Source organism: Anomaloglossus baeobatrachus, chromosome 1 (genome assembly GCF_048569485.1).
Source record: "Anomaloglossus baeobatrachus isolate aAnoBae1 chromosome 1, aAnoBae1.hap1, whole genome shotgun sequence".
Taxonomy (NCBI): Eukaryota; Metazoa; Chordata; class Amphibia; order Anura; family Aromobatidae; genus Anomaloglossus; species Anomaloglossus baeobatrachus.
This window is the reverse complement of record NC_134353.1, coordinates 489072832-489144920: the sequence shown is the minus strand read 5'-3', so window position 1 is coordinate 489144920 and position 72089 is coordinate 489072832. Positions and strand designations below refer to the sequence as shown.

The 72089-nt window shown below is 46.4% G+C and overlaps 1 protein-coding gene across 1 annotated transcript; it reads right to left on the bottom strand.

Annotated features, from left to right (window-relative positions):
• Positions 1-14283: 14283 nt before the first annotated feature.
• On the bottom strand, positions 14284-53781 carry ABHD8 (abhydrolase domain containing 8). Its single transcript, XM_075338464.1, has 5 exons — positions 53442-53781; positions 29849-30593; positions 22586-22756; positions 17298-17514; positions 14284-15191 (listed from the first exon to the last, which is right to left on the bottom strand). The coding sequence occupies exons 2-5, from the start codon at positions 30583-30585 to the stop codon at positions 15039-15041; spliced, it is 1278 nt and encodes a 425-aa protein (XP_075194579.1). The 5' UTR covers positions 30586-30593; positions 53442-53781; the 3' UTR covers positions 14284-15038.
• Between the last annotated feature and the right edge of the window lie 18308 nt (positions 53782-72089).

The window sequence follows — 72089 nt, the reverse complement described above, 5'->3', positions numbered from 1 at the left end:
ACGTTTTTTTCTGGCACGTGTTTCACGGACCACACCACTGCGTGGTCCGTGGAACATCAGTGATGCCAGAAAAAAATGGACATGTTTCCGTGCGGCAATCACGCACACGCGGGTACGCCGCACGGAGACACGTGCAGTGAAAAATCACTGACGTGTGAGCAGACCCATTGATTATAATGGGTCTGCGTATGTCAGTGATTCTGGTACGTTTAAAAAAAGCACAAACGTACCAGAATCACTGACGTGTGAAAGGGGCCTTAGGTAGTAAATTTCCTATAAGTGTTTGTATGTGCTTATTAATAGCGTAATCTAGTGGTCAAATTTGGAATTACTTCCCTTTAAATTAATATATACTGCGGAGATTGAACTTGATTCCAGCGTAAAGGCTGCTTTACACGGTACGACCGATTGTGCAATTTCACAATCGATCGTACCCGCCCCCGTCCTTTTTGCGTCACGGGCAAATCGCAGTGGGAGGGACGTTCGGCGTCACAGCGACGTCACACGGCCGCCGGCCAATGGAAGCGGAGGGGCGGAGATGAGCGGGACGTAAATATCCCGTCCACCTCCTTCCTTCACATAGCCGGCGGCGGCCGCGTGACGCAGGTGAGCTGCTGTTCATCGTTCCCGGGGTGTCACACGGATATTATGGAACCTAGCGAGCAGTACACGACTCACGATTTGTGAGCGTTACTGCATCGCTAGGAGGTGTCACACAGGCCGGCATCGCCAGCGATGCCGGATGTGCGTCACAAAAACCGTGACCCCGACGATCTATCGCACGATAGATTGTCTGGTGTAAAGCAGCCTTAAGAGTTTAATATGAAGTAGTGGTGGCTGAACAACCTACATAGCATAGAGTGAACTCTTACAAAAGTCACAAGTGTATGAAAATAGTTTAGATGCCAATAAGCTAATCTCACTGTAGTATACAAAAAGTGCTGACTGCTGCTGTCCATGTGCCCAACGAGCGTTTCACTATACCGTTTCTTCCTGGGAGAGTGTCAGAAATGCAAAGGGCTGTGGCAGATATGTATGGCTAAAACCAATAGGGATGCATAATGTCAAAGGTGGGAGGGAAAAGTCTCAAAGTGTACAGAAGTGCTTGGTGAGTATCATAGCAACTGTGAGAGGTGTGTCTGCAGACCATAGTGCTGCTGTCCGGACCTCTGTTTGTAAATGAACTCTCATGACCAAGCTACTTAGACCGCATGTATGGAAAGCATGCGGTCACAAGATATGTGCACATGATGAGGTTCAGGAGGTCAGGCAGAGGTGCATACACACTACCTTCCAAGTTGCAACCATCATGGGTAGATAGTATTATGCCAATGCTGGCAAGTTTATATCAATTATGGGAACATATTAAGTAAGGATTAAATAAATACAAGTGCATCTAAATAAATTCAACTATCAGCAAAAAGTTAATTCAATGCTGAAAGGAGATGTATTTATTACACTGGTCTACAAAAAAAAGAGACAAAAAAATTTCTGGCATGGACTTTAAGAACAGTTTTAGACTAATTTGAGGGTGCTGAATTCAAATCTGATCTTATAATTTCTCTATCACATCACGTTTTTGCGCTATAGGTATATATCCCATTTTCATGAATTCCATGAAAAATATAAGTAGTGTATCAAAAGTGCTGGTTTATATGGTTCACTAAGGTAAATTTAGTTTTTGTTTAGAAACATTCTACAAACCACCATCAATAACCGTATGTTCCAACGGTGAGTTTTTGATGTTGCACCATTTCTGCACTTATTTAAATTAGGCTACTTGCATTTTTTTCATTAAAATTTTTGTGTGTTTTTTTAACATGCGTTTTTATTGTGTTTATGATGATACTGATTTTGTCTCTTTGTGGTATGTCATGCTCTAAATAAAGCTGCTTTGTTTTTGACACTTCATGGTATTTGGCTTTGATAAAATATTAGTGATATGCACTACATGTGTTTAATGCGTCTCCGCCACGGAAAGGCACAAACAACACATATGCATTTTTTTACTTAAGGATTTTCCACACCTAATGCAAGTTTATGGGGAAAATCTGCACAGAAAACTAGGTGTATCTGCAAAAGAAATTGACATGTGGCGCATTTAAAACACGCATCGCAGGTCAGTTTCCACAGAATAAAGCAAAAATGCATAGGGCAGGAGATTTCTATCAATCCTATAAACTTTGCTGGAACTGTAAGATGCTACATTTTATAAACAGAGAAAATACGTAGAGCCAAAAATTAACCAAAAGCTGATGGTGGTAACATAGCCTAAAGGCTACTTTACACGCTGCGATATCGGTTCCGATATCGCTAGCGTGGATACCCGCCCCCATCTGTTGCGCGACACGGGAAAATCGCTGCCCGTGCCGCACAACATCGCCTAAGACCTGTCATACATACTTACCTGCCCGGCGACGTCGGTGTGACCGGCGAACCGCCTCCTTTCTAAGGGGGAGGTCCGTGTGGCGTCACAGCGACGTCACTGAGCGGCCGCCCAATAGCAGCGGAGGGGCGGAGCTGAGCAGGACGTAACATCCCGCCCACCTCCTTCCTTCCGCATAGCGGCCGGGAGGCAGGTAAGGAGAGGTTCCTCGTTCCTGCGGCGTCACACATAGCGATGTGTGCTGCCGCAGGAGCGACGAACTACATCGTTACTGCTGCAGTAACGATAATCAAGAATGGACCCCCATGTCACCGATGAGCGATTTTGCACATTTTTGCAACGATGCAAAATCGCTCATCGGTGTCACACGCAGCAACATCGCTAATTCGGCCGGATGTGCGTCACAAATTCCGTGACCCCAACGACTGCGCATTAGCGATGTCGCAGCGTGTAAAGCCCCCTTTAGAGCATGAATTTCTGTGTTTATACTGAATACTGAATAAATCAAATTGTCTTGAAAATGTTGTTTCCATTTTTTACTCATTTACACTTCATTAACATTTTTATCAGTATTTTTATTGCCATAATTCCATGACTTTTCCATCCGGGTGTTGCAGGTTCAATGTTGATTAGTGTATAAATATATGTGCTTAAAAAAATAGAAATGCTTCTTTTATTTTTATCAAAATGCAGAGTGAATGAACAAAACAAATATATAGATTAAATCAAAATTTGGCATGACTACCTTTTGCTTTTAAAACAGCAGTCGCCACAGAGGTACTGCACCTCATCCAGAGGTGTGGTATTCCATCCTGGGTATGGAGGAGGTCATCCACCGATTCACACAAAACACAACACTCTCACTGAGCAACACATCATGAGACATGGCAACGGTGTGTTATACCCGAAGCCAGGCCAGAAGGTGAAGTCTTAAGAGTGGGTACACACGGTAGTGGAGTGTGGAGAGAGGAAAGAGCAGTGGAGGAGTTAAGACCTGTGGCCTGGAGCTGGTACCACTCGGCTGGGCACAAGACAGAAAGGGTCCTAGAGACCACAGGAAGTGCGACAAACTCACGTGGCCTTGTTCCACATACATCCTTTGAGTGGAAAGACTTGGCCGCAAATTGGGGACTGGTCCCTTGGCTAGAGGAGAAGAACGTACGTACTCCGCTAGTAAAACCAGAGGCTAAGGTGACTGCAAGCATAGAGGCCACATCCACACACAAATTTGCTGGAAGGTGACCCCAAAGGGCCAAGGGATAGAGCTTCACGCCACCCAAAAGGGTCCATGGGCACCGGCTCAGGGTTCAGTGTGCGAGTGCGCAAAGCAGGAGGGAAAAGCAAGCGCAGGAAGACGACCAGGGAAGGGACACATAAGATAGATGCATCAGATTCGACCTCCAAACTACTCGGAATAGGCTGGAGCCCTTCAAAGTGGAACCCAGCATTCCAAAGGCGGTCACTGATGTCGTGTTACCTTGGAACCTGCTACAGTGAGTAAAAAATCTTCAGACTGCATCCCTGTGTCACTCCATTATTTGCCTGTGCCTCCGGCCCTGCAACCCCCTCTATCATCTACTACTGCCCCCATCTGCCCTGGGGCCCAGCTCTACTTGTGGAGAGCTAAACCAAGCAAGCTGTGTCACCATGTGCCCCGGGGGTCCCCATCCCAAAGCGGCGGCACTTAACTTGCCGCAGACCATAGGTGGCGTCATAAATGAACTGTCATCATCCCCTTCCTATTTACTAAACGACACCGCCAGGGTCACGGAACTGGGCCTCACCACCGCGGCATCCCAGAAACCGAATCGGGGACCGGTAACGAGTCGCCCCAGAGCCCCGGCGCCTGCGTGTCAGTTGCACTGACACAAAGTCAGGGATTTTGTAGAATTATAGTTAGGTGTATGAGTAAACAATCAGGTATATAAGTAACCATTCAGGAATATGGTAAATATATATTGTGAGGTAGCACGGTCGGCTGCGCAGCAGAAGACACGGGATCCAGGCATTAAGGTTCACAGCACACGGTTTTAATGTCCAAACAAAAGTCCATAACACAATACATGTGCCTCTCCAGCAGAAAACTCAGGGAGTTCTGTTCACTCCCTCACACCCGGCACACCTGCCCTTGTTCCTGATTCTATTTAACCCTTCCTTCAGCCTGTAGGGAAACAGCATTAACCCTATAGTGGATTTACTTTCTATCATGGAGTGAGCACAACCGGGGCGAGACATACCGGCCGTCATAGATAACCCCGGTCACAGTCTCACATACCCCCCCCCTCAGTTCAAGCGTGCGGGGTTGAACTCCAGCCATCAAACACGGGCCGCGGGACAAGGCATCGGCGTTGCCCTGCAACCTACCGGCCCGGTGTTCAACCGTAAACCGGAAGTTCTGCAGAGAAAGGAACCACCGGGTAACCCGGGCATTCCGTTCCTTGGCGGACCTCATCCAGACCAGTGGAGAGTGATCCGTCACCAAGCGAAACTGCCGTCCCAGCAGGTAATAGCGTAGGGACTCCAAGGCCCACTTGATCGCCAGGCACTCCTTCTCCACTACGCTATAATTCCGCTCGGGAGGGGTGAGCTTCCTACTTAAGAAGGTGACGGGGTGTTCCTCCCCCTGAACCACCTGAGACAGCACTGCCCCCAGGCCGACCTCTGAGGCGTCAGTCTGTACTATGAACTCCTTCCGGAAATCAGGGTTGACCAGAACGGGCTGTCCGCACAGGACCTCCTTCAGGGCCCGGAAGGAGTCCTCGGCCTGCGGAGTCCAGCGCACCATGACGGACTTCTTGCCTTTGAGAAGGTCCGTCAAGGGGGCTGATAGTCCCGCAAAATCCTTTACAAACCTCCTGTAGTACCCCACGATACCCAGGAAGGCCCTAACCTGCTTCGTGGTCAGGGGTCTAGGCCACTTCTGGATCGCCTCAACCTTGTTAATTTGGGGCTTAATCACTCCTTGGCCTATCACGTAGCCCAAGTAGCGGGCTTCCGTGAGTCCCAATGCACATTTCTTGGGATTGGCTGCCAATCCGGCTGTTCGAAGCGCGTCCACCACCGCTTGTACCTGTTCCAAGTGGGTCTGCCAATCGGAGCTGTAAATAATGATGTCATCCAGGTACGCTGATGCATACGCCTGGTGGGGTTCCAGCACTAAGTCCATCAACCTCTGGAACGTGGCCGGAGCGCCATGTAACCCAAAAGGCAAGACAACATAGTGGAAGAGACCCTCCGGCGTAACAAAAGCGGTTTTCTCCTTGGCGGACTCCGTTAGTGGCACCTGCCAGTACCCCTTGGTCAGGTCGAGCGTGGTAAAATATCGCGCCTGTCCCAGCCTATCAATCAGCTCATCCACCCGGGGCATGGGGTAGAGATCGAACTTGGATATTTCGTTCAATTTCCTAAAGTCATTGCAGAACCTTAAGGAGCCATCGGGTTTTGGTATTAGGACAATCGGACTAGCCCATTCACTCCGGGATTTTTCGATGACCCCCAGGCGTAACATTGTCTTTACTTCCTCCGATATGGCTTGTCGTCAAGCCTCCGGTACCCGGTATGACTTCAGGTGTACCTTCAGGTGGGGCTCGGTGACAATATCGTGTCGTATCAGACTGGTCCTACCGGGCAGCTCGGAGAAGACATCGGGGTTCTGCTGAACCAACCGTCTGGCCTCTCGCCTCTGTTGCTTGGTGAGGGCTTCTCCAATCCTTACTTCCGGTTCGTCCTCTCCGGAGGTCGCTGGAGCCGGATGTGAACGACCCGAAGAGGAGGGAGGTGGGGAAAAAACAGCCATCAGGCTTTCCCGTTCCTGCCAAGGTTTTAATAGGTTGACATGGTATATTTGTTCAGGTTTCCGCCTACCGGGCTGCAACACTTTATAGTTAACCACCCCGACTCTTTCCTTTATCTCGTAGGGGCCTTGCCACTGAGCCAGGAATTTAATCTCCGCCGTGGGGATTAATACCAACACCCGATCCCCGGGTTTAAAGGTCCGCACGGTGGCTTGTCTATTGTAGCGGCCGCTTTGCGCGGCCTGAGCCTCCTGTAAATGCTCCTTCACAATTGGCATGACCGCGCTTATGCGGTTCTGCATACCTAAAATGTGTTCGATCACACTTTTATGGGGGGTGGGCTCTTGCTCCCATGTTTCCTTTGCCAGGTCCAACAATCCCCGGGGATGTCGCCCGTATAACAATTCAAAAGGCGAAAACCCCGTGGATGCCTGTGGCACCTCTCGTATGGCAAACATCAAATAGGGAAGCATCATATCCCAATCTTTCCCGTCTTTTGAGATCACCCTTCTTAGCATGGTTTTCAGGGTTTTATTGAAACGCTCGACTAAACCGTCCGTTTGAGGTTGATACACAGACGTACGCAACTGCTTGATCTGGAGTAGCCGGCATAGCTCTTTGGTCACTTTAGACATGAATGGGGTCCCCTGATCCGTAAGGATCTCCTTGGGCAACCCCACCCGGCAGAACACAGCAAACAACTCCCGAGCTATAAGCTTTGCTGCAGTATGTCTGAGAGGTATCGCCTCGGGATACCGGGCGGCATAGTCAACGATCACTAGAATGTGTTGGTGCCCTCGAGCGGACTTTACGAGGGGCCCCACCAGATCCATCCCTATCCGTTCAAAAGGGACTTCTATAATGGGTAACGGTACCAACGGACTGCGAAAATGGGTCAGGGGTGCAGTAAGCTGACACTCCGGGCAGGTTTCGCAGAACCGTTTTACCTCCCCAAAGACCCCGGGCCAATAGAACCTTTGCAATATTCGCTCCTGCGTTTTCTTGACCCCTAGGTGGCCACTCATCAGGTGTTTATGAGCCAAGTCGAGGACCCGCCGGCGATGCGGCTGGGGCACCACCAACTGTTCTACCCCCACGCCCCGTATTTCATCTACCCGGTAGAGTAAATCCTGCTTAAGAGCGAAATGGGGGTACCTTACCTGGGCACCGGGCAGCTGTGCCACCCCGTCAACTACTGTCACCCGACTCCGAGCATGTATCAACGTAGGGTCCTGGAGTTGGGCTGTCCCAAACGTATCCGGGGACGCCTCCAACTCCGGGATGGGCTCGGCCGTCTCAGCCTCTCCTGCCAATACCTCTAGGGGCGACCTACCGGGTTCACACTCTGTCCCTATCATGGTGACCCCTACGGCAGGTGTCCCGGATTCAGGATTGTAGGGCTCAGGTCCCGGACCAACCAATATCTGAGGGGACTTAGGGGGTCCCCTCCATAAAGTCCAAAAATAGGGCAGATCCCTTCCTAGGATCACGTCATAAGGAAGAGTGTTAAGAAGTCCCACCTCATGTTGCACCTGACCGCAAGGTGCTGTGATGGTGACAATCCCCGTGGGATAGTCGCGGCGGTCCCCATGTATGCAAACCACCCCCACAGTACGTCCTGTGGCCTTTACTTTAGCCCTCAAGGTGGATCGCACAAGGGTCACTAAGCTTCCGGAATCCAACAATCCTGTAACCGGACATCCATTCACCTGTATTTGGCACAAGTGGGGCTCCGTCTCTGGGGAGACCAGGTCAGCGGTACACACCACCTGAGCATACATTGAACCCCGCCGGGTAACCCCACAATCCATGGGCTCCGTGGTGAGTGGACACTGGGCTTCCATATGTCCCACCCGCTGGCACCGCCAACATCTAATGGGGACGGAAACCCCCTTGACGGGTTGTCGTTTAGGGTACAGAACCTTCCGGACCTCAGGAATGGCGGCCGCGGCCTCAGACGGGACGGTAGGGGACTCCTGCACCGTTGTCAGCGGTGGGTCCTTGGCCCTAGGCTTGGAGGGGCCGGACCGACGGGCGGTACGCAAAGTCTCAGTGTCCCGTATCAAGTCCTGCGTAGCCACATGCCGCTCTACCAGGGACACTAATTGGTCCAGGGTACTCGGGTCACCCTGTCCGACCCACCGTTGAACTGTGACGGGTAAAGTGCGCACAAAACGATCCACTACTACCCTTTCCACCATTTGCGCCGGGCTCAGAGTGTCAGGCTGCAACCACTTTTTTACAAGATGCAACAAGTCATAGGCCTGGGAGCGTACGGGTTTAGCTTCCTCAAAGAACCACTGATTTACCCGCTGAGCCCGTACATAGGTATTCACCCCCAACCGAGCCAGTATTTCGGCTTTCAGGGTCACATAGTCAATGGCGTCCTCGGTACAGAGGTCCAGGTACGCTTTTTGGGGTTCCCCCGTCAGATAGGGCGACAATACCTCAGCCCACTGCGGGGTCGGCAGTTTTTCCCGCTCGGCCACCCGCTCAAACACCGCCAGGAACGCTTCCACATCATCCCCCGGGGTCATCTTTTGCAACGCTTGTCTCACCGCTTTCCGGACGCTGCCGTCGTCATCCGGTCCCGGGGTTGTTGCTGCCGGTCCGGCACGGATCGACTTGGCCAGGAGAACCATCTGTTCTTGGTGCCTTTTTTCCTGTAATTGCAAGGCTTGCTGCTGACGTGCATTGGCCTGATCCATCTGTTCTTGGAATTTTTTTTCCTGCACTTGCAAGGATTGGAGCAGGTGTGCATTGGTCTGTTGTTGCTGTGCATTAGCCTGTTGTTGCTGTGTATTAGCCTGTTGCTGCTGTGCATTAGCCTGAGCCAAATGCTTTAGTATGTCCTCCATGGCGTCGCCGGGTTTGGGCTGTAGTATAGCCGCTCGAATCCAGGACATGCGCAGCTGGGTCACCAGGGATGGATGCTACACCTCACCGGCTGTCATGCCCGCCGATTCTCCACCATGTGTGAGGTAGCACGGTCGGCTGCGCAGCAGAAGACACGGGATCCAGGCATTAAGGTTCACAGCACACGGTTTTAATGTCCAAACAAAAGTCCATAACACAATACATGTGCCTCTCCAGCAGAAAACTCAGGGAGTTCTGTTCACTCCCTCACACCCGGCACACCTGCCCTTGTTCCTGATTCTATTTAACCCTTCCTTCAGCCTGTAGGGAAACAGCATTAACCCTATAGTGGATTTACTTTCTATCATGGAGTGAGCACAACCGGGGCGAGACATACCGGCCGTCATAGATAACCCCGGTCACAGTCTCACAATATACATATAGGAACCAATTACACCAAACAGGTGATAATGATCATCATTTTCATATGCACAGTGGGAAAAAAGTATTTAGTCAGCCATCAATTGTGCACATTCTCCCACTTAAAAAGATGAGAGGCCTGTAATTGACATCATAGGTAGACCACAACTATGAGAGACAAAATGAGAAAACAAATCCAGAAAATCACCTTGTCTGATTTAGCAGATTTTTTTGAAAATTATGATGGAAAATAAGTATTTGGTCACCTAAAAACATGCAAGAATTCTGGCTCTCACAGACCTGAAACGTCTTCTTTAAAAGACCCCTCTGAACTACACTAATTATCTGTACTAATAGCACCTGTTTGAACTTTTTATCAGTATAAAAGACACCTGTCCACAACCTCAGTCACACTCAAAACTTCACTATGGTAAAGAACAGAGAGTGTCAAGGGACACCAGAAACAAAATTGTAGCCCTGCACCAAGCTGGGAAGAGTGAGTCTGCAATAGGCAAGCAGTTTGGTGTGATTAAATCAACTCTGGGAAAAATAATAAGAAAATGGAAGACATACAAGACCACGATTAATCTCCCTCGATCTGGGGCTTCACACAACATCTCATCCCGTGGGATCAAAATGATCACAAGAATGGTGAGCAAAAATCCCAGAACCACACGGGGACCCTAGTGAATGACCTGCATAGAGCTGGGATCATCGTAACAAAGGCTACCATCAGTAACACACTACACCACCAGGGTCTTAGATCCTGCAGTGCCAGACGTGTTCCCCTGCTTAAGCCAGTACATGTCCAGGCCTGTCTGAAGTTTGCTAGAGAGCATTTGCATTATCCAGAAGAATATTGGGAGAATGTCAGATGGCCTGATGAAACCAAAGTAGAACTGTTTGGTAGAAACACAACTTGTCGTGTTTGGAGGAGACAGAATGCTGAGTTGCATCCAAAGAACACCATGCCTATTGTGAAGCATGGGGGTGGCAACATCGTGTTTTGGGGCTGTTTCTCTGCAAAGGGACCAGGACGACTGATCTGTTTTCATAAAAGAATTAATGGGGCCATGTATCATGAGATTTTGAGTGCAAACCTCCTTCCATCAGCAAGGGCATTGAAGATGAAACATGGCTGGGTCTTTCAGCATGATAATGATTACAAGCACTTCACCTGGGCAACGAAGGAGTGGCTTCGTAAGAAGCATATAAAGGTCCTGGAGTGGCCTAGCCAGTCTCCAGATATCAACCCCATAGAAACCCTTTGGAGGGAGTTGAAAGTCTGTGTTCCCCAGCGACAGACCCAAAACATCAGTGCTCTAGAAGAGATCTGCATGGAGAAATGGGCCAACATACCACCAACAGTGTGTGCCAACCTTGTGAAGACTTACAGAAAACGTTTGACCTGTGTAATTGACAACAAAGGATATATAACCTAATGCCAATGTATGTAAAGCGCTGTGGAATTAATAGCGCTATATAAATGAATAAAATTATTATTATTATTATATAACAAAATATTGAGATGAACTTTTGTTATTGACCAAATACTTATTGTCCATCATAATTTTCAAAACAAATCTTGCCAAATCAGACAAGGTGATTTTCTGGATTTGTTTTCTCATTTTGTCTCATGGTTGTGGTTTACCTATGATGTCAATTACAGACCTCTCTCATCTTTTTAAGTGGGAGAACTTGCACAATTGGTGGCAGACTAAACACTTTTTTCCCCACTGTAGGTTGAAACAGTCATGAACAGAATAAGTTGTGAGGAACAGCTAAACCGGGCTACAAAGGTGAGGTTGAAGAAGACAGTTTCATGTCACAGGTCAAACACGATGACAAGACTGACTGAGCACAGCACAATGTAGTTCTACTGCATCAGCAAAGACTCTGCATAGCAAAGATTTCAAAGCAGACTGGGGTTTCAAGATGTACTGTTCAATATCTTCAAGAAAAATCAAGAATTAGGTAACATTGAAGATCATAAGTGGAGTGGTCCGCCAAGGAAACTTATTGCAGCAGATGAAGGACACATCATGCCTACTTCCCTTTGAAATCATAAAATGTTCAGTAGAGCCATCAGCTCAGAATTGACAGCTACCAGTGGTACCCAGCTACATTTATCTACTGTTTGGAGAAGTCTGTCCAGAAGTGGTCTTCCTAGAAATATTGTGGAAAAAAAGGCATGTCTTCAACATGAAAAGCAACTCAACTATACACGAAAACATAGGAACTGGGTGACAAGAAATGGCAGCAGGTGCTCTAGAGTCACTGATGAGTCAAAATTTGAAATACTTGGCTGTAACAGAAGGCAGATTGTCTGCCGAAGGGCTGGAGAGCATTATAATAATAAGTGTCTGCAGACATCAGTGAATCATAATTTAAGTTTGTTGCAAGTTTGAGGCTGCATTTGAGCAATGGAGATGGGGATTTAGTCAGGATTAATGGTGTTATTAATGCTGAGAAATTCAGACAGACACTTATCCAGCATATAATACCATCAAGGAGGCATCTAATTAGCTCCAAATTTATTCTGTTGCACCTACCTAAGACTTTTCCATATGAATATCTAGCGGGTGAAATAAGTTTTGAATATGTCACCAAAAGTAAATATACAGTATTTTTCAGATTAAAAGACACACTTTTCCTCCCAAAAATTCAGGGGAAAGGAAAGTGAAGAGTGCGTCTTATAATCTAAATGTAGCTTACCGGGGGGGACAGGTGGTGGAGAAAGGGTAGCAAGAGGCAGGGGCAATGCTGCGGCAGCTGTGTAGGGTCTGCAGCTGCTGTGTAGGGTCTTCGTCGACTGTACACTTGCCTGCTTCGGCTGTGCAAGGTCTGCGGCAGCTGGGCAGGGTCTGCGACAGCTGGGCAGGGTCTGCGGCAGCTGGGCTGGGCCTACGGGCGGTCAGGACTTCACATAATGGCACCCGGAGTTGGTGTGAGTGCAGATAGAGCTCTCGACTCAAGATCTCATCTGCGTGTGTGTTACCTCCGGCTCGTTATCTCCGAGCAGCTGCCTCCTGTGAAAGCACTCCACCACTGCTGCCACCCCCCTCCGGTAAGACACCACCAGATTATAAGACAACCCCTTTTTTCACCCTTTTTTCCCCTAAATTTGGAGTGCTTCTTATAATCCGGTGCATCTTATAAACCAAAAAATATGGTATTTCTAAATATGCTATTGACATGAATTTTTGATCAGATGTTGATAACAACCCATCCAATCCACACAGGCAAAGAAATCAAATTATAAATCTCCATAAATTAAGCTATGTTTAAGTTATGTGTAATACTGAGAAATGACACAAGGAAAAAGTACTGAACACACTTACTGAAATGTGCGAGAATACTGTGTACAAAAGCCTTTGTTGGTGATGACAGCTGCAAGACATCTCCTGTATGGAGAAATTAGTCACATGCATTGTTCAGGTGTGATTTTGGTCCATTCTTACACATAAACATCCTTGAAATTCTGAAGGTTCCATGGGCTCCTTCTAATAACTCTGAGTTTTAGTTCTTTCCAAACATTTTCTATTGGATTAAGGTCAGTTGATTGGCTCAGCCATTCTAGCAGCTTTGTTTTCTTTCTCTGAAACCAATTGAGAGTTTCCTTGGCTGTGTGTTTGGGATCGTTGTCTTGTTGAAATGTCCACTATTGTTTCATCTTCATCCTCCTGTTAGATAGCAGCAGATTTTTATCAAGAATGTCTCAGGACATTTGTCCATTCATCCTTCCTTCAAGTACATGAAGTTTGCAAGTGCCGTATGCTGAAAAACAGTCACACACCGTGATGTTTTTACCTCCGAACTTCACTGTTTGTATTGTGTTTTGATGGTAACATGCAATGTCTTTTGGCCTCCAAACAGGTTGTGCATTATTGCATCAAAAGAGTTCAATTTGGGTCTCGTCTGATCAGACTATAAGCTCCCAATAATTCACAGGCCTGTTTACATGTTGTTGAGCAAACTTTAATAGAGCTTGAACATGCTTTTTGTTCAGCCATGTAGTCTTGCATGTTGAGTTTGCATACAGGTCATGGAGGTTGAGTGCATTACTTATTGTTTTATTTGAAACAATTGTACCTGCTGATTCCAGGTCTTTCTGTAGCTCTCCACAGGTGGAGCCGGTTCTTGACTCCTGGACAACTATTCTGAAAATCCTTTTAACTCCTCTGTCTGAAATCTTGCAGGGAGCACCTGGTCATGGGCGGTTCATGGTGAAATCATTTCAGTTCTTTCCACTTCCAGATTATGGCCCCCAACAGTGCTCACTGGCATTTTCAGTAGTTTAGAAATTATTCTGTAATCAATCCCATCAGTATGTTTTGCAACAATAAGGCTGCAAAGGCGCTCGCTGGTTTTACCAATGATGAGATGTTTCTTGTGTGGCACCTTGGTAATGAGACACCTTTTTATAGGCCATCAGTTGAACCAGCTGATATTATTTTTCCCTAAGAGATAGGATTGATTTATTAATAGTGATAAACTTCAGCAGATGTCATGACTTTCCATGGCTTTTTGCACCTCTCTTTACTCATGTAGTAAATACTTTTTCCCTGTGTCATTTTTCATTATTACATATAACTCAATTTATGGACATCTATGGTTTGATTTCTTTGCCTGTGCGGATTGGATAGGTTGATATCGACATCTGGCGAGAAATTCATGTCAATAGTACCTTTAGAAATACTGTATATTTACTTAGAAAATTTGTGACATGTTCAATACATTGTGTTGATCACTGTTAATGATGAACCAATCATATGTAATCATATCACAATTATTTTCAGCGTGTTAATGAATAATAAGTCAGAAACGTCTTATAAATGACATGTTTATTTTGATTTAATACTGCCTTCATACAACCTCCATTTTTACAACAGAAGGAAAAGGACAAAGCAGTCATCTTAAATAAGAGCCACAGAAAATACATTATCAACATTATTTATATCTCTTGACATATGTTCTATGTGATTTATGCAATTTCTACATGTAGTCTCTTATTATCCATTGGACATGAAAAGGAAAATACACCACTACTTAACCATTGTTCTGCCAGAGATTGATTTTGGCAAAAAAGGCATAAGCAGCCATCTGTCTACGTACACAGTTACTTTACAGATGGATTGTAAAATGATTTCTTTTTAGTATAATTCTGCTTTCTTATCTTTTACCAATGCTCAGCATTTGAAAACCATTCCTCTTATATGACCTGTGACCAGCAAGGTTCTTTAAAAGGTAACATACCACAATTCTACAATATAGGTCAATCTGATGTGTTACCCACAAGGGACCTTCAACAACCACTATTCGTCCTGCAAATTATTATGGCTGAATAGGAGGTCGAATGTTGGGGGGACCTCTTTGAAAATTGTATTATCTAAATTTCCTGAATTGTCAGTAGCAATATTCTCCCTGGACACAATCTGTGCTGCGAACCAAAGTCTAAAACCTTGGCCATTTGCTTGCGACCATCAGACGTCTCATCCAAACGTAGACTTAAGTCGCTTTTTGGGCAATCACCAGAAAAATCTCTTATTTTTCTCCTTAAAGGTCAGCAATGATTTTCCCTTTCACTCGGTGACAGCTTCTTCTGCACTTGTGTTCTGTGTCTCTGGCTCCCATAAGAAGAACTCATGAAGCAAAGTGTTAACGGTTTCTGGACACTCCAGCATGACCATGTGGCTGCCCTCTTCTATGATCTTTAGAAAGCTGACTAGAAGGATCTGGAGGGGTGAATAAAGAAAACATGTCATAAAAACACAAAGTAATACAAGAGAAATAAAATAATTACATTCTGTTATCAGTCTCAGAGGGTCTCTAAAAAAAGTCTACAATAAAGAGAATCTAAACAGAGTACAAGAAATGAACAAAAACATCATCATTTGTGAGGTCTTTTGCTTGTTTTTCCCCAGTTAGGATAACAAGTCACAAGAGCTTTCAAAATGTGGCTTGTTAAACTTCAAAAAGTATAAAATAAATATAAGCCAGGGGTAGTAGAGTAAAGGGCACTTTACATACAGCGACATCGCTAGCGATGTCGCTGGTGAAAGCACCCGCCCCCGTCGGTTATGCGTCACGGGCAAATCGCTGCCCGTGGCGCACAACATCGCTAGGAACGGTCAGACATACTTACCTGCCTAGCGACGTCGCTGTGGCCGGCGAACCACCTCCTTTCTAAGGGGGCAGTTCGTTCGGCGTCACAGCGGCGTCACTAAGCGGCCGGCCAATAGAAGCAGAGGGGCGGAGATGAGCGGCCGTAACATCCCGCCCACCTCCTTCCTTCCTCATTGCTGGCGGCCGCAGGTACGATGTTGTTCCTCATTCCTGTGGTGTCACACATAGCGATGTGTGCTGCCGCAGGAACGACGAACAACCTGCGTCCTGCAAAAGCAACGATATTTGAGATTAGAACGACGTGTCAACGATCAATGATATGGTGAGTATTTTTTATCGTTAGCGGTCATTCCTACGTTTCACATGCAATGACTTTGCTAACGAGGCCGGATGTGCGTCACAAATTCCGTGACCCCCAACAACATCTCGTTAGCGATGTCGTTGCGTGTAAAGCGGCCTTAAGTTTTTGCAACAAATATTTGTGACTTTTTGTAAGGCCACAAATTATTTAGGCAAAGCATCAGGAACTGGCCTAAGCACCCACACGTTAAAAAACAAAAATATAAGTAGCAAAAAACTCTTTAAAAAAATGAAAATTAAATTAATTTGGCAAAAAATAGCAATACGATAAAATCACTGACAAAAGCACAACCTCAATAATGAAACAACCCCAACGACAGTGAAGAATCTGCAATTCAGTGTTGTATACTTTACTTCTAGCTTTGACCACAAGATGTCTCTATAGTTGCATACCCGAACTTGAACAATTCAGTACTTCATTTCTCTAACCTATTGTAACATCTGCCCTTGACCACAGACTCAGAATGACTGTCACGTACAGACTAGGGCTAGCCACCAAGTCGGCAGGATCTCAAGAACAATGAAATCCCTTAACCCCTGTACAGGGATTTGGAATTACACAAGGTCCAGGAGATCGCTGCCTATTGAAGGCTGCAGTCCAGGAAAGAGTTGTCGTCAGGCAGGGTCCAAACCAGGAGGCACAAAAAGGGATATAATTGGCAGGCAGGAGCGTAGTCAGGAAATCAGGCACAGGTCAAAACTGGAGATGGTAGCGAGGTACAAAAACAGCAGGCAGGACAGTAGTACATGAGCAAGCTGAGGTTAAAACACAGTGATCAATTAAACAGAACATGAACCAGACACTAGCAGGAATGCAAAACTATGTCTGGCAGGGACAAGCAGACAAGAGGGGGAATTAGAAGGGTGCGGTGTCTTCCCACTGGCTGTAGCTGAATGTTGGTAACTTCAGCTGGAAGACACCTGCCACCTACAGTCAGCCAGTGGTACTGCAGGCCTCAGGGAAACCCAGTTTAGTGGATGGGTGGAGCCTGCGCCCACCAGAGCCACTGGCATTGACTCCTCTAATATCACCAGCATAGTCCATGGCTGTAATACGGAGGCACCTGGAGACTGAAGCAGAAGTTGCAGGAGCGGACTGCGGTGAGGACGTGACACCTATGTCTCTATTTCAAGGATTTTTGCAGAGAAACCAGGCCAACATTTCTTAGGTATTTTTTTGCCATTAGATAATATCAAACAAAACATTTCTGATCTGACCGCTATGTAGATTTAAAGATAAAAGTCCATTAAATCAAACTTGTCACACAAGTATTTGCTGTGGCTACATTATAGCTAAGACATACTGGTTATGACCTACAATGCAAACCTATGACCTTCATTATGAGTCAATTTACCTCTGCCATCCTTTGGTCTTCATCCAGTGGAACAAACTTGTCATGCATGCCGTGCACCAGGAGGATAGGGACAGTTAATTCTGCATGGTAAACCTCATCTCCCTCTGGCCAGTACTGGCCACTCATCATGGCTCGTAGTACAAAGGATGATACATTGAAGGCATTACCCTCTCGTAAGAGCTGCTTCTCTTTGGCACCTTGTCGAGCAAAGCCAGCCCTGACATGAGAAAAATAAATTATTATAAAAAAGGCAGTGACCCAATCATTTCACTATATCATATTCTTTTTTAAAGGCACATTCAATTTCTTTAACATGTCATTTTTCAAAAACATTATGCTCAAAAGAAATAAGTAATTTATTTAGAGTATTTCGTCTATATATCACAAAAGTGAAACACCATCATTTTATTAACTTAACTGACTGTTCCTATAGGATTGTTCATATAGATATCTATGTTCTGGGGATAGGGTCCCAGCTGTTAGACCACCTATTTAACCCAAATAATTTACCATTTTTGATCAATATCAATATTATTTATGCGAAAAAGCTTTATTACCATTTGAAATAACCTCTAAATGCAATCTGCTCATTATAAGGGACTAGAAATATGCCCAATGCTATCACATTCGGAGTGCGGTGAAATGCACATCTGTCTATGCTTAGTGCTGACAGGAATAGTGGTGAGTGGGGCTGGGGGCATACAGATTTGTTGGGGGGCTGTAGGCATAGAGATCTGGTGAGGGGGGCTGGAGGCATACAGATCTGTTGAGGGGGGGGCAGGTGGCATAGAGTTCTGGTGAGGGGGGCTGGGGCATACAGATCTAGTGGGAGGGGCTGGAGGCATACAGATCTGGTGAGGGGGGGCTAAAGGCATACAGTTCTGGTTAGGGGGGTTGGGGGCATACAGATCTGGTGAGAGGGGCTGGGAGCTCTGGTGGGAGGTGGGTTGGGGGCATACAGATCTGGTGGGGGGGCTAGGGGCATACAGATCTGGTGGGGGCTGGAGGCATACAAATCTAGTGTGAGGGCTGGAGACATACTGATCTGGTGAGGGGGGCTGGAGGCATACAGATCTGTTGAGGGGGGCTTGGGGGCATACAGTTCTGGGAGGGGGCTGAAGGCATACAGTTCTGGTCAGGGGGACTGGGGGCATACAGATCTGGTGAGAGGGGCTGGGAGCTCTGGTGGGAGGTGGGTTGGGGCATACAGATCTGGTGGGGGGCTTGGGGCATACAGATCTGGTGGGGGGTGGGGGCATACAGATCCGGTGGGGGGGCTGGGGTCATACAGATCTGGTGGGGGGGCTGGAGGCATACAGATCTAGTGGGGGGGCTGGAGACATACTGATCTGGTGGGGGATTGAAGGCATACAGATCTAGCTGGTGGGGCTGGAGGCATACAGATCTGGTCAGTGGGGCTGGGGGCATACAGATCTGGTGAGAGGGGCTGGGAGCTCTGGTGGGAGGTGGGCCTGGGGGCATACAAATCTTGTGGGGGGGCTGGGGACATACAGATCTGGTGGGGGGCCTGGGGGCATACAGATCTGGTGGGGGGATGAGGGAATACAGATCTGGTGGGGGGGCTGGGGGCATACAGATCTGGTGGGGGGCTGGAGGCATACAGATCTAGTGGGGGGGATGGAGACATACTGATTTGGTGGGGGGGGTGGAGGCATACAGATCTGGTGGGGGGGCTGGAGACATACTGATCTGATGGGGGGGCTAGGGGCGTAAAGATCTGGTGGGGGGCTGGGGGCATAGAGATCTGGTGGGGGGGACTGGGGGCATACAGATCTGGTGGGGCGCTGGGGGCATACAGATCTGGTGGGGGGGCTGGGGGCATACAGATCTGGTGGGGGGCTGGAGACATACTGATCTGGTGGGGGGGCTGGAGGCATACAGATCTAGTGGGGGGGCTGGAGAAATACTGATCTGGTGAGGGGGGGCTAGGGGCATACAGATCTGGTGGGGGGGCAGGGGCATACAGATCTGGTGGGGGGGCATTTTCATCATTGCCATTTTTATTATAATGAAACTGGTTGAAGATATTACTCTGTGAATGAGAACTCTCTTTACAACCTCAGGAAGAAAACCTGCTCACAGCTAGTCCTGCCATCAGCTAAGAAGTGAACACAACTGTATCCAATTTAGATAATATTCTCAAAGATACATTGTGACGGGGGTGTACAACAGAGCAAAGGATGGACGAGGCCGAGGGACGATCCAACAGGTTTATTAACAGGAATGCAAGAACAGCACACGATAAGTCCACGTAAAACAGATTCGGGGGCCCTTCCCGACAATCCTCGGACCGGATTACAAAGCAATCGTCCTTACAGTAGTCCAAAGAGTTCCACACAATCCCACGGGCCGCCACACAGGCCTAGCTCCGTCCGTGTCCACAGCCACACAGGCTGGAGCTCCTGCTCCCTTCAAGTTTCAGCTCACTCTGCCTGAATCTCCCAGGTAAGCAGAGTTTACACTAGTTGGACTCTAGGCCCACCTCCCCCTACTCCCAGGGATGGAAGTGCCTCAAGAGGATATAACCTTGCATTTTAGGGGGGTGATTACCTACAACAATAGAAATGTACACAGAAGTAGTTCAAATAAGACAATGAACCCAGCTTGAAATAGGAATCTGTACAGCATATACAGTGAGAGGGTAAATTACATCTTCACAATCCCTCCCCCTCCCAACTTGTGTACGTACTAGGGACCTCTACAGGTCACTGGTTAAGTACACACAGGCAGAGCGTTACTTACATGTGGCTTCATGCAGCCACGAATTGGCATCGTAGCTCTCCCACATCATTGCCCAGGAGAACAGCTGCAGGCAGACCACCCATCACCCCAACCACACATCGCCTGACCCCAAAACCAAAGCTCAGATCCACAGTGGCTGTGGGAATAGTCCTCCATTGTCCACCAGCCAGTTCAATGACAATCCCAGGTCCTCTATGGATTGCCTCAGGCCGAACCACTCGGGGATCAGCCAGTGTGAGGAAAGCACCCGAGTCACAAAATCCAACAAGTCTCTGTCCATCCAGCACAACCTCCTGCAAGTGCTTACCTCGATGAGCAGAAGTCGTCATAACTGCGAGTCGCACCCCGTAAACTCCTGGTGGTGCAACATGGGCTGAGTCACTAGGCCAGTCCTCACATAGCGGTGCCACATCTTCCTCCATGGCGCTGGGCTGTAAATAATTAACAATCCGATTGGGCGCAGGATCAGTCCTCATTTGAACAGCTGGGCAGGAGACTTGCCGATGCCCTGGCTGTCCACATTGATAGCATCTGAGCTGGGTCTCCCTCCATCCAAGGCGTCCTCTTGGGTAAGGGGTAGGGGAACTTGGAGGCCGGCTCCCACCTGAAGGTGCTGTAGGGGTTTGAGGATGATTCCTCCATGGCCTGGCTGGGCATGAGGCCTGCAAATGCCCGGGATGCCTACAAACATAACACCTGCGCTCTGTTACTTCCTCTCCCCGGCGTATTCCAGAAAGTGCAGTAGAAGCAACTGGAGGCACATTAACACGGGTATCAACATGTGGTGGCTTAGAGGAACGGGGAACAATGGGGACAGAATAACTGGGGGCATCCGGTGTTGTGGAGCTGTTAGGCGTCTCTCCATCCTCCAACAGAACCCTCCACTGAGGCTTGATGGTGAGCACCTCATCAGCTAGAGCAGCAGCTTCCTCCACTGTCGCTGGTTTTCTCTCACGCACCCATTCCCGGATCTCAGCGGGGCACTTGAAGTAAAACTGCTCTTTTAGGAGGACCTGGAGGACGGTCTCCAAGGTTAAGGCCTCCTCTGCCTCCAACCAACGATGCCACAGATGTTTGAGTTTGTGGGCATACATCTTGAAGGACACTTCCTCATCACATGCTAGAGTACGGAACTGAGTCCTGTAAGTGTCTGGCGTTACAGCATAATGTTCTAGAATAGTCTGTTTAATATCCGCATACTCACAGTTCCACCGATGGTCCATAGCTCTATAGGCTGCAGCAGCTCCACCCTCTAAGAGCCCAACCAGATGCCGGACGCGCTCCCTTTCTGGGACTTCCATTAATCGACACTGATGCTCAAAGTCCTGGAAGAAGCCCTCAATGTCACCAGCAGCCTCATTAAACTGCTTGAAGTCTTTGCGGGACACTCTGGGAAGTTCCCTCATGATGGGTGCTGGGGTTACAGTCTGTCTGGAACCTCTCGCGGCTTCCACAGCGAGCTGCTTATCCAGCAATGCCATCTCCTCCATCCTTCGCTCCTTCTCTTCAGCTCCACGCATGGCCTCCCTCTTATCTTCTATGGTGGCCTCATCTCCAAGCAGTGCCATCTTTTCCTTGTACCACACAACCCATTGACTTTTTTGGATATTCACCTCCGGCTCCCGTCTTTGCTCCCCTTGCTGTGGAAATTGTTCCTCGGTGCCATCTTGCAGGCAAGCGTGTTCCAATGCCTCAATTAGTTGCTCCTTAGAGAGTCCTTTGTAGCCGACACCTAATTCACGGGCCTTTGTTTGTAGACTCGCCACAGTCCAGTTCCTGTATCCTGAGGTTCTGGTTTCAGACGTCGATTGGCTGTTGTCCTCCATTTCTTCTGCTCTGATCCCGCCGCTGCCAACCAGTTTGTGACGGGGGTGTACAACAGAGCAAAGGATGGACGAGGCCGAGGGACGATCCAACAGGTTTATTAACAGGAATGCAAGAACAGCACACGATAAGTCCACGTAAAACAGATTCGGGGGCCCTTCCCGACAATCCTCGGACCGGATTACAAAGCAATCGTCCTTACAGTAGTCCAAAGAGTTCCACACAATCCCACGGGCCGCCACACAGGCCTAGCTCCGTCCGTGTCCACAGCCACACAGGCTGGAGCTCCTGCTCCCTTCAAGTTTCAGCTCACTCTGCCTGAATCTCCCAGGTAAGCAGAGTTTACACTAGTTGGACTCTAGGCCCACCTCCCCCTACTCCCAGGGATGGAAGTGCCTCAAGAGGATATAACCTTGCATTTTAGGGGGGTGATTACCTACAACAATAGAAATGTACACAGAAGTAGTTCAAATAAGACAATGAACCCAGCTTGAAATAGGAATCTGTACAGCATATACAGTGAGAGGGTAAATTACATCTTCACATACATAACCTTGACTTCAGACTGATACATTGTAGCAAATGATCAAAATAGGGTACTGGATACAATATTCTCGCAGTGCTGGCTGTGATAATGTAGAGCATCTCTCTAGGAAGTAACTAGGATAGTAAGGTCACCATTGATATTAAATTCAACTCACTTGAGAAAGCTCCACGCAAGGCAAGGAGACAGACAATGCAACACACAAGTCGGCATGTTGAAGATGGAACAGAGGCTGGGTTCAAGAGCTGTGGGACCACCACCATTTATCATGACCACCTTGTGGACCAAATCAGGAAACTCATGGGCAAGGAAAGTGCAAAAAGAAACTCTGGAAACCCATAAAAAAAGAGGATGTTAAAGTATTACCCTAACAAACATAACCAAATCTGTGTGTGTGTGTGTGTATATATATATATATATATATATATATATATATATATATATACGTACAGTATATATACACAGTATATATACAGTGCTGGCCAAAGGTATTGGCAACCCTGCAATTCTGTCAGATAACACTCAGTTTCTTCTTGAAAATGATTGCAATCACAAATTCTTTGGTATTACTATCTTCATTTAATTTGTCGTCGATGAAAAAAAAAAAAAAATTTGTCATAAAGCCAAATTGGATATAATTCCACAACAAACATAAAAAAGGGGGTGGACAAAAGTATTGGCACTGCTTGAAAAATCATGTGATGCTTCTCTAATTTGTGTAATAACAGCACCTGTAACTTACCTGTGGCACCTAACAGGTGTTGGCAATAACTAAATCACACTTGCAGCCAGTTGACATGGATTAAAGTTGACTCAACCTCTGTCCTGTCTCCTTGTGTATACCACATTGAGCATGGAGAAAAGAAAGAAGACCAAAGAACTGTCTGAGGACTTGAGAATCCAAATTGTGAGGAAGCATGAGCAATCTCGAGGCTACAAGTCCATCTCCAAAGACCTGAAAGTTCCTGTGTCTACACAGTGTTATCAAGAAGTTTAAAGCCCATGGCACTGTGGGTAACCTCCCTAGATGTGGAAGGAAAAGAAAAATTGATGAGAGATTTCAACGCAAGATTGTGCGGATGGTGGATAAAGAACCTCAACTAACATCCAAACAAGTTCAAGCTGCCCTGCAGTCCGAGGGTACAACAGTGTCAACCCGTACTATCCATCGGCGTCTGAATGAAAAGGGACTGTATGGTAGGATCCCCAGGAAGACCCCACTTCTTACACCGAGACATAAAAAAGCTAGGCTGGAGTTTGTCAAAACTTACCTGAGAAAGCCTAAAACGTTTTGGAAGAATGTTCTCTGGTCAGATGAGACAAAAGTATAGGTTTTTGGGAAAAGCCATCAACATAGAGTTTACAGGGAAAAAAAAGAGGCAGTCAAAGAAAAGAACACGGTCCCTACAGTCAAACATGGCGGAGGTTCCCTGATGTTTTGAGGTTGCTTTGCTGCCTCTGGCACTGGACTGCTTGACCGTGTGCATGGCATTATGAAGTCTGAAGACTACCAACAAATTTTGCAGCATAATGTAGGGCCCAGTGTGAGAAAGCTGGGTCTTCCTCAGAGGTCATGGGTCTTCAAGCAGGCCAATGACCCAAAACACACTTCAAAAAGCACTAGAAAATGGTTTGATAGAAAGCACTGGAGACTACTAAAGGGGCCAGCAATGAGTCCAGACCTGAATCCCATAGAACACCTGTGGAGAGATCTCAAAATGGCAGTTTGCAGAAGGCACCCTTCAAATCTCAGGGACCTGGAGCAGTTTGCCAAAGAAGAATGGTCTAAAATTCCAGCAGAGCATTGTAAGAAACTCATTGATGGTTACCGGAAGCGGTTGTTCGCAGTTATTTTGGCTAAAGGTTGTGCAACCAAGTATTAGGCTAAGGGTGCCAATACTTTTGCCTGGCTCATTTTTGGAGTTTTGTGTGAAATGATCAATGATTTGATTTTTGCTTCATTCTCTTTTGTGTTTTTTTCATTGCAAGCAAAATAAATGAAGATAATAATACCAAAGAATTTGTGATTGCAATCATTTTCAAGAAGAAACTGAGTATTATCTGACAGAATTGCAGGGGTGCCAATACTTTTGGCCAGCACTGTATACACACACTAACATCATCAATGTTATAGTCCAATTGTAGCATAACAAATATTGTCATACATAAGATGCTACAGTAATACATTCCGATAGTGTCAGGCGGATTATCAGTGAACACATGTTTATCATGTCCGACAGACTGTAAATTAACATTTCCACGTGTTTAATGGTAGTAAAACCAATGACTGATCTGTTTGCATCTCTCATGACTGACATACCCATCGTCGTCTGTCTATGATTCATACTCATTACTCTGCACAAGTAGAATTCAACAAACCATATTGCATCATCCCAAATGTACACCATGTGATCTCTTCATTAACGCTCTGAAATATCTGTGAAATACAATGATGTAATGGGAAATAGCAGGATAAATGCCGTACATAAAGCTGTCACTGTCCTTCAAGAGTTGCCTGGATTTGGTTATATTCCCCCCCATCCAATGTTTATAGAGGATCCAGGCAACCCCTTTTAAAAACTGATGTGATATTTTGGTGTTATCTTTTTATGACAGATAACACTTTATGTACTTTACAAAATACCGCAAAGTTTTGAATGGAAAATAAACTTTGCCATTTCTTACCCAATAATAGATTCTAACTGCACTATTTTTATTTTTTACTATATCACTTGTCCTATTTAGGGTGATCCCTTTACAACAAAGTGGTGGAGTTAAACATGTCAAGAATAATTAGGTTTTTTAACTTTTTTCTTCCAAACATCATGGCCCTGATTCATCAATGTTAACTCCACTTGGTGGCTTTTGTATCTGTGACTTATTCTCTATAAATTTTTCTCCAATTTTTAACTTGTCTTCCTTTTTTTTAGCGTTTTATTATTTTTCCTAAACAACTTTATTTATCCAGATGTTTTAGACAGATTCACAAAATGTAACTCTTACCAAATATCACATTTTTGGGTGCATCTCACTCCAAACTCTTTGGAGGAAGGAAGGTTCATGAGGAGCTTTCAATTTGGTGCAATTTTACTACTTTCCAAAGGATTTCGATCGTAAGACACGGGGATGAATTGTTCTTAAAATAATGCTATGCTAGCTAGTAGAGTTGTGCTGGATCTAGGAGATGGGTAACATGGATAAATGATGAAAGTGGTACTACTGCTGCATTCACAGCACTCAGAGCTATGCATCTCACAGTAATTGAGAACTATGCATCTTAAAGGGAACCTGTCACCAGATTTGTTCCTTATGAGCTGCTGCCACCACTAGTTGGCTCTTATATACTGCACTAGAATACTGTATATAACATAAACAAGAGCTTTATTATAATCAGCTAGAGAACGGTCACTGTTCGTGGGTCTGGCGCCTCTTCTCTACTGCAATTGCTGTTCTCCTTCTTCTCAGCCTGTGTCGATGACGCCTCTACGTCATCCACACAGGCTAGCATTGCGGCTCTGTGCATGCGTACTTTGGTCTGTCTTGCTGAGGGTAGATCCAAGTATTGTAGTGTGTATGTGGAGGCGGTTGTTGACCTTTCCTCATGCCTGCGTATTACAGTACTTTGATCTGCCCTCAGCATGGCAGATTAAAGTGCGGCTGTGCAGTACCACAATGCCAACATGTATGGATGACGTAGGATGCATCGTCCACAAGGGGCTGAGAAGGAGGACAGCGATCGCAGCAGAGATGAGGTGCCGGACCCGTAAGCAGTGACACCCATCAGACTGGACCGCCCCCTAGGTGAGTATAATCAAGGTCTTTTTTACATTGTAAAGCCTGGGCTCTTATATACAGTATTCTAGAATGCTGGGCTGTTATATACAGCATTTTAGAATGCTGTGTATAAGAGCCTACTGGTGGTTGCCACAGCTTGTAAAGGACAAATATGGTGACAGATTATCTTTAAATAAGGCATACATTGTAAAAATGTGTCTCCATTATTCTTCATGCAACTACAGTTGTCAAAAGTCTTAGAAATCTGATAGTGATATCAAAGGACAGTACATATCAAAACTGTATAGGGGTCGTCCAGTAAATATAGATTATTACTAGGGATGAGAGGACCCATGGATGTTTTGGTTTACCTGGTTTGGCCGAATTTTAGTTAAAAGTTTGGTTTGGTACCTGGATTTGATCCGATTCTGATCCCGGACCCCATAGAAGTCAATGGGAATTCAAACTTTTGTGCTTTAAAATCGCCGTAGTAAGGGCTAGCTGACAACAAAAGGAAGCAAAATTGGGTTAACAGCAGGACAATTGCCCTGCAAATAAATATGAATAAGGGAAACATAAATCATTTAAAAAAACAGCGTGGGGTCCCCGCTATTTTTGATAACCATCCAAGGTAAAGTAGACAACTGCAGGCTGCAGAGTGAGAAATTCTGTGCCTGCCGCTGACCAGGAGTTACTCCAACCTATGGAGCCTCATTTTTAGAATGAGGCTCCATAGGTCACTATTAGAGGCTCCATAGGTCACTAGCAAGCAGGGGTGAACCTAGCCTCTCTGCTACCTGAGGCGAACATCAAAACGGCACCCCCCCTTAGTAAATTCTTAAAATCGGTAGATATAAATCTGATTTACTCTTTACTAGCCTAACTTGACGCATTACGTAATACACCCATATTTAAATAGGAATATATTTGAAACATCAGCCTTTACACTTGTTAAGGTGCTGTATAAGTAGTGGACAATAAAATATTTTAAGTATACTATCTACTGTACCGTTTCAGTTTCAGAAATCAACAGTTGGGCCTTAACAATGAAACTAGTTCAACAAACCCTCTTGCCAGGTAGAATTTCAAGGTCTTGGACAATTGAAAAACTATAAAAACTCTCCTCTTCTCGCTTTCTTTCCCCCTCCTCTTTTCTCTCTCACCCTCCTCCTCTCTTTTTCTCTCCCCCTCCTCTTCTCTCTTTCTCTCCCCCTCCTCTTCTCTCTTTCTATACCCCTCCTCTTCAGTCACAAGGCCGGTCTCTCCAATCAGAGCTGGTGGAGCTGGGAGAGGGTGACCCAGCTGAGGTCACCCAGCTCCAGCCAATGATCAGTGCTATAGCTGCCCTGATCATGGCTGGATTTCATGTTTCAGCCATTTTCAAACCATTAGAGTGGCTGTGATTGGCTGAGCGGCGTTCGTCAGCCAATCACGGCCTCCGTAGGTTTAGGGAGGAGGCACCATCCCTCCTGAGGTCAGGCAGAGGTCCCCTCCTTCCTGAATCTGCGGTTTACGTACACCGATCGCACTCACCGGGGCTACGATTTCGCCATGACACACTGGGTACGTCATGGGTCCTTAAGTACCAGGGAGTCATGACGTACCCAGTACGTCATGGGTCGCTAAGGGGTTAAAGGTACATCACCCGACCCATTTTCATCGGCCGCCTTCTGCATTGAACTCTGACACACTCAGTCTGTGACTGTCTGTGTCTATACTAGTGTAGATCACTTGCGGCCGGCGGCCAGTGATTTCATTAGCAATGTAGTAACTGTAATATTTATGTAATACACCGGACAGACCCTGGCTGCCGCCCTCCTTCTCCCAGCAGGTGACGCCGCCTGAGGCCAAAGGGTCAGGTCGCCTCAAGGTATGTGCGCCCCTGAAAGCAAGCACATCATTTTCCTGCTCATGAGAAATTTTATGCCTGCCACTGACCGTGAGTGACCTATGGAGCCTCATTCTGAGAATGAGGTTCCATAGGTTGGAGAAACTCCCGGTCAGTGGTAGGCAAGGAATTTCTCACTCTGCAGTCCACAGTTGTCTGTTGTACCTTGGATGATTATCAAAAATAAGGGGAACCCCATGCTATTTTTTTAAATTATTTATTTATACCTTATTCACATTTATGTGCAGGGAAATTGTCCTGCTCTTAACCCAATTTTGCTTCCTTTTGCAGTCACCTTCAAAGATTTTTTTAAATTTATAAAATTGGAGAATGAGGAAGTGTGAGGGAGTCTTTATTCAAATAAACATTTTTTTTTCCTATATGCATGTGTTTATTTTAACTTTACTCTTATCAGATTAGTTATGGGGGTGTCCTCCACATTACTAACCCCTGGGCTTGATGCCAGCTGTTAATTCACAGCTGATATCAACCCCAAAAATATTACCCTATTGCCACCACATCAGGGTATCCAGGAGACCCGGTGCAAAGCACCAGAATTTGTGCATCTAATGCGCCCACTTCTGGAGCGGCTGAAGCTGCTATATTTAGGCTGGAAAGGACCAAATAACCATGGTCCTTCCCAGCCTGATAATACCAGACCTCACCTGTCTGCTTTATCTTGGCTGGATATCAAAAATAAAGGGCACCCCATGCCATTTTTTTAAATTATTTAATTATAAATAAATAATTTATGAGAAATTAATGGTGTGGAGTCCCCTCTATTTTTAGCAACCAGCCAAGCTAAGGCAGATAGCTGGGGGCTGCAGCCTACAGCTGTCAGCTTCACCTTGGCTGGTTAGCAAAAATAGGTGGGACTCCAGACAATTTTTTTTAAATTATTAATTTATTCATTAAACAAGGCTAAAAGAACCCCATGAAAAGCACTAAAGGGTGAAAATGTACAATATGTAGGGGTGGAGACTTAATTTGCTTTTGTTAACTTCCAGAGGACAGTATGTGCCAGGCACTGCATCAACGGGTCTTATCTAGACCCAATCATGCAATGTGGCTGGCAAATCACAGCCATCGCAATATTCTGCACGGTTCTGATGGCTGATGAATTGCCCAGAGCCAAAAAGTTTGTTGACTGACTGTGCTGCAGTCTTTCAACAAACTTTATTTAGCATACAAACAGCATCTGAACTCCAAACTTGACCGAGTTTGAGCATCGGACACTAGGTACCCAGTGCAGACGCCAAGTTTTACAGTTCAGATTTGTTCATTCCCAATAATCACCTATCAGCACTATAGTTGATGACTTATAAATCAGCAGAATGGGGCAATTTAATCCTGTTATCCATATTCAAAATAGAGGACAATGAGTATACATTTTGTTAATTACCTGTGGGGCTGCCGAGTGGTACGCTCAACTTATTCTGACAACCCCATGGAGAATGAATAGAGTGGCAGTTGACCATGCCAACTGGGTCAAAAGGGATGTAAGTGCCCTGTTTTGCTTTTGGATGGACCCCCACCCTTAGGTGGCAACGTATCTTAACTCTACGACCCCTTTAACCATGTTAAAATCCAATGCTTTCAATAATAACATTGACTTAAAGAAATGCATCAAGTCCATTATATGCTATCCTTGGAAAACATGTTATCGATGTGTTACAAAGTAAGTATAATACGAACAAGAAAAGCAAATAAACACGTTCACAAGAAAATCTAAAAATTGATTTTAGTTTTCTAACTTACCCATACGAATGTCCCACTAAGATATTTCTCTTCTTTCCATAGCGCTTGAACACACATCTCATGTCCTCAGCAAGAGCATAAAAGGTATAAGCAGCACCTATCTGTGGTGCTGCACTGGAGCCATGACCCACCAAATCGGGTGCTACAACTTCATACCCAAGTTTTGAGAAGAAATCAAGCTGTTCTTTCCATATGTCAAGAGAGCCTCCAACACCATGAATGAAGAACAGAACTACATCAGAATGTGTGCCTTTGCAGCTAGTAACACGTCTTTGGCAGTCAACCTGCACCACTTTCTTTGGCTTACGTTTCTTGCGTCTCCCAGGTGGTAAATCATTCTCTTTTCCTGCAGCACTTTCATTACCTGTGCTGGTATAATCTGAAAGCTCCACTTCCAGTGTTCCAGCTGGTTCAGTATTCCCATTGCGGCAGTGTAAGATCTCAGAACGAAGAGCGGTACCAAGATTTTCTATCACGAGCTGCCCATTGCGATAGACAGTTATTCGACGCTTGCATTGGATCTGTCCTCGGCCTGAATTCTTCACTTCTTCCTTTTCCTCCTCCGGTCCATCTCCTGATCGAGAAGGCAAGATGTGTCGTACTCTTAAAATGCGGCCTGGCTTCACCTCGACAAAATCGAAGCCATCGCTGGTTTCGGAAATGTCCGCAGGACCTACAGAATTTGGTGTTTTGCCTGTTAGGCAGTACATTATACGTTCTGCTATGCTGGTCAACATGATGTGTCCTATAATTAAAAAAAAAAAAAGGCATTAGTTGTTATTTTTCATCACCACCACCAGATTTGGACCAGGAATTAACTACTTATTTGTTTTTGGAGCTGCACAGATTAAAGTGAAGAACACAAATCAGTAGCCAAATAATGGGCAGCATTGAGCATTGGTGGTTTGCATCATTGCCTGAAATGCTGTGGTTCTGGGTTTGAAAATAACCAAGGACCACATCTGAATGGAGTTTCTATGTTCTGTACATCTTTTAATACAGATTCTATTCACCAGTTTCCTCTAAAAACAAACCAGTAGATCATCTGTCCTCCTGTTAAATTGGCTATTGTGTGTCCACGAGGTACAAAAATGGTAGGAGTGACTGTGGAATGGTTTAGCACTGCATAAGAATTAATAATAAATAAAACAAAACGCCTACAATTTATCTGCTTCAGAAGTTGTGACCTTAGTAATGTAACAATAAATTTTTGGGCCTACCTGATGAGTGCAAAAGTAAAACTGTAGATGTACGCACTGTACTAGACTTTCAATTACTGTGGTCTTCAACCTCTGGCTTTCCGGCAATATTATACGGCGAATTGCAGTTTGTTTGATTGTTTTTTGCAACAGTTAGAAAGCCATAAATTGAGGACCACTGTTTTGGATGACAGATTTGTCCGATGTATGGCTTCAGTCAAATATCAGCTCTCCACTGGTCAGTCTGATCTTCCAGTTTGCAACTAACGAGTGCAGTAGAACAGTTGTCCAGAACAGAATCAGAATGCAACAAAATGAACTTAACTTATTTCTAGACAAAGATGCTTCAATTTATCGTCTTATCCTATTGTGTGTCGATTATGTTTCATGTTTCAGATTTTTCAACATTGCGCATCTACAATTTTTCATTAAAGTATCATTTATGAGAATAAAACTATAATCACTATGCTATGCCATACAAATGCATGTGGTCAAATAATGAAGTATACAAGACGATAGTTTCCTATTTGAGTTCCATATATATATATATATATATATATACAGTGGAACCTCGGTTTACGAGTAACCCGGCTTGCGAGTATTTCGCTATACGAGTAAAGCTTGCTGTAAATTTGTAACTCAGTTTACGAGCAAGCATTCCTGTACGAGCAAATACTCACCGCGCACACTTCCGGTTCCGTACTTTAAACGCCCTCTGACCCGCTCTCGCAGTCCGCACAAACACACACAAACACGCATGCACACACACATATTATGCTCACCTTACCTTCCGGTCCATCGCCGGCCGCACGGTTCTTGTAATTCGCCGGTACAGGATGTGTAACAGGTAACCATCGCGACGATGGAGGAACTTCCTCTGTCAGCCGCTACTCAAAGGCAGCGCACTGGCCAATCAAGGCAAGTGGCTCCTGCCTTTGACGTCAGCGCTATGGCATCGGTCGCGATGGTTACCCGATACACATCCTGTACCGGCAAACTACAAGAACCGGGAGGCCGGCAATGGAACGGAAGGTAAGGTGAGCATAATATGTGTCTGTGCGTGCGGAATAGGGGGCCAGGATGGGACATTCAACAAGTTGTTGAACAAATTGTCTGAGCTTGCATTATTTCCAATGGGAAATTTTGCTTTGCTAGACGAGTAACTTGGTTTACAAGCACACTCCCAGAGCGGATTGTTCTCGTAAACCAAGGATCCACTGTATATATACTGTATGTATATATATATATATATATATATATATAAATACTGTATATCGTGTATAGCCATGGCCAAAAGTGTTTGTCATACCCACATTTATTTGCTTGTTAGTGTTGGAACAATACAAAAAAACGAGGAAAAAAAAAAAGGCAAATTACAGTAGATATCATTTCACAAAAAATCCCCAAAATGGGGCAGACAAAATTGTTGACACCTTTGTGGGTAAACAAATTGTGGGTAAACAAGTTTGTTTCAGGCATGTGATGCTCGTTCAAACTCACCTGTGGCAAGTAACAGGTGTGGGCAACATGAAAATCACACATGAAAACAGATCAAAACGTTGACTCAATCTTTGCATTCTGTCTGTGTGTGCCACACTAGGCATTGAGAACAGAAAGAGGAGAAGAGAACTGTTCGAGGACTTGAGAACCAAAATTGTTGAAAATATCAACAATCTCAAGGTTACAAGTCCATCTCTAGAAATCTTGATGTTCCTTTGTACATGGTGCACAACATAATGAAGAAGTAAAAAGGGAAAACTTCTCGTACGACCACTGTGACCCCAAGAAATCCTAAAAAGTCTTGAATAGCGCGGACTAGGGGTCAAGACGATTACAAGACGCTGCTGTAAAGGGGCGACCGCTCTCCTTTTTAAACTTATTTATACCTTCATGTTTTATGGATTTGATCAGTATTATATACAGGAGGGCAACACAGTAACTATTTTATTAGCACTACTCGCACTTAATGAAGAAGTTTACAACCCACGGCACTGTAGCTAATCTTCCTGGATGTAGACAGCAGAGAAATAAATAATGAAAGGTTGCAACGCAGGATAGTTCGAATGGTGGATGAGCAGCCTCAATCCAGTTCTGAAGAAATTCAAGCTGTCTAGTAGCCTCAGGGTGAATCAGTGTCAGCACAAACTATCCATCCACATTTCAGTGAAATGAAACACTACTGCAGGAGACCCAGGAGGATCTCACTATTGACACAGAAACATAAAAAAGCTAGACTGAAGTTTGCCAAAATAAGCGTGAGTAAGCCAAAATCCTTCTTGGAAAGCATCTTGTGGACAGATAAGACCAAAATAGAGATTTGGTAAATATCATTCTACTGTTTACTGAAAACAGAATAAGGTCTACAAAGAAAAGAACACAGTACCTAGAGTCAAATATGATGGAAGGTTAAAGATGTTATGAGGTTGTTCTGCTGCCTCTGGCTCTGGGTGTCTTGACTGTGTGCAAGACACCATGAAATCTGAAGATTACCAAAGCATTTTTGGTTGCAATGTAGAACCCAGTGCTAGAAAGCTGGGCCTGCCTCCTAGGCCATGGGTCTTCCAGGACAATGACCCCAAACACACTTCAAGAAGCCCTTAGAAAGGGATAGATCAAAGCACTGGTGTGTTCAGAAGTGACCAACAATGAGTCTGGATGTAAATCCTATTGATACCCAGGGGAGAGAGCTTACAGTTGCTATTGGGACAAGGCACCTTCAAATATAAAAGACCTGGAGCAATTTGTAAAAGAAAAGTGGCCCAAAATTACAGTTGAGAGGTGTAAGAAGTTTGCTGATGGCTAGGAAGCAATTGATTACTTATTTATTCCAAAAGGGTGTGCACCCAAATATTAAGTTGAGGGTGCCAATAATTATGTCCAGCTCATTTGTGGAGTTTTGTGTGAAATTATAGCTATTTTGCCTTTTTTTCCTGTTTTTCTTGTGTTCTCCCAACACTCACAAACAAAATAAGCATGTATATAACAAAACGTGTAATTTCAAAAATTTTCTTGGAGAAATACTTCATTTTCTGGAACAAATTCAAGGTTGCCAATTATTTTGGTCCTGACTGTACATATACAGCACTTATCATGTATGATTTTCATTTAGAGGTAAGCTTCAATGACGCTGTTTCTAGGTGACACTTAAGGTGTATGAATCTTTTACCTCCTCCGCAATACACAATGTTCAGACTTTTCTCATTTACAATTTAAATCCATCTAGAGTCAGTCTGCAGATCTGGCAGATACAATTACTGTATTCCCATCTCTTCTTATTGCAAGAAATATCAACTAGAGCATGTGTTATATTTCTCAGCTACTTGTGATTCATGGAAACACTTTACCAAGAGACAAGTCAACAACACTGGACTAACTATACACCTCAAATTTGCTGTGTCATTTAGATCATTAGAATCAGGGCTGTATTTTGCCTTCGTGCTGCCCTAGGCACTTTAAGTGGTCGCGCCCCTTAGTGACAACGTAAAACTGAGTTTTCGCACACGACATCTGTTTAAGGCAGATCTACTCTGTAGCACACTTTAAAAAGTATCAATAAGAAACGAACCCCCCCCAATGGGAATCACCACAGGCACATCAAAACATAGCATGAGTATAAAATATTCCCACCACACCGTCCCCACTTATATACTGTGACTGTCACACTGCCCCTAATAAACTACACACTGCCCTCCCTTATAAACTACTGTATATCCACCACACCTTCCTCGATTATGAAATATGATCTGTACATTGTGAGGAGGGAGCAGCATGATGTGAGGACAATGTCCCATGCATGCTGCCCCCTCCTCACAATGTCCTATGCATGCTGCCCCCTCCTCACAATGTCCCATGCATGCTGCCCCCTCCTCACAATGTCCCATGCATGCTGCCCCCTCCTCACAATGTCCCATGCATGCTGCTCCCTCGTCACAATGTCCCATGCATGCTGCTCTCTCCTCACAATGTCCCATGCTTTCTGCCCCCTCCTCACAATGTCCCATGCATGCTGCCCCCTCCTCACAATGTCCCATGAATGCTGCCCCCTCCTCACAATGTCCCTTGCATGCTGCCCCCTCCTCACAATGTCCCATGCATGCTGCCCCCTCCTCACAATGTCCCATGCATGCTGCTCCCTCCTCACAATGTCCCTTGCATGCTGCCCCCTCCTCACAATGTCCCTTGCATGCTGCCCCCTCCTCACAATGTCCCATGAATGCTGCCCCCTCCTCACAATGTCCCATGCATGCTGCCCCCTCCTCACAATGTCCCATGCATGCTGCCCCCTCCTCACAATGTCCCATGCATGCTGCTCTCTCCTCACAATGTCCCATGCATGCTGCCCCCTCTTCACAATGTCCCATGCATGCTGCTCCCTCCTCACAATGTCCCATGCATGCTGCCCCTCCTCACAATGTCCCATGCATGCTGCTCCCTCCTCACAATGTCCCATGAATGCTGCTCCCTCCTCACAATGTCTCATGCATGCTGCCCCCTCCTCACAATGTCTCATGTATGCTGCTCCCGCCTCACAATGTCCCATGCATGCTGCTCCCTCCTCACAATGTCCCATGCATGCTGCTCCCTCCGCACAATGTCTCATGCTTGATGCTCCCTCCTCACAATGTCCCATGCATGCTGCTCCTTCCTCACAATGTCCCATGCATGCTGCTCCCTCCTCACAATGTCTCATGCATGCTGCCCCCTCCTCAGTGTCCCATGCATGCTGCCCCATTCTCACAATGTCCCATGCATGCTGCCCCCTCCTCACAATGTCTCATGCATGCTGCCCCCTCCTCAGTGTCCCATGCATGCTGCCCCCTTCTCACAATGTCCCATGCATGCTGTCCCTCTCCATGAGCTCCTAATGCTGCCTTCCTCTTTTCCATAATGAGACCTTCATGTTGCCCCACTCATGCTAAGACCACCACACTAACGCTTATGCTGAGACCCCCCACACACACACTACCCCACTCTTGATATTGACTCCCCTACATTGCTCCACTCCATACTGATCCCACACATGCTGCCCCTTCTTCACAATGAGCTCCCAATGCTGCCCCCTCTTATTCTGAGTCCTTACACTCCCCCCACCCAATCGATTTTGTCATTGCACTATCCCTCATCCCTTGTCCTTTGTCTCTAGCATTAGCCCCTCTCTCCCACTCCCCCAGCATCAGCCTCTCTCCCCCAGCATCAGCCTCTATCTTCCCTCAGCATCAGCCTCTCTTCCCCAGTCTCAGCCTTTGCCTCCCCCCAGCCTCAGCCTGCCCCAGTCTCCGCCTCAGCCTCCCTCCAGCCTCCCTCCAGTCTCAGCCTCAGCCTCCCTCAAGTCTCAGCCTCAGCCTCCCTCCAGTCTCAGCCTCAGCCTCCCTCCAGCCTCCCCCCAGTCTCTGCCTCTGCCTCCCTCCAGCCTCCCCCCAGTCTCTGCCTCTGCCTCCCTCCAGCCTCCCCCCAGTCTCAGCCTCAGCCTCCCTCCAGTCTCAGCCTCTGCCTCCCTCCAGCCTCCCCCCAGTCTCAGCCTCCCTCCAGTCTCAGCCTCTGCCTCCCTCCAGCCTCCCCCCAGTCTCAGCCTCCCTCCAGTCTCAGCCTCTGCCTCCCTCCAGCCTCCCCCCAGTCTCTGCCTCTGCCTCCCTCCAGCCTCCCCCCAGTCTCAGACTCTGCCTCCCTCCAGCCTCCCCCAGTCTCTGCCTCTGCCTCCCTCCAGCCTCCCCCCAGTCTCTGCCTCTGCCTCCCTCCAGCCTCCCCCCAGTCTCTGCCTCTGCCTCCCTCCAGCCTCCCCCCAGTCTCAGCCTCTGCCTCCCTCCAGCCTCCCCCCAGTCTCTGCCTCTGCCTCTCTCCAGCCTCCCCCCAGTCTCAGCCTCTGCCTCCCTCCAGCCTCCCCCCAGTCTCAGCCTCTGCCTCTCTCCAGCCTCCCCCCAGTCTCAGCCTCTGCCTCCCTCCAGCCTCCCCCCAGTCTCTGCCTCTGCCTCCCTCCAGCCTCCCCCCAGTCTCTGCCTCTGCCTTCCTCCAGCCTCCCCCAGTCTCAGCCTCTGCCTCCCTCCAGCCTCCCCACAGTCTCAGCCTCTGCCTCCCTCAGTCTCAGCCTCTGCCTCCCTCCAACCTCCCCCCAGTCTCAGCCTCTGCCTCCCTCCAGCCTCCCCCCAGTCTCTGCCTCTGCCTCCCTCCAGCCTCCCCCCAGTCTCTGCCTCTGCCTCCCTCCAGCCTCCCCCAGTCTCAGCCTCTGCCTCCCTCCAGCCTCCCCACAGTCTCAGCCTCTGCCTCCCTCCAGTCTCAGCCTCTGCCTCCCTCCAACCTCCCCCCAGTCTCAGCCTCTGCCTCTCTCCAGTCTCAGCCTCTGCCTCCCTCCAGCCTCCCCCCAGTCTCAGCCTCTGCCTCCCTCCAGTCTCAGCCTCTGCCTCCCTGCAGTCTCTGCCTCTGCCTCCCTCCAGCCTCCCCCCAGTCTCTGCCTCTGCCTCCCTCCAGCCTCCCCCAGTCTCAGCCTCTGCCTCCCTCCAGCCTCCCCACAGTCTCTGCCTCTGCCTCCCTCCAGCCTCCCCCCAGTCTCAGCCTCTGCCTCCCTCCAGCCTCCCCCCAGTCTCAGCCTCTGCCTCTCTCCAGTCTCAGCCTCTGCCTCCCTCCAGCCTCCCCCCAGTCTCAGCCTCTGCCTCCCTCCAGTCTCAGCCTCTGCCTCCCTGCAGTCTCTGCCTCTGCCTCCCTCCAGCCTCCCCCCAGTCTCAGCCTCTGCCTCCCTCCAGTCTCTGCCTCTGCCTCCCTCCAGCCTCCCCCCAGTCTCTGCCTCTGCCTCCCTCCAGCCTCCCCCCAGTGTCTGCCTCTGCCTCCCTCCAGCCTCCCCCCAGTCTCTGCCTCTGCCTCCCTCCAGCCTCCCCACAGTCTCTCCCTCTGCCTCCCTCCAGTCTCCCCCCAGTCTCAGCCTCTGCCTCCCTCCAGCCTCCCCCCAGTCTCTGCCTCTGCCTCCCTCCAGCCTCCCCCCAGTCTCAGCCTCTGCCTCTCTCCAGCCTCCCCCAGTCTCAGCCTCTGCCTCCCTCCAGCCTCCCCCCAGTCTCTGCCTCCCTCCAGCCTCCCCCCCAGTCTCTGCCTCTGCCTCCCTCCAGCCTCCCCCAGTCTCAGCCTCTGCCTCCCTCCAGCCTCCCCACAGTCTCAGCCTCTGCCTCCCTCCAGTCTCAGCCTCTGCCTCCCTCCAGCCTCCCCCCAGTCTCAGCCTCTGCCTCTCTCCAGTCTCAGCCTCTGCCTCCCTCCAGCCTCCCCCCAGTCTCAGCCACTGCCTCCCTCCAGTCTCAGCCTCTGCCTACCTCCAGCCTCCCCCCAGTCTCAGCCTCTGCCTCCCTCCAGCCTCCCCCCAGTCTCAGCCTCTGCCTCCCTCCAGCCTCCCCCCCAGTCTCAGCCTCTGCCTCCCTCCAGTATCTGCCTTTGCCGCCTCCCCCCCCGCAGGCGCAGATCTCTGGTCTGCATTAGAGACACTCCCACGCTCCTTATGAATCCACTTACCTGCTCCAGTGCCCGCCGCCATCTTCCTGGCTCATGTGAGTATCCTCTTCTGACACCGGCTTCCATCACGGCGTCCTCCGCGGCGTCCTGCTGCGAGCTCTGCATGTGACGTCCACACGGCAGTGGACGCAGCACAGAGGAAGGAGATGATTGGCGCGCGCCTGTGACCCCGGAAGTGCAGGCGCCGGCAGTTCCGGGGTCAATCAGCTCCCTGTGCTCGGCGGCCACAAAAAAAAAAATGTAAAAAAAAAAAAAAAATTTTTTTTTTTTTTTTTTTTTTTTTTTTTGCTGCCAGAGGGTGCCGCCCCTCACAATCTGCCGCCCTAGGCACCGGACCACGGGTGCCTAGTGGTAAATACGGCCCTGATTAGAATAAAAGTAATTTCTGTGCTCACTACATGATATTGCTTTTAAATCTACTGTACGTGATAATGCTAAGAAGGTACATGAAACGGGCCTGGGTGGACTCCAGGGGGGTTTATAAAGTCAGAATGTAGACATTGTGCCTTATGCAAGGCAGATTTAGCAAGCAGCATGCATGTCTATGCTCAATCAATACTTCAGTAAACACTATATAAACATAAACTCACCATGAAAGTAACTAGCGTAGCTTGAGCGCTATCACTCAGTGCCCTCATTAGTGACCCTGGACCGACATTATGCCAAAGTTCATAATTTTGTTCAGCAACAACTTATGTACTGGCCTTTATTTCTATTCTTATTCCTGACTTACAAATTGTCGCTTAAATCTAAGGGGCGCTTTGCACACTACGACATCGCAAGCCGATGCATGTGATGCCGAGCGTGATATTCCCCGCCCCGGTCGCAGCTACGATATCTTGTGATTGCTGGCGTAGCGAACATTATCGCTACGGCAGCTTCACATGCACTCATCTGTCCTGCGATCTCTCTCTGGCCGGCGAATCGCCTCCTTATTAAGGGGGCGGGTCGTGCGGCGTCACTGCGACATCACACGGGAGGCGGCAAATAGCAGCGGAGGGGCGGAGCAGAGCGGGACTTAAACATCCTTCCTTCAGCATAGTCGGCATGAGCTGCGGGTAGCAGGTAAGGTGATGTTCATCGCTCCAACAGCTTCACACACAGCGATGTGTGCTGCTGCAGGAGCGAGGAACAACATCGTACCGTCGCAGCAGCGTAATTATGGAATTCCCCGACACTACACCGATGATACGATTACGACACTTTTGCGCTCGTTATCGTATCATCTAGGATTTATACACTACGATGTCGAGAGCGATGCCGGAAGTGCGGCACTTTCGACATGACCCCACCGACATCGCACCTGCGATGTCGTAGTGTGCAAAGTGCCCCTAACAGTTCCAATGAAATTGTTTGGTGTTGTGATCAAAATTGGTGAAAATTGTGCCCAATGCAAGTTGTGTGTTGATGTTTTCTTAGTGTTTTCCATCTTATTTAGGTTTGGTTTAGTGGCTTAATTAATGATACACCGCTGGCTTTAGCTTAAAAAACTGGAACCACAGTATGGCAAGGGTCACAAGAACCATCCGAGAAAAATTATACGATTATGATTGTCAAAATTTGATCAGAGTAGTGTCATGCTACCACAAGGGGACGAAGGTACACAGGAGAGATGTGGAGCTCTAAGGTGTAATGCGGCGTCTGCCCACTAGATGTCTCCGATATATAGATGAGGAGGTAGCAGAATGGTCAATCATGCCGAGAGTCAGAGTCAGGAGTAACGTCAGTGCAAAGGAGGGAGAGGAGCCGAAGTCACGTGGAAGCCTGAGGTCGGTAGCCGGGAGTTAACGTCGAGTACAAATGGGGAGCAGAACCATAGTCATAGAGCAAGCTGGGGTCAGAAGCCGAAGAGTAATGTCAGTACAGAGGGGGGAAATGGGACTGAGGGAACAAGACAAGAGGAAGAGGTGCACAGACAGAATAGAAAGAGCAGTGGACAGGGAACAGGAGTAAGAGTAGCGGGACGAGGATTAGAACGAAATCACAAGAACCAGAAGCACACACTGCAGAGCAGGAACTATCACTGACGACACTCTGGGAGAACCAGCCCAAAGATAAAGGAAGGCAATTACTGGAACGAGGCACAGAACAAGCCTCGCCCGCTGGCAAGGACCTGGAGAATACAAACAACAGCGCAATAGACAAAGTCCAATGGCTCTGCAGGAAGCAGAGCTAAAGGTGAATCGTGACAAGTAGGATCTGTGTTTCTCAGATGTGGAGAAGATTGGAAAAAAAAAATCTCCATTCAGTCAATATGTTGAAAATCAAACCACACTTTACGGAGGAAAATCAAGTGGGCCAAGTAACAAAATTGGACTTGTACACTTCCTCACTGAATAACATTGGTCCGAGTGCTATCCAATGTTTTGTTGGATCGCAATTGGACCTAAACTACAGTCGTCTGCACGAGCCTTTATAGTATTTGTTAGTTTTCATTGCTCCTTCTGGATAAGCAGTTATACTTGCATTACTAGTGGACCAAAACAGTTCCATCAAAGGACTGCTACTCAAATGTGACCATGCCAACAATAAAATAACTTATTCTATCATTGTAGAACATTGACTGGTTGTCTCTTTATGCTTCAAATGCTAAACAGGTTACATATAGTATGGCAAATATTATCAAATCCTAGTAGTTGATTAATTCAAAGTTCCCCAGTGAAGACAATTTTTGTTATTTCCATTGCCTTACTAAAAAATATATGTGCTTCTGAGTTGTATTGTCCACTTCATCTCTACCTTTCCTAGAAGATTTGTGATTAGAAAGGTCTAACTAGCAGTCAATACTTTCTTGCATAGATTAAAGGAGAAAAAAAAATGGTACCCATTCCAATTTAGTCCTACATTAGTTACTATAGCGTCAAGCAAGTACTTTATAAGGGAAGTTGGTCATCACAAAATGACAGTTCAAACCAAGCATAGGCGCTCAATGCACCCTTTGCATGCTCAAACAATTTTATGTACCTTTTCACATATTATTTTGCAACTATCTCCACCCTCCTCTTCCTTGATTGTTTATTGGATGGCAAACAAGTAGTTGGGAAGGTGCAATTAATGTATTTACCATGTCAATGCTGCACGGAGTGCCTAGCCTTGGTTTGTGTCATGATTAACCTTTGGCTCTGCTCCTTGCACAGTCATTGGGTTTTGTCTATTGTGCTGTTGTTTGTATTCCCTGGGTCCTTGCTGGTGGGCGGGGCTTGTTCTGTGCCTCGTTCTGGTAATCACCTTCCTTTATCTTTGGGCTGTTTCCACCAGAACTTCGCCAGTGATAATTCCTGGTTTGCAGTGTGCACTTCTGATTCCCGTGAGTTCCTTCTGATCCCACTACCCTGTTCTTCTCCTTGTTCACCGCTCCGTCCATTCTGTCTGTGCTCCCTAATTTCCAGATCCTCAGTCACCTTTTATACTGATGTTACCCTTCGGCTTCTGCCCCCGGCTATCTCTCTGACTACGGTTCTGCTCCCCATCTGTATCTGACGTTACATCCCGGCTACCGACCTTAGGCTTCCTCATGACTTCGACTCCTTTGCACTGACGTGACCTCCCGGCTGACTCTCGGCGTGTACGACCATTCTGCTAACTCCCCTTCTAGATACTGGTGACATCTAGTGGGAAGACCCTGCATTACACCTAGGAGCTCTGTATTGCTCCTGTGTACCTGTGCCCCCTGGTGGTAGCATTACAGTTTGAAAAGTCATTTTCTGCTGACAGCTACCCCTTGGTCTTGTAAAACTTTGATTGGTACACAGTTCTTTCCTGATTAATTGGAAGCAGAGACTATCTTATTATGAACAACATTATACTATTTTTTTTGCATGACAAAAAAAACCTTTGTTATTTTTGTTTAAATATTCACTTTCTATCCAGCCAACTCAATACATGTTTTTCTTTGAATTCATTTAGCAGGCACTTAGCAGAATGATGGCCTTTATGTAACTCCTGCCAAGTAAATTGAAAAGTAACACATGTGGATGGATGCTGATGGAAAAAAGGTGTTGCCATAGTGACAGGATGCAGTAGCTATGGATACAGTTTCCATGATGTAAGGACCACTTGGTCTGAACTGTTCTTTTTCATGACCTACTTTATGTTGATACTAGAAACAATTTAACTCACGCTTGAATGGTATAAAAGGCATGCAATTATAAATTATAATACTTTAACCACCACACTATAAGAAGAGAAAGAAGATAAAGTCAAGCTCTATATGTCATAATGTTATAGACATTTTAGCCCCCTCCCCCAAAAAAAAAAAAAGCAGGAGAACTTTATCTCTGATGCTTTCCACACATATATTTATATTTTCTGTTACTTGCTTATGCCTGTTGTAAAAAGAATCGGGAGAGATCTTAAATGTCATAGAGGAAAAGACAAAAATCTTCTAAGGAGCCTTCCTCTTCAGTAATTGTGTGGTACTGAGATTTCTTCTTCAGACATAGGGAAGTCTGAAATATGTGTCACAGCTGGATGTGAAAAAAACTAATATTTTCCATTTTCCACCAAATAATATATAAGTTAGCAAACTGAAAGATTCCATCAAACAAAAATAAAATGCATACACCACTGGTCAAAAGTTTGGATACACCTGTCCATGCAATGTTTTTCCTTCTTATTGGAATGGATACATTGGGGGTTTGGACTAAAGGCAGCAAAACTGCAAAGGAAATATATCAAATATGGAAAGAAACAAATATGAAAAAAATGTGAATATGTGTTAAATCTTAGATTCCTCAATGTGCCCCTACTAGGGTGACAGTTTTATACCTGTTTGGTATTCTCTCAAGCGGCTGTTAAGTAACCACCAGAAATGACTTCCAATGAAATGAAATGCAACTATTAAGTGTATTTTGTGAAGGCAGACTTGGCACACCGTTCCATAAAGGGCTGAGCCTTCCTCCAGAACTGTTCTAAGCCTAAGGTAAAAACCACTCAACTAAGTAAAGAGAAATGAAAGTCCATCATTACTTCAAGACATGAAGGTCAGTCATTATAACAAATCTGCTAGAACTTTGAAAATATCCTCAAGGACAGTCATGAAAACCATGAAATGCTATGATGAATCTGGAGAGCCCCAGTAGACCAAGAACTACTTCTGGGGTAGAGGATAAGTTCATTAGAGTTGGCAGACTCAGAAACTGAAAATGGACAGCACCTAAGATAACATATCTCATAAATGTTGTTCAGATATCACATAACAAGCAGATCTCATCATGTCCAAGGGAAACTCCTAGAAGCAGGACATTATGGTTAAATCGCTGCAAAGAAGGTACTACTGAGATCATTGAAAATCTGTATTGTGATCTGATGAATGGTCAAGGGTCAAAATTGTATGGGGATGCTTTTCTGGTAACACTGTTGGTGATTTACTCCAAATTCAAGGCACATTTACACAGCATGGTCACTTCAGCAGTCTGCAATGATATGCCATCCCATCTAGTTTCCAGTTTGTGCTGCAACAAGACAATGAGATGATCCAAAAGACAAGTCTAGGCTGTGTAAGGCCTCTATGAGTGGTATCAGATGACATGTTCTCCAAAATCATCAGACCACAACCAAATTGAGATAATTTGGGATTTGTTGGGCCACAGAGTACAGAGTAAAGGCAAATCAGCCAACAATTGCAGAGCAATTCTGAAACACTTTCAAAACAGTTGGGAAGTAATCCCAGGTGACATAAGCTGCTTGAGAGAATGCAAAGGGTGTGTAAATCTGTCATCACAGTAAAAAGGGGTGTATCCAAGGTTTAACACAAGTTTGTTTCACATGATTCTTTACTTATTCCCATATGTGATTTTTCGTGGGTTTTGTTTCCTTCCGACTGATTTTAAAATGTGCACATTCCCATAAAAACAAAGAAATCCATTGCATAAATAACTGTGTCTAAGCCTTTGACTGATACTATATCTCATGAACTTTAGATCTCTATAGACTTAATTATGGCAGTCTTAAACCATAGCTTTGTGATAATGAAAAATAAAAATTGTGAGATTGTGAAGGTAAGCTCCATTGGGAAAAAGGTACAAATGTGAAGGCATTCTATTTACAGTTCTATAAAAATAAATTCCATCACTATATAAATATCATGATGAGAAGGCAAAAAAAGAAAATTCTTCCAATTTTGGACAACAAAAATCCTTCCCACTTCTAAAAATGGCAATTTCCATGACTGCTTCCTCTGTGTTACTTAGTCTCACAGATTTTACAGTAAAGAATCCCTCTAGAGTCTAGACAAGGGCTCTCAAACTCACAGCCTATAGGCTGCATGGGGCCTATGAGGCTGTTTCATGAAGCCAGTGGACACCTAGACCACTTCTTCGCCCTAACTAGGGGGCCGCCAAATTCAGTGCTTTATTTCATATGAATATGAGTCATATGGGGACAAGGATGGGTACATTACCACAAGATGAGGACCAAGAGGACCAAGATGAGAGACATTACTACAAGATGGTTACCAATATGGGGACATTAGTACAGGATGGGCATTACTACACTATGGGGACAAGAATAGGGCCATTGCTACAACATGGGTACAAAAACAGGACATTACTACACTATGGGGACAAAGATGGTAACATTACTACAAGAAGGGGACCAGGACTGGCACATTACTACAAGGGGATCAAGATGGAGAATTAATACAAGATGGGGCAAGGATGAGCCATTACTACAAAATGAGCACCAGTATAGGGCTTTATTACACTATGAGGACAAGAATGAAGATATTACTACAAGAAGGGGACCAGGATGGGCACATTACTACAAGATAAGGACTAGGATTGGCACATTACTACAAGAAGGGGGCAAGAAAAGGCATTACTACAAGGATGTGGATATGACTACAAGAATGGGACCAGGATGAGGATATTATACAAGAATGGGACCAGGATGGGGACATCACTATAAGAAGTTGACCAGGATAGGACATTAATACAAGATGAGGATCAGGATGGTCATATTACTACAAGAAGGGGACCAGGATGGGGACATTACTAGAAGACGGGGACCAGAATGGGGGCATTACTACAAGGTGGGGACCAGGATGGGACATTACTACAAGAAGGGAACCAGGATGGGGATATTACTACAAGAACATGAACATGAATAGGGCATTACGACAAGGGTACCAGGATGAGGAGCAGGATGAGGATATTACTAGAAGAAGGGAACCAGGATGGGACATCACTACAAGGTGGGGACATCACTACAAGATGGGGAACATGATGATGATGAGGACATGGATGGGGTCATTATTATAACATGGGTACCAAAATGGGACATTACTACACTATAGGGACAAGGATGGGGTCATTATAACAACAGGGGTATCAAAATGGGACATTACTGCACTTTGGGGATAAAGATGGTGATATTACTAAAAGTAGGGGACCAGGACTGGCACATTACTACAAGGTGACCAGGATGGTGCATTAATACAATATGTATTAATGTACTTGTAGATTGTAAGCTCTCACGAGCAGGGTTGTCCTTTTTCCCTCTAAATATTGTATTTTCTAAAACTGTTACTTGTTTGTATATGATCTTCCTGAATTGTAAAGCGCTGCGGAATATGTTGACGCTATAGAAATAAAGATTATTATTATTATTATTGTGGCAAGGATGAGGCAGTACTACAAGATGAGCACCAATATAGGGCATTACTACACTATGGGCACAAGACAGGGGACATTACTACAACAAGGGGACCAAGATGGACTGTACTATAACTAATACGATGAATGCCATTTAAAGAAATAAAATATGATTAAAAGTTGTATAGAGAAAATATATGGTATAACTAAAAATGACACTTTGTCCTGCAAAAAATGCTGCCCCTCAAATTCAAACTTTTTTCTGTGTGCGGCCGATATACCCAGCCGAGTTAGATACCCCTGCTCTAGACCTTACAGATAATCCCTTGTTGTAGTTAGAACCCTACGCTGACTATTGATATATCAATGGCCAGTGCAGATTTCTGACTCATCACTGAATATCTCTTTGGACTACTGTTTGAATATTTGCTACAATGTAAAAAAGCTGAGTCAACATAATCCGATTATGGTGATTACATAACCTTTGTTTATTTTGGCACAGTCCACTCAATAATTTTTAACAAGAGAAACACTTCTGTATAACAAAATGAGCAGTTCTAACGACAATACACTAATGCGGGCTTTACACGTTACGATCTATCGTGCGATTGCACGAGCGATCGTACCCGCCTCCGTCGTTTGTGCGTCACGGGAAAATCACTGCCTGTGTCGCACAAAGTCGTTAAACCGCCGTCACACGTACTTACCTCGCTATGGGCGGCGAACATCCTCTTCCTGACAGGGAGGGACGTTCGGCATCACAGCGATGTCACACAGCCGCCGGCCAATAGAAGCGGATGGGCAGAGATGAGCGGGACGTAAACATCCCGCCCACCTCCTTCCTTCCGTACAGCCGGCGCATGCCGCGGGATGCAGGTAAGCTGTGTTCATCATTCCTGGGGTGTCACACGGAGCAATGTGTGCTACCCCTGGTACGATGAACAACCGGCGCCATGTTAAATAAACAATTTTTTAAAACTTAGCGACGAGTACACCACTCACGATTTGTGAGCGATTCTGCATCGCTCGGAGGTGTCACACGAGACGATGTCGTGAACAATGCTGGATGTGCGTCATGAAAACTGTGACCCCGATGATGATGATGATCGCACAATAGCTCATCTCGTGTAAAGCCCACATAAGACAAAAGTCCCCAACCCGTGGCTGGAGTGTCACATTACCTTGCAGGCCCAAGATGTGTGACTCGCGGCTGTCGTCCAGCTTGTTACATTAGCACCAGCTCTAGAAAACAGCTGTGAAGAGCAGGTCTCCAGATGGTGAATTTTGTGAGTCCCCACACAGAAAAGCAGATCTGGATGAAGGTAGGATCCCCTGGATATTTATTGCTATACTGTCTTGGTGGGATTTCTATGGAAAAGCTTTGGCTGTCATTATACCGGTAAAGGGGGCTTTGAGTGTCACAACTGTAAGGGGGTGAGAGCTGGATGTGGCTCACGACCCTCTCTTTGAGCAGGATGTGGCTCATGATCTTCTCTCTTTCAGAGCTCAATGTGGATCTCAAGAAAGCTTGGGGAACTCTGCACTAAGAAGTCACTTTTATACACGACTTTAATTATATTATTAAAATAAATGAGGCGTCTTCCAACCAAAACAATTTATTACCTATCGACTGGAAGGATGACATGTTAGAGAACTCTTGTTCTCTCCTGTAAGTCCACTTACACTCCATTAGAGTCTATGACACTTGCAAAGATATCAGAGCACAGCGCTGCCCTAGACTATCTTCTGGTATCATGAGTGTCATAGACGTGATTGAAGCGGCAGGGCCCATGTGTGTTCTGAGACTCTAGTCACCTCCTTCTGGCCACAGTCTTGCAGCAAGGGGAAAATAGGGGGACACAAAATCCTAGCCTGGTGATAAGTGAGGTGCTCAGTGGTGGCATCCAAACCAATCTAAAGCGGGCTTTATACGCTGCGATCTCGCTAGCGAGATCGCAAGCGATCGTACCCGCCCTGTCGGTTGTGTGACACGGGCAAATTGCTGCCCATCACGCACAACCCCGCCACACGGACTTACCTGTCCTGCGACGTCACTCTGGCTGGCGTAAACATCCCGCCCACCTCCTTCCGGTGGAGGCAAGTAAGGAGATGTTCCTCGCTCTTGCGGTGTCACACATAGCGATGTGTGCTGCCGCAGGAATGAGGAACAACATCGCTAATTAGAAGAGAATGATTTTTTGTTTCAGGACGATCTCTCCACGGCAAACGATTTTGGCCGCTTTTGCGATCGTTTTAGGTCGCACATAAGTGTCACACACTGCGATATCGTTAATGACGCCGGATGTGCGTCACCAACGGCATGACCCCCGACGATAAATCATTAACGATATCGTAGCGTGTAAAGCCCGCTTTAGAGTTATCACCAGTTTATAGGCTTTATTAGCAGTTTGTGAACCGCTTCCCAGAATCAAACTCCAAGTCCACAACAAAGAACAACTAATGAAAAAAGAACTTGCACTCCAAAATCTTCAATGGGATCAGTAAGTTTTATTCCTCCATAGTTTTACAGCAACATTTTATAGCTCTAATGATCCAAAACCATATACTTTTACTTTGTTTAATTTTTTCTAATCTGATTTTATTTTCTGATGGGATTTTTTTTGTATTTTATTTTACACTACATTTTAGACCTCTAGAAGGTGAGCTATTTCCATCACCTATTGTCAGTGGTGGATCCTATGTTATCTATAAAAAAGTGTTAAAATCCTGCAGTCACAGTAAAAATGATTGAATCGGCATTGTGATGCTCCCAAGGGGGCTCGGGAGACTTGTTACCGGGCCGCGGTTCTGCTTTTGGGATGCCGCAGTGGCTAGGCTGGGTTCCGTGACCCTAGCGGTGTCAATAAATGGGGGAATGATGGGGATGGTAGTTATTCATGACGCCACCTGTGGTCTGCGGCTAATATAGGAGCCGCCTCTGCAGGAGGTATCCTTTGGGGCAGATGGTAGCGCAGCTTGATTGTTTCAGCTCTCCACAGGCAGAGCTCAGGCCCCAGGGATGTTGGGAGGGGTAGTTTCCGACTGCCATGCAGCTGAAGCGAGGGCAGTGCACGGGAAGGATTGGATGATACAGGGACTGCAGTCAAAGTTCTTTACTCACTGAAGTATCACCACCTCTGGAATGCGTTGCTCCACTGTCATGGGCTCCAGCCGATCCTGGATAGTTCAGAGGTCAAGGCCGGTGCGTCTTTCTGTGTGTCCTTCCTTGTGGTAGTCCCACCACCCCAGTGCCTGGTCAGTGGAATGAGTCACGGGTGCCTGTCACACTCCTCGTGAGCCCGGAATTCCCCTTTCTGTCTGAGAACCCGGGTCGAGCGCTCCGCTCCAGACCAACGGGTCCCTGGCTTTTCTGCTAGCTCTTCCAGTCCATGTCTGTTCACGGTCGCTTTCCTTTTCCTTTTCCTTTTTTGAGTATCTGTCACCTTGCTCCCACTAGATCATGCTCCACCCTCCCGGGTTGCTGAACTAGTGGGCAGAGGTCCTATACTTCGTGATGGCCACCCCCAGCATCCTACCCTATCCCAGTCCCAGTAGGAGGGCAACTGACTATGTGTTGTATGGATTGTGGTGGTTACCGGCAATGACCTTCCTCTGTATCTGGGATGAATACCGTATCTCTGACGAGGTGCAGTACCTGTGGCAACTGAAGCCTCAGGGGTGCCACAATTGAAATATAGGTTTATTAAGAAACTTTTCAAACTTTCTACAATAAACCAATAAAACAAGAACTCTGTTGCATTGGGGTCCATTTACAATCAACGACATGTGGCACTATACGACTACCAATCAGTAAAATTTCACTGATCAGCTGTTGTTTAAATGCTTGTTTAAACAGGCAGAGAAATGTAAGCGCGACCTGCACTAGCTCACTAGTGCACAAAGGTGACATAGTTCTCGGCAGTGTGAGTTCTTTTTGCACAGTATGATGTACCGCTAAGAAAGCTGCAATTTTATGCTGTACAAAAAATCAGTTTACCCGATGAACAAGCGGTTTGCTGATTTGTCATGTGATCGGCAGCATGTTTACACTGCGGTTTTAACAACACGATTACTCAAAATTATTTTGCAGTATAGATGTCCTTTTTGCCATATTTCTAACATGTAATAAAATGTTGGTCAACAATTCCTTAGCTCCCTCAGGATCATGATATGTATTAAATCAAGTTTACCTTTAGCAACTAATTACATCACATGTGCACACGTGTGATCTGCAAATAACTGCTCTTATAATGATTCTATTCAGGGGGTTGAAGAATTCTGAGACTGTAGCAATCAATAAAAGCAGCAGTTACTGTTACATTTCAAGAAACTAATTGTTATATTCAATTGTTTCACTGGTTTCTTGAAACGAGCAGTAACTTTATAGACATTTGCTAATAAAGCTAACTTGCAATGGGGTTAGAATAATTTTGATTGCAAGTGTACAGTTCTTATAGGTGTCAACAGGGAGATTGTCGTTCTAACCCCCCTGGTCACATTCATGCTTGTCTTGGCCAAGTGTCCATGTGATTTCAATATGGAGCGTTAAATAACTCCCTATCATATCTGAAGGCAGCTTATCCCCATAGAAAAGAAATGATCAGATATGTTTTCCCAGAATATCTGCCCTCAGGGTTCAGTGGTAACACTATAGAGTAGATGAGTTCCATCGAAATAGGTTGGCTTGACCAATAATATCTGATGGGTATGGACACCTTTACCTTTCTTTGTATTCCCCTTTAGACAGTGACTTTTTTTGTTTAAATAGTCATTTTCAGATGATACACTACCATAAATCTCTTTATCATTAAATTAATTTCCAAATGTACATGCTATACAGTAAAGAGAACCTGTCAAGTGCAATATGCACTCAGTCAGAACCACGAGCAGTTCTGGGTTGATATTGCTAATCTCTGCCTAACCATCGCTGTATACACTAGCATAGATAAAGGGATCTTTAGAAAAAGTATTTCTAAAGATCCTTTATAATATGCTAATGAGTGCAGGGACTAGTCGTAAGGGCGTTACTTCCCCCTGACTTGTCTCCCTCTTAGCATGTTTGTACGCCCACAGGGGTGTACTAACATGCTATTCAATGCAGCATTACCAGCAGTGGCGCATGTACCTGTGTTCGCGCTTCTGGTATGAAGTGCAGTATGAAGATGGGTGTACACATCCCGGCTTCAGAGAGGTCTACAGGGCATGACCGGAAAAGGTGGGCATTCAGAAGCGCGGTCACAGCGAACACAGGTACGCACAGCACCGTTGGTGACACTGCATTGAATAGCATGTTAGTACACCACTGTGGGCGTACAAACATGCTAAGAGGGAGGCTAGTCAGTGGATATAACGCCCTTGGGACTAGTCCCCCTGCTCATTAGCATAAGATAAAAGATCTTTATAAATACTTTTTCTAAAGATCCCTTTATCTATGCTAGTGTATACAGGGACAGGTAGGCAGGGATTAGCAATATGTACCCAGAACTGCTCGTGGCTCTGGGTTCATATTGGACCTGACAGGTTCCGTTTAAAATCCATCTCAATATAGGAGTAAACGCATGTCTCTTAAAGGATATGTACAGGAGTGGGCTTTGGCTAAAAAGGCTAGATATAACCAAAATAATGCCCATTGTTATGCTTGCCTTTTTGTAAGCAGACGGCATGGTTGATTTACAAAAACCCTTGTCATTTGTGATGCCAGGGAGTGGGCCGTGCTGGATGTGATGATTCACCTACAAACAAATCAGTGCTCCCAGACATAGCGCTGACCTACTTATCCAAAAAGAGGTTATGCAGTAAAACGGAGGGGTGTACATATTACATAACATGTCTCAATATCTATTTTTCTCAACTGTACCCATCTTATTCACATCTAATATCCATCTTATCTACCTCTCATCCATATCTATCACAAAACTTGTAGTCAGTACTGTTATATAGCATCCAGAAGTGACTAATCTGAGTGAAGTCCATGTCTTTGATCCAATGTTTGGCCAGAAGATACATCACACGCTGCCCAAGGTGTGCTGTGGGTATTCTGAATACTTCAAGAGTCAAGACATCTTCATGGAGAATATAGTCAAGTTTAAGAGATACTACTCATGCCTGATGCAAAATATTCCTAATTTCCATCTGATTATGTAAGCTTCCTACAATGCCACTCCTTGTTATACCACCACAACACAAGCTTTGCACTAACCAGTACACGCTTCACCTCCATCTATATACCCAAAATAAGTCAGACTGCCCAGTATCCCACTGCAATCAACATTTTTTACATTGTTACAGTGTATTCTTCATTTGCACTTGGTTACGCCATTATTGCCTTCTGACTTGATAACTTGACCTTACCAATGATCTGTAACATGAATGCATATGTCTTGTCATTTATTGCACCCTGATCTAGATATAGGATTGCACCACAGCATTACAGTGCAATTTTCAGTCTTTCCTTCCCAGCTTACTATTTCTATTCTGAGCTGAAAACACCCTGCCCACATTTTTCAATGCAGGTATCCAGTTGCTTATATTTTCTTTGCAAGGGTATATTAGTGCTGTGTCCTTGCTAGACATGCTTACTCATATGAGACCAACTCTATGTCTCTGGTGTATTTGTATGTTGCCTGCAGAGTCGTGGCATATTGTTGTCTTCTCGTTAATGCTCCACTTTAGTGCTTGCATATTAAATGACTGTGCAGTCTGTTTACTCTGTATATGATGCAATGTATTGGAGCTTTATATGCTTTCTTATACATTAATATACACAATGTTCTGGACGATCTACAAAACTAAATATTAATTCAGCCATTTGCTAACATAATAACACCTTTATGATGGTAAAATCTGCTGCGTATATCTCCCTATTTTTCCTCTCCCCAGATAAGTAGGTCAGAGCTGAGCATGTTTGTGTATATCAATCATCAATAGCACTCACCAATATATACATGTGCGACCAAATCGTCTGATAAGCTAAAGTTTATTACCCGGAAAGTTTAAACCCCCCCTTTAAATAAATGGAATATCATTGGACGAGCAGAATCTCTGGGTTTTTATGGATTTAGTCCCTTCTGCATAATCTATTACCAAATTAATTGAGACGTTACCAATACTAAAAATTAACTCAGCTCATAATATTGTACAAATAGTAACAGCAGTAACCATTCTTCCAGGCCGGTATAATAACATCAGGACTAAGACGTATCTGTTACCGCTAACCGGTAACGGAAGACTGTTAACAATGGCCAGCTAAATAATAGCAATATTCTTGTGCTGTCAGATCGGTCAGAGGCTAATAGAGACATGATTGGGATTGCTTACCTCATTTATTGTCACGATTTTTGGTGCTTCTGAATTGGATTTGTTTGCAGACAAGGATCAGGATGAACGATGGATAAAGAGAGAAAATCCTGCAGCGCCAATCTGCTCCTGAGGCTAATTCTCTTATCCTGCACCCAATGCCTTGTCTACAGCCACATTGTGGCCTGCTCAGCTGAATGCAGCAGCCTGGATACTTGCTTGTTGTTCCCCATCTAAGCTTTCCTACACCCCCTAAAGATGTAAACCTTCTCCTAGTCCTTACATGCTGTTGCCATACAGAATCTCCCTGTATCCCTCCTTAGAGGTGTGCGCACAGCCCAGCACAGGGGATGAGGCTCCTATCAGAAAGCATTGCAGACAGGAGACATCATCCAATGGAATAAGGAAAGGAGAGTAACTTAGTAACAGTGCTGCGTCCTGTCACTACAATGGGATGTGACAGTTAACCCCTCCACAGCCGCAGCAGGACAGTCTCACCGTAAAATGACCTATAATTAACATCTATTCCGGATACATGGATTAGAGCGCAATGTCTCCTGGAAATTATTCTTATGATTGTATAAAAGGCATCATATTATTTATATATGTCCATATTGTTTATGATTATTGTGCTTGTGCCTATTATGTATACCCCCTTTTCACATGTAAAGCCCCATGGAATAAATGGCGCTATAATAATAATAAATAATATAATTACTAATGATCCAGGTGGGAAGCACGACTCACGTATATGAATATAAATCATGATACTGTATCATAATAATATTTATATAACACTATGAAATCCACAGTGCTTTACATACATTGGTGACTCTGTGCCCATCACAATCTAAAGTCCCTATCTGTATGTTTTTCGAGAGTGGAAAGAAACTGGAGAGCCTGGAGGAAAGCTATGCAAATACAGGGAGAACATACAAACTCCTTGCAGATGTTGTCCTTGGTGGGATTTGAACCCAGGACCCCAATGCTGCAAGACTGCAGTGCTAACCACTGAGCCACGTGCCACCGTTATGTATGGATAAGTAATTGCTGCCTCTGCCAACCCCATCTAAATAAGTGCTGCCTGCAATATGAGCCCATGTAATCAATGACCAATTGTCCGATTCATTGGCCAATAGAAATAAACTATTATATGATGTTGCTAAAACGAAAAAAAAAAAATGAAAAACACCAAAGGCCAGTGTTCACACCATGTCCTAAAATAGCATCGGTGGAGATAAACCACCTGATATACGAAATAAAGCCCAAAAAGTAAGCCTAGCTAGGCAAAAGTGAGATAAGGGACAGGCAGCAAAAGAAAAAAATATACAGCATTATCATGAATAATTCATGTACAGCACAAAGCTCAGATATGCTGCTCTACATGTATACAGAGGGTACAGAAAGTATTCAGACCCCATTTTTCACTCTTTGTTTCATTGCAGCCATTTGGTAAATTCAAAAAAGTTTATTTTTTTCTCAGTAATGTACTCTGCACCCCATCTGGACAGAAAAAAAACAGAAATGTAAAAATGTTTGCAAATTTATTAAACAAGAAAAACTGAAATATCACATGGTCATAAGTATTCAGCCCCTTTGCTCAGTATTGAGTAGAAGCAGCCTTTTCAGCTAGTACAGCCATGAGTCTTCTTGGGAATGATGCAACAAGTTTTTCACACCTGGATTTGGGTATCCTCTGCCATTCTTCCTTGCAGATCCTCTCCAGATCCATCAGGTTTGATGTGAATGTTGGTGGGCAGCCATTTTCAGGTCTCTCCAGAGATGCTCAATTGGGTTTAGGTCAGGGCTCTGGCTGGGCCAGTCAAGAATGGTCACAGAGTTGTTCTGAAGCCACTCCTTTGTTATTTTAGCTGTGTGCTTAGGGTCATTGTCTTTTGAGGTTTTCTTCCAGGATATCTCTGTACTTGGCCACATTCATCTTTCCTTCAATTGCAACCAGTCGTCCTGGCCCTGCAGCTGAAAAACAACCCATAACATGATGCTGCCACCACCATGTTTCACTGTTGGGATTGTATTGGGCAGGTGATGAGCAGTGCCTGATTTCTCCACACATACCGCTTAGAATTATCACCAAAAAGTTCTATCTTCATCTTATCAGACCAGTGAATCTTATTTCTCATAGTCTGGGAGTCCTTTATGTGTTTATTTGCAAACTCATGTCTTGCACTGAGAAGAGGCTTTTGTTGGAAAGAAACGACTGGTGGAGGATTGCAGTAATAGTTGACTTTGTGGAACTTTCCTCTATTTCCCTACTGCATTTCTGGACCTCAGCCAGGCTCTTCCATGATTGCTCAGTTTGACTAGACAGCCAGAGCTAGGAAGAGTTCTGGTGGTTCCAAACTTCTTCAACTTAAGGCTTATGGTGGCCACTGTGCTCTCAGGAGCCTTGAGTACTGCAGAAATTCTTTTGTAACCTTGGCCAGATCTGTGCCTTGCCACAATTCTGTCTCTGAGCTCCATGGGAAGTTCCTTTGAGCTCATGATTCTCATTTGGTCTGACATACACTTTGAGGTGTTAGGTTTTATATAGACAGTTGTGTGCCTTTCCAAATCAAGTCCTATCAGTTTAATGAAACACAGCTGGACTCCAATGAAGGAGTAGAATGATCTCAAGGAGGATCACAAGTAAATGAACAGCATATGACTTAAATATGAGTGTCTGAGTAAAGGGTCTGAATACTTATGACAATGTGATTTTTCAGTTTTCTTCTTCAATAAATTTGCAAAAATTTCTGCATTTCTGAGGGTTTTTTTCTGTCAAGATGTGGTGCAGCGTGTAGAATAATGAGAAAAAAAATTAACTTTTTTGAATTTACCAAATGGCTGCAATGAAACAAAGAGTGAAAAATTTAAAGGGGTCTGAATACTTTCCGTATCTGCTGTATATTTGAACACACGTATCACCTTGTGCATAGAAAGCAGTGCACACCCTCCTGAAGATGTCTGAAAACAGTAAACACTCTCCTGAAGATACCTGAAAACAGTGCTCACTCTTCTGAAGATGTCAGAAAACAGTGCTCACTCCCCTGAAGATGTCTGAAAACAGTGCAGTCTCCTGATGATGTCTGAAAACAGTGCTCACTCTCCTGACAACGTCTGAAAACAGTGCATGCTTTCCTGACGACGTCTGAAAACAGTATTTATAGCTATGAAAGAAAGTCCAGTTAGTGCTAAAGAAGCTCACCATTTCTTTAGTTGGTTATACATATGTCCCGGGCGGAAGGGTTGGGAACGCCGCTCGCCTGGGGATCGCTGGCGCTCGGGTCCGGTGCTTCTGCTCCTCGGTGGCTCGAGCACAGGGCCGGACCCGGGGGGGGCTCGAGCAGCGCCTCCTCGCCCACGAGTGAAAAAGGGGGAGGTTTGTGGTGGGATGTCGGTTGTGACGCCACCCACGGGTTGTGGTGATGATGGGCACCACCGCTGCTGGTGACGGGGTTTCCCGGGAGCGATGGCGGAGAGCAGCTGAGGTGTTGGCCCCTCCATGGGTAGGGTCTGTTGGTCCCGGGGCCCCGGTTGGGGATTGGGGAGGAGGTATAGGTGCAGGTGCCGAGGCGGGGAGGTAGCGTGGGCACGGGTGCAATGTTGCGATGCAGCGCGGTGCCGGATGGCGCTGTTGTACTCACTCAGACACAGAAGGACAGAGTCTCTCATAAACCAAACGGCTGGATGGACGGGGCCCACAGCCGGCTGCGGTGCTCTCACTCTCCCCGGATGGGTTGATGGTGGCTGTCGTTTCCTGCACCTATGTATGTGTATTTGACTCCTATGGCTTCCCACGGGTAGTCCGCTCCCCGGCGTGTATGTGTCGGGAGAGCCCGTTTAGCCAGCAGGTGCTGGCCCTTGGATCTCTGGCCCTTAGCCGTGGCTCTTATCCGGACGGGTTGGGCTGTTGCCTTCTGACGGGACTTGGTTGGGAATGAACCCCTGAGGTCCAGACCGCAATCAGAGAATTTGACCTTTTCGGCGGCTCCTAGCCTAGTTGGGATCTGAGTACCCTGCCTTGGTGCTTGGCTTCAATCTGCTCCCCGGTTCGGTACCGGCGGGCCACCGCCCGACCCCGGTCCTACGGTTCTGCTGACCTCCACCAACTCCTGCAGACGGCCACCACCATCTGCCGACCTTGCTGATCGTGCCTGGGCTCCGACCCAGACACCAACAATTTTTACTCCTCTAACTTCCACTGTCTACCACAAACTCTCTACTGTCTTTTCCCGCCTCCAGGCCTGTGAACTCCTCGGTGGGTGGGGTCAACCGCCTGGCTCCGCCCCACCACTAACCAGGGGAGGGTGTGTGTGTATGTGGTGTTATACTGTGACCCCTGGGGGTCCAGGGCGTAACACATACACATGAGATAGTTAGCTATATGTAAGTGTGGCACCCCTGAGGCTTCAGTTGCCACAGAGTATTGCACTCAATTTTGAGTGTAATGCTAAACCCGGATCCTGAGGAGGTCAGTCCTGGTTTCACCACTTACACACTCAAATACACACCAGGTTGCCCCTGTCCCTACTGGTGACTGGGCTAGGGTCGGGTAATAAAGGGATTGCCTACAGAGTGGCATTTACAGGATGCCCTCATACAGGGGCCCCAGTCCCACTAGCTTAGGACCTGGAAGGAGCAGCCAGCAGGGGGAGTCAGGAGCCAACACAACAGTTAGAGTGTTCTCCAGCAGGAGAGGAGAGGAGCAGATGTGTTTTACGGGTGCTCCGGTGGGAAGGAGGAGAAGTTCACACAGTTGCCGTGGGAGATGGCATCTGCTCCCCTCGGAACCGGCACCACACAGAGCGGCAGGACCCTAGGGAAGATCATACTCCACGTTGGTTTTCCAGAATCTGTCTGGATGGGAAAAGTTTCAAGCTAACTTGGCCACACAGCGCTCTAGAGCACAGTGCCAGATGGCATCCGGGGCCTTGGATAATGCCAGACCTCACAGCGGAACCGCGGCACTTGCATATAGGGACAAGAGTTCTACTCACGAAAACCTGGGTTCCCAAGTAGTTTCAAGCCAGGGGATCTACTGCATAGGCACTACAAGGAGGGATCCCACCGAACACCACACCGGACTGATCCCTAACAGGATTCGGGTTCGATGGAGCCCATCACAGCAAGTGACTGGTATTACCCAGGTGAGCGGCACAGCACAAAAAGTGAGTAAACAACCTGGAACCACAATCTCTGTCTCTTCATTACAGACACCTTCGCTCAGCACTTCAGTGCCCGCCATTACTATTCCCCCTCGTCATCCTCGCTGGGGTCCACTCCACCTGTGGGGAGTGATACCATCCATAGCTGCTACCACCATCCGCTCCGAAGGACAGCGACAGCAGCGTCGGCCGATTCCTTGGCCGCATACTACAGGTGGTGTCACGACATTCACCTCACTACTACCCCCATCATCTCTTCCCCACGATTTTCTGTACGCTAGGCCGCCCGTGACAGCCACAGTCGACAGCCCAACGACGAGTAGGTTAACCGCCGGCCCCGTGGAGAGCTGCATAAGCTTTCTTTACTCCTCTACAAATATGCATATTCACATGGACCAAGGATAAACAAAGACAGAAAGAGGAAGCACCACCCAAACACCTCCAAAAGCTTCTTGTGGGAGAACAGAGGAACCCAACATGCCTGATTTTTCTTACTCCAAGAATCTGGGGACAGTCCGACTGCTCCTTATTATTATACTGTATTTGCATGTGAACTCATCTATATTAATTCACAGAGAAAATAGGATAGACAGTAGAGTTATCCAAAAATATATATAGCAATAGAGAAATTATTCCTTTAAAAGTAGTAAATATTTATTAGATAAACTACTTAAAAACACTTAAATAACACCACAAAACCATACATTTAAAAAGGGTAAAAAAAGAGGGTCCCCTCAAAAAAATTGTAGGATAAGGAGGGGAGATGGCTCCTACAGTATCCATGTGAGACCCTAATATTTACTAGCCGGTACCTGAGCCACGGAGGTTGGCACCTTAAAATTGCCCCAGCTCAACATCTTCTCTGTGATTTCCAGCAAAATCACACCTCTAAAATAATCGTGGAACAGCAAGTTGCAGATACGGTACACAGAGATTTTTTGTTGTGCAACTTTTGTAGTAATTGCCTTTGCATTATACGTCATTGCATAACCCTAGGATTACTGCAATCAGACCTTAAAGGTGTTGTCCAGGCTTAATTATAAAGTCTGCAATTACTCTGTGTGACTACAAACTGGTAAAGATGAGCGGACTAGTTGAAGTTTGGGTTTGGCGGATTCAGCTTACTTTAGATAAAGTTCAGTTCTGGACACAGACATGACCTGAACACCATTAGAAGTCAGTGATAGAGAAGTCTGGCTCTCTGCCCACATACAGCTTGTCATAAACAGAGCACTTCTGGAGGAGGGAGGGTTTTTTTTCTTTTTTTTGTACACACTACATGTGATCACGCTGTTGTTACCCCCAGTACGAACCTTTAAACACCTAAAGTGGCTCGCTCTGGGCTGAACACCGAGGGTTTCCAAGCACAGCAATGCTCACACAAGTGGTTTGCATACGTAAAGCACCCAAACTCTGAACTCGAACACTGATTTTTTTGTAAAACCCAAGTTTGGTAACTGAACTTTGCTGTTCAGGCTCATTCATCTCTATAGACTGGTGAATCTTCAAAGCATGCAGTGTGTTTCTCTGCCATCCACATCCAAGGAGTGTAGCTACAATGCCATGGGTTGTAAACGTTTTGATTATGTTGCTTACCATGCACAAAGGAATAGCAAGATTTCTCGAGATGGACTAGTAACCTTTAGATTGTTGATATTTTTCAACAATTTTGGTTCTCAACTCCTCAGACAGTTCTCTTCTCTCTCTGTTCACAATGCATAGTGTGGCACACACAGACACACAATTCTAAGATTGAGTCAACCTCTCCCCAGTTTATATGGTTTCAGGTGTGATTTTCATATTGCCCAAACCTGTTACTTGCCACAGGTGAGTTTTAATGAGCATCACATTCTTGAAACAAAGTTCTTCACCAATAATTTTGGAAAGGTGCCAACACATACTGTATATCTGGCCAATTTTGGAGGGGGTTTTTGTGAAATGATGTCCAATTTGTCCTTTTTTGTTGTTGTTGCCATACACACAAAGAAAATAATTGTGTATGACAAACTATGTGGAATTGCAATATTTTCGTTTCTGGGACAATTCAATGGTGCTAACACTTTTAGTCATTACTGTATTGTCACAGAGTACTGGGAAATGGGAATAAAATTCCAAGTGAGGTGAAATTGCAAAAAGTTAAATTCCGCAACAGTTTTTGGAAAAAATTAATCTGACAATATGATTCCCAAGGTCAGTACAAGTGTGCAGATGCCAAATGTATATAGCTGCTTAATTTATGTGGGAAAAAAAATCAGAAATTTGTGAGAATTTTTTTTTGCTTTTGTCACTATTTTCCAAGACCGGTAACTTTCTCATTTTTTTGGGATATAGAGCTGTGTGGGATATAAGGCTTATTTTTTGCATCCTAAGCTGACATTTTTTTACTAATACCATTTTGGGGTATTTTATTGCATTTTATTACAACGTTGCTGCAACCAAAAAAACATAATTCTGTCATTTTCATTTTTATTCTCGTTACGCCATTTACCGATCAGATTAATTTATTTGATATTTTGCTACATTGGACACATCTGTTTTATGTTTAATCAGGCAATAGGGTTGTGATTTGAACTTTTGTGTTTTTTTATACTTTTATTTTTACTTCTCACTGTCTAAAATTGTCCCCGTGCGGGACTTGGTTGCAATCATCTGATCGCCTGTGCTAAACAGAGCAGTACATCAGCACTACTTTGTATAGCAGCAATTGTGGTCTCTTCTGAATGCCGGTTCACAACCATCTGTCAACACAATCCATTGGCACCCCATGATCACGTGACGGATGCGCCAGTGGGCGGATTAGTGACGCGTTTCCTGTCAGCGCATGTTAAATGTCGCAGATAGTAATTGACAGCGGCATTTAACCTGTAACAACCGCAGGTAGATCTCGGATACACTCGCGGCTGTTAGAGACACTTGATGGCTGATTAAATTAGGCATCAACTGGGGGAAAGATGTGACCTCAGCGTGTAAGCCTGCATCAAAGGCAGGGACATGGCCAATGACTTAACCCCTGAACGACTGTGGGCAGTAATATTACGTCCACAGTGGTCATATTCTGATTTGTAGAGCTGATATGTGTGCCTTGCAGGCACGAGTGGATCCGCGTTCCACCCATGCCTGTTACTCCTTAAATGGCGCTGTCAAAATTTGAAAGAGCCAATTAAATCCTCAGCACGGTAAATCTGTACTCATCGGGCTCCATCGCAATTACATGATCACTGTGAGCCGATGGTTGTGATGGTAGCACAGTGTCATGTGATGATGACTCCTGTAGCTCACATGACTCACTTCCTCTTTCACCCAGCCGGCTGTTGCCAGTGACAAGAGGTGAGTGTTTCTGCTGATCTCAGCTGTGTAGCTGTGATCAAAAGAAAAGCATGCGCCATCAGACTGCTTAGCCTTATAGTCTTCTAGGGGGACTAGTAAAATAAAAAAAAAGTTAAAAAAAAAGTTTTAAAAAATGTAAAAAAAAATACAAAACTTAAAAGTTCAAATCGCCTCCCTTTCACCCCATTGAAAATTAAAAGGTTAAAAAATTAAAACATATATACACATATATATTTGATATCGCCGCATTCAGAAATATAAAATCAATTCATCTAATCAGTAAACGGTGTAGCGGCAAAAGAATCGAAATGCTAAAATTACATTTTTTGATAGCAACAAATTTTGCGCAAAATGCAACAAAAGGCGATCAAAACTTAGCATCTGTGCAAAAATTGTACCATTAAAAATATCACCTTCAATATTCCTCAGAGAGGCATTGTTTCTGGCTAGGAAATTAATAGCTCTGACGTGGATGGGAGATTCGAATCCAACTGTGTGGTCCTGTGTTAAACTAGTCAATGCAACCATAGTCTATGAGCGGGTGGTATATTATAATAGGGGGTGCCCGGGAAAATTTAACAAAATCTGGGGTTTGTGGAATTCTTCTCCAGACACACTTGAGGGAGATTATGCGGATAATGGTGGTTCCCGTTAGATGTTGGGATGTGAAACACTGTCCAACAGTATATTGAGGTATAATAATGCAACGTGGCTGTTGTTGTTCTTTCTTTCTTCCTTTTTCTCTTCCTCTTTCTATCTTGTTTTCAAAATATGGTCATGCTGATAGTTACAGCTGTTCTTATGCTCAATATAAAATTAGATATATGTGCAAATGATAAGAAGTATGGGTAATAACATTGTTCTATCTTAAGTGCTAAAGATATTATGGACTTTATATGACTGTTCATTGTTATATTCAAATATTACTATCTATGTACTGAGCTATCTTTATATGGCAAATGTCAGTTGTACCATGTTTGAAATTGTTAATAAAACGAAGTTAAAGAAAAAAAAATCCCCTTAAGACACAAAAAATAAGCCATTACTGAGCCCCATATACTGAAAAATGAGAATGCTACGGGTTGCATAAAATGGCGCAAAACTTGTGACACTTTTTTTGGACAAACTTCTGATTTTTTTAACCCCTTAGATAAATATAAACTTATACATGTTTGGTGTCTACGAACTCATACCGACCTGAGGAATTACACCGACACATCAGTTTTACCATATAGTGAACACTGTGAATAAAATATCTCAAAAACAATCATACAATAACACTTTTTTTTACACTATATGGTAATACTTATGGTTTCATTTAAACGTACTGCTCGTCCCACAAAAAACAAACCCTCATATGGCAATATTGATGGAAAAATAAAAAAGTTATGGCTCTCAGAAGAAGGGGAGGAGAAAAAAAACGGAAAATAGGCCAGGGGTGAAGGAGTTAAATATACGTTATCAGACGTGAAAGGGTTAAAGCGGTTGTCCGGGATTACAAAAACATAACCACACCTGTCTACAGATTGTGCGTGATAAGCTATAATAGGAGACACAACGTTTACATGGGTGATGCTGATTTTGGAAGAAATCAGCCTTGTTTTTCTCATCCTGGATAACCCCATTTACTATAAAGCATAGTAGTTTAAATCCCACAACCAAAAAACCCCCAAAACATTTAACCAGTACATTTCATGTGTCCACTAGAGTGAGGATACAGGTAATTGGCGCTTCTGTGGAAGTGAAGGTGCAGATAAGAAGTTTTACCAATGTCTTTGTGGTATAATCTTGGGGTCTAAGTATTATGCCATGAAGACCATGGTAGTAATATTTATTTGTACCTTCACTATCATGACACAGGAGTGCCAATTACCTATATTGCCACCCTAATTATCTACTGTCGGGATCCCCTTGGAGGAATTCTCCTACAGCACACCAGATTGGCTGCACCTAATAGATTCATTACCTGTGGTTTTGGAGTTGTATTCATTTAATCTATAATTTTCTGTACAATGTCTGATATACTGTCACTTCTTTCTAGAACAAAACTGCGAGCTTAATATAGTGTGACGATTCACAAGACACAAAGCAGATGATTGAGCAGGGGAATCAATTAGCAGGTTTCTTTGACTACAGTAAGGGGTACTTTGCACGCTACGAATCGCAAGCCGATGCTGCGATGTTGAGCGCGATAGTCCCCGCCCCCGTCGCAGCTGCGATATCTTGTGATAGCTGCCGTAGCGAACATTATCGCTACGGCAGCTTCACATGCACTTACCTGCCCTGCGACGTCGCTCTGGCCGGGGACCCGCCTCCTTACTAAGGGGGCGGGTCGTGCGGCGTCACAGCGACGTCACATGGCAGGCAGCCAATAGATGCAGAGGGGTGGAGATGAATGGGACGCAAACATCCCGCCCATCTTCTTCCTTCCGCATTGCAGCCGGGACGCAGGTAAGGTGATGTTCCTCGCTCCTACGGCTTCACACACAGCGATGTGTGCTGCCTGCTGGAACGAGGAACAACATCGTATCGTCGCTGTTGCGAAATTATGGAAATGTCGGACCCTACACCGATCATACGATAACGACGCTTTTGCATTCGTTAATCGTATGTAAAAGGATTCACATACTGCGATGTCGACAGCGATGCCGGATGTGCGTCACTTTCGATTTGACCCCACCGACATCGCACCTGCGATGCCGCAATGTGCAAAGTACCCCTAAGAGTTTCTTTCTGAAGGCTACATCCTAAAGTATTTAATTTACCATCTAGAATTCCCCAAATCTAGACTTCTACTTAATGTCAGATAATAAGAAATAATAAAAGATTTCTGTAATCTAAAATAGACACTATAAGTAGAGAATCACATACCTGAACTGAAGTAGAAAGAATATAAGCAGAATGTCTACTGCTCTATACTGGAAACGGAATGGGAAAAGAAAGTTATTCTCCCTCCTCTTTATTAACATCAGTGATCCTTATAGTTGTGGAGATTAATCACTGTGTTCTGATTGCAAGGTGCACAAGGAACACTGTGTTGATATGACACACGTTTATTACATCACGTGAAGAAAAGTGATCATTATTTATGATTAGGTCTGGCAAATATTTTAAGGAATGTTACCAACTACTGTAAATAAATAAGAGTTTGTTATATCCCTAAATATTAAGGTCATTGTGTAGTCCTATGTGATTATTGCGAGCGGGGGACAGACCACTGCAGGGGGGCTGCTCGGAACGCTCGGATCCGGGCGGTTGCTGTGGCTCGAGTGGCAGCCGGACCCGGGCTCGTGCACCCGTCCGTCGCCCACAAGTCAAAAAGGGGGTTATTTACAGGGGAGAGTTTGTCATTGACGCCACCTGTGGGTTGCGGTGATTGTTGGTGACACCGCCACTGCCTTGGTATGGGGTGCCCGGGGCTGATGGAGCATGGCAGAAGGATGGTATCCCCTCCACGGGTAGGAGAGGTGTTGTCCCGGAGCCCAGGTGTCAGTGAGATAGGGTCATGAGGCGCAGTCCGTGGGGATGGACCGGATGACACCGGTGTACTCACTATTTGGAATAAAGTCACACAGAGTCCAGATAGTAAACCAACGGCCGGTAGCTGGTAGTCTCCGGAGGGGTGTGCTCGGGTCCCGCACACCGGTGGACAGAACAGGGGCCCTTCCTCCTGCACTTTTGTGTTGTTGTCTTGTGTGTTGACTAGTCCGCATGAAACGGGGAAAGTCCACTCCCGGTGACTTTTCTGTGGGAGCTGTGGCCAACGAGATCTCACCCTTGGGATTTTAACAGGCACTTGCAGATGCCCTATCCCCCGCGTTGGGCTTCCTTCTCACTCTATCTGGGCTGTTAGTGGGACAAGACTTGGAATCTTGTCCCCTGCTGGTTAATTGGAAAGGTCCTTGCAGCTGTCCTCGCCCTAGGGTCCAGGTACCCCGACTGTGCACGGCCTCCGGACCGGATTCCCGCTGTCGGCACCGGCGGGCTACAACCCTGCCCCGGTCCACTTAAGGTATCCCGTGAGCTGATCTCCGTCATCTGTGGCCCTTCGTAGCCGGGTCGGGGCTGACGTCATCTGCGGTGCGGCAAGGCTCGGGGCCGGGACGGACATCGACGGCGGTGCAGCCTGGCTCAGGGCCGGGTCAGATGTCATCAGCAGTGCTGGAGTGGTGGTGAAGGTAAGGCCCGAGGAACCAGTGTTGGGTCCTCCCCCGCAGACACCTCGGCGGGTTCCGCTGCCACGGGAAGGGGCAACGGGTCGGTCGGGGCGTTGGCCGCAGGCACGGGTGATGAGGGAGGCGGTGTGGCGGATAAGTGTAGTGAATACGCTTTCCAGTTTGGGGTTCCCTCTTGTGGTCAGTGCTGGCAGTGCAGTTGATTTGTGGAATGAAAGTCTCACACCTGCAGAGGACTGGCAATCAGGGTCAGATTGGGACTATATAACTAAGTAGTTTTCTCTTGTTTCTTGTCGGTGCTCAATGGTCTTCTGTGTGTTAAGGACATTCTGTAACCAGCTCTGCTCACAACCAGAACTCCTCTCAGATAAGTGGTCTTTATACTTCTACTGTTTGTTTTCCACTTTCTTGTTGTTTTTTTCTGCTTTAATACTAATGCTTTATTCCTATTTTGTCTGTGTAGAGTTCTTGGTGGAATGGGATCATTCCCTGCTGGGAGTGTCTGTATACTTAGCTCCATGATTCTCCAAGGTATTGTGTTTGTCATGCTTGGTATTAATTCAGTCCCCCATCTGTATTACAGTCCCTGACAGAAGTTCTGTCGCTTATCAATGTTATGTAAATAAAAGCTTATAACCTGAGGCAGGAACCTCTCCTCTGTTCCCTGCCGGCACTTTCTCTGTGACACACGTGCGCGCTCTGATGTGGTCAGTAGAACTGCGCGGCGTGTGTCATTTCAAAAGTTCCCGCCAGGCAGGAGGAGAAGCGGCACAGCGGGGGCCTTCACGGAGAGAAGCAGCGGCAGGGGCCCCTCGGAGAACAGCATCGGCGCAGCCAGGGCCCATACAAGAGAAGGAGCAGCTCAGCGGGGGGCCTGTACAGAGGTACCTGAGGACGGGGACAATAATAAGAGAGAGGTAAGTAGTGACTAATAAGCTGAAGAGGGGACAATGGAGGAGGGGGGGACTGGTGACTAATACTGGGGGTGTAGTGGTGTAGTTTTACAGCTGCAGTATATGGTGTTGTGTATATAGTGGTGTAGTATATAGTGGTGTAGTATATGGGGGTGTTGTATATAGTGGTGTAGTAAATGGGGGTGTAGTGATGTAGTATATTACGGGTGTAGTACATGAGGGGTGTAGTATATTACAGGTGTATTATATGGGGCTGTAGTATATTACAGGTGTAGTATATGAGGATATAGTAATGTAGTATATTACAGGTGTATATAGGGTGTGTGACTGTGACCGGGGTTATCTATGACGGCCGGTATGTCTCGCCCAGGTTGTGCTCACTCCATGATAGAAAGTGAATCCACTATAGGGTTAATGCTGTTTCCCTACAGACTGAAGGAAGGGTTAAATAGAATCAGGAACGAGGGCAGGTGTGCCGGGTGTGAGGGAGTGATCACAACTCCCTGAGTCTCTGCTGGAGAGACATGTATATTGCTGTGGATTTTGTGTTTGGACATTAAACACCGTGTGCTGTGAACCTTGATGCCTGGATCCCGTGTCTTCTGCTGCGCAGCCGACCGCGCTACCTCACATATGGTGGAGAATCGGCGGGCATGACAGCCGGTGAGGTGTAGCATCCATCCCTGGTGACCCAGCTGCGCATGTCCTGGATTCGAGCGGCTATACTACAGCCCAAACCCGGCGACGCCATGGAGGACATACTAAAGCATTTGGCTCAGGCTAATGCACAGCAGCAACAGACCAATGCACACCTGCTCCAATCCTTGCAAGTGCAGGAAAAAAAAAACTCCAAGAACAGTTGGATCAGGCCAATGCACGTCAGCAGCAATCCTTGCAAGTGCAGGTCAAAATGCACCAAGAACAGATGGAGCAGGCCAATGCACGTCAGCAGCAATCCTTGCAAGTGCAGGACAAAAGGCACCAAGAACAGATGGAGCAGGCCAATGCACGTCAGCAGCAAGCCTTACAATTGCAGGAAAAAAGGCACCAAGAACAGATGGTTCTCCTGGCCAAGTCGATCCGTGCCGGACCGGCAGCAACAACCCCGGGACCGGGTGACGACGGCAGCGTCCGGAAAGCGGTGAGACAAGCGTTGCAAAAGATGACCCCGGGTGATGATGTGGAAGCGTTCCTGGCGATGTTTGAGCGGGTGGCCGAGCGGGAAAAGCTGCCGACCCCGCAGTGGGCTGAGGTATTGTCGCCCTATCTGACGGGGGAACCCCAAAAAGCGTACCTGGACCTCGGTACCGAGGACGCCATTGACTATGTGACCCTGAAAGCCGAAATACTGGCTCGGTTGGGGGTGAATACCTATGTACGGGCTCAGCGGGTAAATCAGTGGTTCTATGAGGAAGCCAAACCCGTACGCTCCCAGGCCTATGACTTATTACATCTTGTAAAAAAATGGTTGCAGCCTGACACTCTGAGCCCGGCGCAAATGGTGGAAAGGGTAGTAGTGGATCGTTTTGTGCGCACTTTACCCGTCACCGTTCAACGGTGGGTAGGACAGGGTGACCCGAGTACCCTGGACCAATTAGTGTCCCTGGTAGAGCGGCATGTGGCTACGCAGGACTTGATACGGGACACTGAGACTTTGCGTACCGCCCGTCGGTCCGGCCCCTCCAAGCCTAGGGCCAAGGACCCACCGCCGACACCGGTACAGGAGTCCGCTACCATCCTGGCTGAGGCCGCGCCCGCCGTTCCTGAGGTCCGGAAGGCCATGTACCCTAAACGACAACTTGTCAAGGGGGTTTCCTTCCCTATTAGATGTTGGCGGTGCCAGCGGGTGGGACATATGGAAGCCCAGTGTCCCCTGACCACGGAGCCCATGGATTGTGGGGTTACCCGGCGGGGTTCAATGTATGCTCAGGTGGTGTGTACCGCTGACCTGGTCTCCCCAGAGACAGAGCCCCACTTGTGCCAAATACAGGTGAATGGATGTCCGGTTACAGGATTGTTGGATTCCGGAAGCTTAGTGACCCTTGTGCGATCCACCTTGAGAGCTAAAGTAAAGGCCACAGGACGCACCGTGGGGGTGGTTTGCATACATGGGGACTGCCGCGACTATCCCACGGGGATTGTCACCATCACAGCACCTTGCGGTCAGGTGCAACATGAGGTGGGACTTCTTAACACTCTTCCTTATGACGTGATCCTAGGAAGGGATCTGCCCTATTTTTGGACTTTATGGAGGGGACCCCCTAAGTCCCCTCAGATATTGGTCGGTCCGGGACCTGAGCCCTACAATCCTGAATCCGGGACACCTGCCGTAGGGGTCACCATGATAGGGACAGAGTGTGAACCCGATAGGTCGCCCCTAGAGGTATTGGCAGGAGAGGCTGAGACGGTCGAGCCCATCCCGGAGTTGGAGGCGTCCCCGGATACGTTTGGGACAGCCCAACTCCAGGACCCTACGTTAATACATGCCCGGAGTCGGGTGACAGTAGTTGACGGGGTGGCACAGCTGCCCGGTGCCCAGGTAAGGTACCCCCATTTCGCTCTTAAGCAGGATTTACTCTACCGGGTAGATGAAATACGGGGCGTAGGGGTAGAACAGTTGGTGGTGCCCCAGCCGCATCGCCGGCGGGTCCTCGACTTGGCTCATAAACACCTGATGAGTGGTCACCTAGGGGTCAAGAAAACGCAGGAGCGAATATTGCAAAGGTTCTATTGGCCCGGGGTCTTTGGGGAGGTAAAACGGTTCTGCGAAACCTGCCCGGAGTGTCAGCTTACTGCACCCCTGACCCATTTTCGCAGTCCGTTGGTACCGTTACCCATTATAGAAGTCCCTTTTGAACGGATAGGGATGGATCTGGTGGGGCCCCTCGTAAAGTCCGCTCGAGGGCACCAACACATCCTAGTGATCGTTGACTATGCCACCCGGTATCCCGAGGCGATACCTCTCAGACATACTGCAGCAAAGCTTATAGCTCGGGAGTTGTTTGCTGTGTTCTGCCGGGTGGGGTTGCCCAAGGAGATCCTTACGGATCAGGGGACCCCATTCATGTCTAAAGTGACCAAAGAGCTATGCCGGCTACTCCAGATCAAGCAGTTGCGTACGTCTGTGTATCATCCTCAAACGGACGGTTTAGTCGAGCGTTTCAATAAAACCCTGAAAACCATGCTAAGAAGGGTGATTTCAAAAGACGGGAAAGACTGGGATATGATGCTTCCCTATTTGATGTTTGCCATCCGTGAGGTGCCACAGGCATCCACGGGGTTTTCGCCTTTTGAGTTGTTATACGGGCGACATCCCCGGGGATTGTTGGACCTGGCAAAGGAAACATGGGAACAAGAGCCCACCCCCCATAAAAGTGTGATCGAACACATTTTAGGAATGCAGAACCGCATAAGCGCGGTCATGCCAATTGTGAAGGAGCATTTACAGGAGGCTCAGGCCGCGCAAAGCGGCCGCTACAATAGACAAGCCACCGTGCGGACCTTTAAACCCGGGGATCGGGTGTTGGTATTGATCCCCACGGCGGAGAGCAAATTCCTGGCTCAGTGGCAAGGCCCCTACGAGATAAAGGAAAGAGTAGGGGTGGTTAACTATAAAGTATTGCAGCCCGGTAGGCGGAAACCTGAACAAATATACCATGTCAACCTATTAAAACCTTGGCAGGAACGGGAAAGCCTGATGGCTGTTTTTTCCCCACCTCCCTCCTCTTCGGGTCGTTCACATCCGGCTCCAGCGACCTCCGGAGAGGACGAACCGGAAGTAAGGATTGGAGAAGCCCTCACCAAGCAACAGAGGCGAGAGGCCAGACGGTTGGTTCAGCAGAACCCCGATGTCTTCTCCGAGCTGCCCGGTAGGACCAGTCTGATACGACATGATATTGTCACCGAGCCCCACCTGAAGGTACGCCTGAAGTCATACGGGTGCCGGAGGCTCGACGACAAGCCATATCGGAGGAAGTAAAGACAATGTTACGCCTGGGGGTCATCGAAAAATCCCGGAGTGAATGGGCTAGTCCGATTGTCCTAATACCAAAACCCGATGGCTCCTTAAGGTTCTGCAATGACTTTAGGAGATTGAACGAAATATCCAAGTTCGATCTCTACCCCATGCCCCGGGTGGATGAGCTGATTGATAGGCTGGGACAGGCGCGATATTTTACCACGCTCGACCTGACCAAAGGGTACTGGCAGGTGCCACTAACGGAGTCCGCCAAGGAGAAAACAGCTTTTGTTACGCCGGAGGGTCTCTTCCACTATGTTGTCTTGCCTTTTGGGTTACATGGCGCTCCGGCCACGTTCCAGAGGTTGATGGACTTAGTGCTGGAACCCCACCAGGCGTATGCATCAGCGTACCTGGATGACATCATTATTTACAGCTCCGATTGGCAGACCCACTTGGAACAGGTACAAGCGGTGGTGGACGCGCTTCGAACAGCCGGATTGACAGCCAATCCCAAGAAATGTGCATTGGGACTCACGGAAGCCCGCTACTTGGGCTACGTGATAGGCCAAGGAGTGATTAAGCCCCAAATTAACAAGGTTGAGGCGATCCAGAAGTGGCCTAGACCCCTGACCACGAAGCAGGTTAGGGCCTTCCTGGGTATCGTGGGGTACTACAGGAGGTTTGTAAAGGATTTTGCGGGACTATCAGCCCCCTTGACTGACCTTCTCAAAGGCAAGAAGTCCGTCATGGTGCGCTGGACTCCGCAGGCCGAGGACTCTTTCCGGGCCCTGAAGGGGGTCCTGTGCGGACAGCCCGTTCTTGTCAACCCTGATTTCCGGAAGGAGTTCATAGTACAGACTGATGCCTCGGAGGTCGGCCTGGGGGCAGTGCTGTCTCAGGTGGTTCAGGGGGAGGAACACCCCGTCACCTTCTTAAGTAGGAAGCTCACCCCTCCCGAGCGGAATTATAGCGTAGTGGAGAAGGAGTGCCTGGCGATCAAGTGGGCCTTGGAGTCCCTACGCTATTACCTGCTGGGACGGCAGTTTCGCTTGGTGACGGATCACTCTCCACTGGTCTGGATGAGGTCCGCCAAGGAACGGAATGCCCGGGTTACCCGGTGGTTCCTT

Excerpts from the sequence above, each read along its gene's own strand:
- ABHD8 (XM_075338464.1), bottom strand. The coding sequence starts at position 30,585 with ATGTTGACCAGCATAGCAGAACGTATAATGTACTGCCTAACAGGCAAA. Across the intron at positions 22,757-29,848 it reads TTAGTGGGACATTCGTATGG|AGTTTCTTTTTGCACTTTCC; the intron begins GTAAGTTAGAAA and ends ATGGGTTTCCAG. Across the intron at positions 15,192-17,297 it reads AAGACCAAAGGATGGCAGAG|ATCCTTCTAGTCAGCTTTCT; the intron begins GTAAATTGACTC and ends TCACCCCTCCAG.